The 72,089-nt window shown below is 41.5% G+C and overlaps 2 protein-coding genes across 5 annotated transcripts; one reads left to right on the top strand and one right to left on the bottom strand.

The window, feature by feature from the left end:
* Window positions 1-27,520: 27,520 nt before the first annotated feature.
* LOC131226384 (U-box domain-containing protein 13-like) lies at window positions 27,521-35,656 on the top strand. Its single transcript, XM_058222145.1, has 2 exons — window positions 27,521-27,887; window positions 35,415-35,656. The coding sequence occupies exons 1-2, from the start codon at window positions 27,521-27,523 to the stop codon at window positions 35,654-35,656; spliced, it is 609 nt and encodes a 202-aa protein (XP_058078128.1).
* A 6,544-nt stretch (window positions 35,657-42,200) lies between these two features.
* On the bottom strand, window positions 42,201-53,247 carry LOC131237281 (extensin-1-like). Of its 4 annotated transcripts, none has more exons than XM_058234975.1 (3): window positions 53,003-53,247; window positions 43,334-44,290; window positions 42,201-43,225 (listed from the first exon to the last, which is right to left on the bottom strand). In XM_058234975.1, the coding sequence occupies exons 1-3, from the start codon at window positions 53,163-53,165 to the stop codon at window positions 42,495-42,497; spliced, it is 1,851 nt and encodes a 616-aa protein (XP_058090958.1). In that variant the 5' UTR covers window positions 53,166-53,247; the 3' UTR covers window positions 42,201-42,494. The 4 variants fall into 4 exon arrangements, with proteins under 4 accessions (XP_058090958.1, XP_058090956.1, XP_058090957.1 ...); XM_058234973.1 differs by having other exon boundaries at window positions 42,201-43,606; window positions 43,649-44,290; XM_058234974.1 differs by having other exon boundaries at window positions 42,201-43,688; window positions 43,734-44,290.
* Window positions 53,248-72,089: the final 18,842 nt, after the last annotated feature.

Below are 72,089 nucleotides of genomic sequence, written 5' to 3'. Positions count from 1 at the left end.
CAAGCAGATGGCCGAATCCAAGAGTCATTAGTTACCAACATCATGTAGCTTATAATGGTAAAATCACAACTATCCTTCAAAATCACTTTGAATTTAATAGAAATTCCAGAAAAAAAATTTTTAAAATTTTCACAAATTTTGCTCAAGACCAAGAAAATACTGATTAGGTAACCTAATCTCCCAACACGTGTGCACGTATGGGAGTGGAACATCAGCATGGTTTTGTAGTTCTCGAACCCATCTACACGATGGACGGCTCGGATCGGCCGTACGTGTTACCGGTGGGGCCCACAGCGGTCCGTAAAAACGGATTTCCTTCCGTTACACGGAAAATTCCGTTTTTTGAAGGGATGAAGTCGGGTCAGCGCTGCTGACCGACTTATGCTCGTTCGGTGCACATGCAGTGCACATGTGCACCATGCACATGTCACCCAAGGTGGGGTCCACTGTGATACTTTTGAGAAATCTGCACCGTCCATCCTTTTTATCATATTATTTCCACCGTCAGGACCAAAATTGATGTATATCCAGATATCTAGCGGGCCCCACTTAATGAATTAAGGGGCTGATCTGGCCGTTAGACCACTTCCCGAGATCTTCAATAGCTGAAATTTAATATGTACGGTTAAATTATGGTCCCCATCACGTGTATGAAGTTTCGAGTTGATCGGATGGCGGGAAACATGTGATCTTGCATTCTGGACCCTTTTCGAACCCCTTTTGCCTTGCTTTCCTCAATCTCAGGCATGTAAAATCTTCACTATTGGTTTTCTGGAGTCCATCCCGTGCTCTGGTAATTTTGGAGTGCCAAATCCATGTTCTTAACATCATCTTTCAGTTAACGCTCCTGACTTCATCCTGTAACAAAAATACAATTAAAATACTCCATTAAGCATTATCATATACGTAAAATCTGGTAATGATTAGGGTCTAATATGCAATATTCGACCCTGATCAACTTGCCTATGGAGTTGGAACATAGCGGTCGCCGCGGTTCTGACGCCACGTCTCACGCACAGAGGAGATATCAAGGCCAGGAGATGTGAGCCCACGTTCAGTTCGAGGAAACGCCGCGCGTTTGCAATCCCAAGAAAATCTATACAACATGTCAAATCAATCCCATCAATCAATCAAAGTATAACCCATCACTCCATCCTATCCCCAAGTACACAAGCCATTCCCCAAGTCAACTCTTTCTTACATATCAAGTATATGCCCATCACCCATCACTCACTCCCCATCACTCCATCACTCACACCCATCCCTCTCTCTCTTACAACATCTCTCTCTCATTCTTTTTCATTCTCCAAGCAACTCCAACGTCTCAACCCCTCCATGAGAGAGAGCTTGGTGTGGCCCACCTCCTAGCTCCCATCTCCACCATCTAAAGATCATCTCAACCGTTAGAAATGCGCCCTTGGAGCTCTAGATCACATCGGTGGAAGGAAGAGTCCAAGATCTAATGGTGGGTGTTTTTATTTGTTGATTTTGTGATTTGAGGGCCCACATATGTGGGACCAATCTTAATGTATGCAATGTAGAGAGGGGCCTATAGTGGCGGGGTCCCTCTATCTCACTATTTCTCTCTTCTCTCTCTCTCTTATATGGATGGTGTGTGTGTGCGGCCCACCATGAAGTATGTATTTTATCTATGCTGTCCATCGAGTGGCCCACATGGCAGTCCATTTGGACGGGCCTAAATGAAAGAAAACACAAGTATCAATTTGATCTGGATCTGACGTGGGTGACATGTGTGGACCCCACTTGATGTACGTCTCCATCATATGACAGCAGGGAGTGGGGATCACTCCACACGTGCTGCACATGTGGAGATGGCCCACAACAGTGCAGCCACTCCAGCCATCCATCCAGTGTCCAGAGAGCCTGGACGCTGGCACCTCATTCCCTCTCATACATACACATGTGCATATATGATATTACATCATTTAATATATTATTATTATTGTTATTATTAATACCTGTTACGGTGGGCCACCCTCTCACGTGGGACCCACCTTTATCATAAGCAATCTGCACCGTCCAGATGGATCTGGACGGTGGGCAGACACTTCATCTCTGTATAAATATATATATGTGATATATATAATATGATTTATATGTATATAATATAATATACATTGCTGTGGGCCCCCACGTGGCAATCATCCACGTTGAAGTGGAATGCTGGCCATCCATACACTTGCTATATAGCTGATGTATTGACGTCAGCAAGTAGGTGGGGCCCACCCACACCATGACATTTGTATTCCACACCATCCACACCACAGGACGGTGGGACCCCACACGTATGCTGCTGCACCTACAGCAGCAACTACATACCCTCATGGTGATGTATTCATTGTATCCACGCTGTCTATCTGCTTCTCCTGCGTGGAGCCCGCTGTAAATTTGTGGTGATCCACACCGTCCAAATCATGGACCACCATGATATAAGCTGTATCCAGCCTGTCTATCAGGGCCCTGGACGTGAGAAAACACAAATTTCAGCTTGATCAGAACCGTTATGGCCCACCACATGGCACCATGATGTACGTGGTTTACGCTCGCTGCTAGTCCCTTTTTAGGGCGTGGGGGACCCACCTCACACGTGTGGCACATGTGAGGGTGGGGCCCACCAGATATATGTTTTATATATTCTAATTGTCCGTCCGATTGTCCAGGATGGTGGGTCCCATTTCTTAGACGTTAGCACGTTACGTGCTTTATCTATACCGTCCATCAGTGACCCCATGACGCCATCAGGTTCTGTGGACCCCGCCGTGATTTATCTATTATTCCAAGTCATCCATCTAGGATGTCAGCAAGTTTGATGGACCCACCTATGATGTAAGTGCTCCATCTATCCGTCCACCATTTGGACGCTAGGACTGTAGCCCAGCTAAATGCTGCTATGGCGACGTCAGTGAATTCTGTGAGGACCACAGTAATGTATTTATATATCTGCACCCTCCGCGTGCCCCCCCCCCCCCCCCTCCCGCCCGGATGCATACATCCATGCCGTTCATCTGTTTTACATCTCAACAGTTCATCTAGACCATGGATCACACCATGATATATATGTTTCATCTGAGCCATCCGTATGGTGGGACCCACCTCGATGTATTTATTTTGTATCCACACTGTCCATTCGGACGTGCTGCGTGGGCCCCTCCATAATGTATGTGCTGAATATGCACACCGTCCATCTAGACGGTGTTGCGTTGACTGACCATGATGTATGTATTTTATGTCCACCCTGTTCATCTGGTGGGCCCAATTGGAGGTGCAGGCCCACCTTGATGTATTTATGACCCATCTGTGAGGCTCACCTTAATGCAATTGCAACCCATGCGATGCGGCCCACTTGATGTGTATAAGGCCCATTAGTGCGGCCCATTGATGTAACCCACTTGATGTGTATAAGGCCCATTAGTGCGGCCCATTGATGTAGCCCACTTGATGTGTATAAGGCCCATTAGTGTGGCCCATTGATGTAGCCCACTTGATGTGTATAAGGCCATTAGTGCGGCCCATTGATGTAGCCTGCTTGATGTGTATAAGGCCCATGTGTAGGGCTCAGCTATTGTGTATTCGAGGCCCATGGGCATGGTCCATTGTGACGTATTCATGGCCTATGGGCAAGGCCCATTGTGATGTATTCGAGGCCCATGGTTTAGGCCCAATGCGATGTATGTATGGCCCGTTACGTTGTGTATGAATCCTTTGTATGGGCTACTCCTTGAGGGTAATGTTGGTTAAATGTCCACATTGTCGAGGTCAATTGTCGATGCTGACTGTCGGTGCCGGTTATTGATATTGATTATGAGTATGTGACAGCATAACATCACAATACATGCCCATACGCATCATCTGCATGTTTGTTATGAGATGTGGTTGACCATTGCATATGTCATTGGGCATGTTGTTATGAGACTCCTTGATAAGCGGAGATTATCTCACATGAGTACACAGTATGCGCAGGATTGATGCATGACTGGATTGTATGACTCATGTATCTTGTATTGTGTGTTGTGATTACTGTACGCCCTAGCGACATCAGGGTCGTAGCCTCTACAGGTATTTCATGAATGGCCAGATAGGACACCGAAAATCTATTCTACATGGGGTGTTATAGATATCCCTGGGTGAAAGTCCCTAAATCCTCTTGGTTCCAGAGATTGCTCTAACGTCTAGACTAATTGGATGCATGAGCGCATGAGGGTCATATACCGTTAGGCCGCGTTTCTCGCTGTGTCGTGGTCGGTTGGAAGGGGGTACGGCCTTACCTGCCTGAGAGGAGGGGGCAATGCTAGGCTGAGTCTGACTAGCTCGAGGAATGGGCCCGATATTGGCAGGCGGATAGTGAGGTCTCTTCCACTCACCTTATTACGCGCGATGGGGCGGCAATCTGGTTTGGAGTGTAATAGACCCCGGTGATTTCCCAAAGAGGAACCGTACTGATATGTGGACTTATTGAGTAGGAGTTGCATACTCATGCATTCATTTCATTCACTATCCACTCGGGCTGGTGGTATGCAACTAATTGTTGTGTACCTTCGTATGGCCAAGATTTCGGTTGGGCACGACTAACCTTAAATCAGGAGTTTATCACATTGAGTCTGACTATCTAAATTTAGGTATGGGACTGGTTTCGATAGAAGTCCCTTGTGATGGACCTCGTAGCTTGCGATACTATGTACTATCATCCCGGCTTCACGCTCCATCTTGGTCATTTCATTCGCATCGCATATTGCATTGCATCCTCAGCACATAGTATTTGGCTTACTGTCTTCGCATTGCATAGCTGATCCACATTGCTTCCTCAATATATGATATTAGTTATTATATTTTTATATCGCATATCCTGGATAAGGCTGATGGTATTTATGGGCCTATAAGTATTTTCGCTTACTCTGATTATTCTGGTATTGCTTACTTGACACTTACCTTGTGCACACACTTTCACCACCCACTAAGCTTTCTATAAGCTTATGCATGATAGATGCATGCAGGTGGCGTTATGTTACAGCAGCATTGAGCTTAGAGTGTGCAGCGGACTTGTGGAGCTTTGATTTTTGACATATGTATTTCCCTTTCAGCACTATATTCAACGGTTTATATTAGTGGATATGTGATGATGATGTTGCCTTTATGATTTGGGTATACTTGTGGTTATGCTTATTACAAGATAAATGTACACCGAAAAATCCTCATTGTAGGATCCCAGGATCGGAATCTAGCGTATAGGCGCTGGGAGCCGAGAATGGGGTACTACGGAGGCTGTCAGCACTGGATTCGGCGATCGGGGTTCTTGTGACTCTGATTTCTGGGTTTGGGGTGTGACACTTAGTGTTTTTAAAAATAACTTTTTCTTTTAATTTCAATTTTTAAACATTTTCAATTATTTTTCAATATCACAAAAATTTCAACTTCTTTATTTTCCTTTTCAAAATGTCAAATTTTTTTTTTGTTGAAGTATCCATTTTTTTTAATCTTGTTTTATCTTGAAAATTTCAATTCTTTCGTACTTCTCCATTTTAATATATATATATATATATATATATATATATATATATATACATATATATATATATATATATATATATATATATATATATATATATATTCGAACTTGTCAATTCTTATCGAACTTCTCAAAAAAAAATTTCAAAATACAAACTCTCATTTTCTTTTTCAAAGTCATCAAAATTTTCACATTTTTTTTTTATCTTTATAATTTTCTTTTTCAAGATATCATTTTTTTTCTCGAAGTCAAATTCTTTTTTTCAAAATTATCAACTTTAATTATTAAATATTCTTCTTTTTTCTTCCAATAAATATATTTTTATTAAATCAAGGTTTTTCTTTTTCAAAATCTCAAAAAAAAAAAATTCAAACATTGTTAAAAATTTTAAACTTCTTAATATTCTTTTTCATGTGATATTACAAATCATTTAAATAATAGTTTTCTTTTTAAAAAAGTTAATAATAATTTCCACTCATTTGATATAAAAACAAAATAAAAAATTCTTTGCATTCAATCAATTGATAAAAAATAATCTTAGATACAAATATGGGCAATTAAACCACTGAAATTCTATTAAAAAACAATTCTTAGACTACATTAAAATAGAATTTTCCACCATATTCTAAAAAAGTAGACAATTTGGGGAAAAGTCATTTTACGACGGACCATGAACCATTGCAAATGCAACTAAAATCCGTCGCTGGTTTTATTTTTGGGGGTAATTTGCGACGGATCGAAATCCGTTGCAAAATTGATTTTATTGATGGATTTTGGTCCGTCGCTGAGTCGTGGCCTAACGGTATCAACAACAGACATTTTCCTTTAGCGACGGATTAAATATGTCGTTAAACCTAGCCACTTTTGCGACAAACCAAATCCGTCGCAAAATCCATTGTAATTTCACAATTTTTGCGTAGTGATCTCATATGAGTCCCCTAAAATACCTAAAAGTCATAGGGTCATCAGTGCAAGTTTGTCATGCATTAGGTAACAAGTACCAAGTCATGTGCACCAACCATGCTCCACCTCCGGGTACACCTTAAACAAGCCATCATTCATATGTCAAGTATACATGATGCAGATGAGATATAATAATGCACAACATACAATCAATTATGCACGTGGTATGCATGTAGTGCCATATCAAACATAAGTATGGTGTCAAAGAGTAGAGCTATATCTAGCATAAGAGTAATGCTTCATCAAGCATAAAGATAATGGCACATTAATCATAAGGGTTAAAAGTTATGATCGAACTAAAACATAGTATCGAAAGTTAAAACATAGTATCAAAAGTTATGGTTAGCTAAAGTAGCTTCTCCTACCCCAAAATCATATATGATAAGTTGAAAAATTCATTCCAATTTGCGAGATACGATTGTTTAAAGGTTCTGACTATCATGACCACTTCTGCCTCTGATTGGGCCTTCTTTAGTCCATCTTTGCATTGAAAGTGTCTATGACCCGCTCTACATTAGTCTCCTCTACTTCAAAAGAACTCGGCCTTGAGTTCTCGTCCAGCTTCGGCTCATGATACTCGGTTAGGTCTGCAACATTGAAAGTACATGAGATCTCTATATCATCCGAAAGATCAACAACGTAAGCATTTTTATTGATATTTCGAAGGATCGATACCAGTCCAATATTCTTATTCTTCAACTTGTTGTTGGTCCTGGTCAAAAATCTCTCCCTACATAAATGAAACATAACATGGTCGCCCACCTTGAACACCTTTTACTATCAATGCTTATCAACTTGCTCCTTGTACTTGTTGTTCGAGGTATGCAATTTAGCTTGCACATTTACATGAATGCTTACAATTCAATTCGCCATATGTTTTGTTGCAACACTTATGGTTAGGAGTTTAGGTAAAAGGACCAAGTCAAGTATGTGGTGAACGACTCGACCATAAACAATTTGGAATGGGGACTTCCTTGTCGAGTGGTTCACAATGTTGTTGAATGCAAACTCCATTTGAGACAAGGCCAAAACCTAATGTTTTGGTTTGTCACCCGATATACACCAGAGGAGGTTTCCTAACGTGCGATTCACAACTTCGGTCCGCCCATCAGTCTGTGGATGATAGGCATTACTAAATTGAAGTTGCATACCAAAACGATTCCACAAAGTCTGTCAGAAGTAGCTAATGAACTTCGTGTCACAGTCAGAAATAATGATCATGGAAACCCCATGTAAGACCCTAACCCGTGTGTGCATGTCATTCCTTTAGGTCTAACGGTCCTATCGGTCAAATCCCGACAACCCGCGACCTACGGATAATGTTTGTGTCATCCTCAAGTTCTGTCACGTTGACCTGACTCAGATTGACCCGAAACCTATGCCATTGCGTCCGCATCGGCACCGCGGTTCCAACGTCGCTTCCCATGCTTGAATCCGACATGTACATCACAAGTTATGGGTCACGCTCGATTTGGACTATTGATGTGTGATTGGTGGACTCCCACCATGGCCATACACGTTTTCCCATGGGTGATGTCATTGCCTAGGTGTAGGTTTCATGAAACCCTATAGCTAGAGCCTAGCCCCTAGCAACATTGGTTGTATCTCCCTATCCTAATCATTCCATTTCTCTAATCTAGGTAGTCTCTTTTAGAGAGACAATGATTACCTTTTTCTACAACTCCCTAGCTACCTCTCTTTCCCTCTCATTTCTTCTCTTTCCTTCTCTTCTCCATTTGCTAGCAACCCCCTCCAACGTCCCACCCCTTCCATCTTCTCCAGCCCCTTCTACCTCAAATCCCCTCCAATCCAACCTTCTCTAACCCATCTCACCCTTAGAAACCTCTTCCTTAGAGCTTGAGGATCATGGTGGTGTAGATTTGGAGCTAGATCATTGAGGTGGGTGTGCATGAAGTTACAAATTCTGATTTCCTTCATTTCTTAGTTGTCCTTTCTCTTTTCCTTCATTTGGAAGCTTGTGAGGCCCATCAAATGATGGTGGTGGCCCCCAAGACATCATGGATATGGCTTATAGCCCATCCTACGTGCATGCATGTTCCATGCAAGGAGCCATTCTCCATGGACACCTACATGGCTTTTCTTTCTTTGATTAAGGATCATTGGGTCATCTAGACCCTTGATCCTTGGTGCAATCTCCACCATAGATCTCAAGTAGAAAGTCCCATGATCATGTAGATCTTTATAATCTTGTAATAGTAGATGTGTTGAGCTTGTGTGATGAAGGGAAGGGCCTTAATGTGGCGGAGCCCCTTCCCTTGTGGCCGAATCTTCCTTCTTTTCTTGTTTACTATTTTTGATCATGTGTGTGTGGCCCACCTTGTGCTCCAAAAATATTTAGACCTTCCCAAGGGAGTGGATGTTCTTAACAGTCCACTCCTTGGATGTTGTGGCCCAAAATGCTCCAAAATAGATACATACAAAAAACTTTTAAGGGTGGGGATGGTCTGGATGTTTGTGGGGCCCACTAGGGTGGTCCATAACATAAATTATTTGGGGTGATTTCCCCATTTTATGATGTTTATAATTATTTTAATTCAGTTATTTGTTGCCATCCAGAAACTGTCTGGACAGATTTTTGGGTCATCTTGAGCTCAGATTTTTGGACATTTGGTGGGCGTTTGGTCCCATGTAATATATGTTTCTTGAAGGTGTGGACCCCACCTATATGCATGTCAAATTTTAGCTTCAATTGACCTCATTTGGGCATCCAAAAGAGTGGGCCAAGATGGTTGGACTGCCAGATTTTCTGCTGTGCAGTCCAACAATATAGTCTGATAAAAGCCTTAATTCATAAATATTTCTACTATAGGTGGGACACTTTTCTGGACTCCATCTTGTTGTATACATATTGAGGGACCTTGGCTCCCAATTTTTAGAATTTTAGAGGCCCTGGACCCACTCCAATGGAGTGCCCAAATTAAGGATAGCAACATGTATGCAGTAGAATTTTCTTCCAAACCGTTGTCCTCTTTATTGTGTATAAATTTTTGGGCCCCAGCCCACTGGACTTGTTGTATGATTTTTGGGCCCCACCTCTGATATTGTAGAGGGCCCGTTGGGCCATGATTGTGGGGCCATTGAGTTGGACCAACGCCCCTGCTAGATGTCCAGCTGGGCTGACGTCCAGCATGACTGGTCGTCTAGCGTGCAGGCCCACCATGATGCATGTTTTATCCAGGTTGTTCTCCATTTGGGTGGCCCACGTGGGAGGGTCCACCCATGGTGGACATCCCCTGTGGGGCCCACCTCATTTTATGTGGAGCCCAACTTGATATATGCCTTAGCCCAGGCTGTCTAGGCCTTGGACCTCCCAAGCCCGTGGGATGTCCATTGCAATTGGGCTGCTGCTGGACTTGCAGTCCAGTAGCAGACCCACTTGATTTGTGTGCCAAATCCTCTTCCTCCATCTGGTAGGGGCCCCCAATGAGTAATGCTGGCCCTTATAGGATTAATTCCTACCTGATTTGATAAGTTTTTGGACTTCAGCAGGCACATGATATTGGGTGTGCTGAAAGTCCGGCAAGGGCCCCAAATAAACATTGTTATTCTTGAATTTTTATTGAATGTGGGGCCCACCTTATTGAGGAATTTAGGTATTTGTTGCTCCCTCATATTTTAGAATATTTTTAAGCTTAATTAATGCATTTTTGGGTTACCATTGATGATCATTTGTGGGACCCAAATATAGACCAGATTTTGGGACTTCCAGCGAGCCCAGATTAGGCTGGGACGTCCTAGCTGGCCCAACAATATGTAAGGGCTGCTTCCACCATTTTGCTAGACTTGTGGGCTGAAGTGAGCGTGTAATTGGGCCCTTGAGTGCCCACTTAAATTATCAGTTATTGTGCTGATGTTGTGAGGCCCATTTCACCCAACCTAGACTTGTTTTTGGGCCATGTATTTGTGTTCATGGGCTACCCACCAAGCCTAACTTAATGCATGGATTCTATGGCCATTGGGACTTGGCCTTGGGCCTTGATTCCCCTCTTTGGGCCCATGTTGTTAAAGGTAGCATTGGCCCCTTTTTCTTATGCCTTTATGTGGGGCTTATTTATGTGGTTTGGACGTAGGCCTTGGGCCTTGTAGCTATATGGATTATGGTTGGTTATGCCTTTTAGGAAATGGTGGTTGAATGTCCCCATTATGGACCCCTCTAGGCCCATTTATATTTAAGTGTGGTTGAATGCCAACCTTAGACTCTTGCTAGGCCCATCTCTATATTATTTAGGCTCGTAGCTTATATACTTAGTCTCGTGAGCTACCCCATGTAAATGGGCCCCCACTAGAGGTTATATATTCCTCACGAGGAATTGGTTAAGTACTTAGACCCTTCATGGTTAGGGTAGAGAGTTCATCTTCACCTCATTAGCACCCCTATTCATCTTCATGGCCCACTCCCATACACATCATATGCATGCTTGGTTGAGGTATGATTGGCCATGGTTGTGCTATTGTGTAAGACATGTTAGTATCTCCTCGAGGGATGGAGTTTCCCCTCTTGAGCACAATGAATGCTTGGGAATGATGTATGGGTAATTGTGTGATTCATACATCTAGCATTGCATAGCATGTGGATATCCACCCTTACTTCATCAGGGCCGTAGCCTCCACAGGTATATCGTGGATGGCCATGTGTGGACACCGGAAATGATACTTGAGCATTTGGGGTGCATAAGATGTCCCTGGGTGAAAGCCCCTAAACCTTCACGGTACCGAGGAGACGCCCCAACACCAAGACCAAGTGGAAATCATGAGCGCCTGAGTGCCTTATACCGTTAGGCCGCGACTCCCACTATTACGAAGTCAGTTGAGATGAGGTTTGGCCTTACCTGCATGAGTGAGGGGGGCATAACTAGGTTGAGTCTGATCAACTCATAAATGGGTCTGCTACCATCGAGCCTCGCTGGTGATTGACTGTCCACAGGCGGGTAGTGAGATCTCCTATGCTCATTTAACTATGCGGGTCTTGGAGAGCGGCAGTCATCCTATAGTGTACTTGACCCCGATGGGTTCCTTATGATGGGACTTTACTTGATATGTTGATTGGATATGAGGACTGACATTACTTCGTATTGTATTTGCATTGGCTGTATAAGCCTTATGTTGCATTGCCTTGGTATGGCTTCCAGTACTCATGTATTGCATTTCATAGCCCTGGGTACGGCTTACTGCATTCGTAGCTTAGCCTCAGTACGGCTAGTATCATTCATGTTTCCTTCTGTATGCTCCCTTATCTTCTTCTGAGCACTATTGTCACACACCTTTACTACCCTCTAAGCTTTCTATAAGCTTATGCATGATTGATGCGTGCAGGAGATCCTAGGTCAGCACAGTAGCGGTGGAGCATTGGATTAGAGCATGCTGAGGACCCATTGTAGACTTTTCTCTTCCTTTCTTACCTTATGTATTTCCTTTTGAGCCTTATGTACCTGTAAAAGTTTAAATTTCTAGTGGATTTTGCAATGCGTTCCTATGGTTGCTTTCTGAGATTACTGTGTTATGATCTTGGGTATGCTCGAATGAATTGGATTTATGATATAGAAATCCTCCTTGTGGGATCCCAGGATTGGAACCTAAGCCAGGAACCTAGAATGGGGTACTACAGAAGCTGTTACGGTCGGAACCGGCTATCGGGTTCCTTGTGAGTCCGGTCATCGAGTTCGGGGCATGACACCCCATGAAGCCCCACTCTATCTGAAGAATAGATTTGTCACGTATGTTGCATCAAGAGTCTTCTTACATGGGGATAAAATGCGCAATCCTTAAGAAACAATTTACCACCATGAAAATCAAATCCATGCAATACTGTGTTTGTGGGAGACCAAGTATGAAGTATATAAATAAGTCCTTCCAAGGGCCGTCAAGCACATGTAATGGGGTGTAGAGGCCCATATTTTGAGACTGCCCCTGAAGGTTTGACAAGCATGACAGCGCTACACTACTTTACCCATGTCCTGTATCAATTATAGCTAGTAATATCATTCCTCAATAAGAGCCCACGTCTTGTCTCGCCCAAGGTGTCTACCAAGGCCACATTCATGTAGCTCTTCAATAATCTGCTCCCTCAGAGAACTTTTGGGGATGCATAGTTATTTCCCTTGGAAGAAGAAACTATCTTACATATGAAGGTCACTGGGATAACCCTCTTGGCACCTCAACCATGCATCCTTGAACTCCTCGTCCTCGGCATACAGTTCCTTGAGACAGTCAAAGCCGACCACCTCATTACTCATCGTAATAAGTAGTGATGCACGACGCCTAAGTGTATCGGCTACCTTATTAAGTTGCCCTGGCTTATGCTTTAGAACGAACATGAATTCCTGTGAAAATGTATCCCATCTAGTATGCACATGATTCACGTTAACCTAACTATTAATAAAATTTAAAGCTTAATGTTTAATGTAGTGAACAAACACTCTCTGAATCAGATAATGCCACTAATGTCACAATGCTTGAACAATTGTGTACATCTCAAGCTCATATGTTGGTCACTTCTTTCGGGCTTCGCTGAGCTTCTCACTGTAAAAGGCTATCAGCTTGTCTTCATGTAATAAGACTCCTTCAATTCTAACATATGAGGCGTTACACTCAACCTGAAATAGCTTGTTAAAACTGGAAAGTACCAAGACCGGTGTTGTGGACAATTGATGCTTGATTTCAGTAAAGCTCTTGCCAAGCTCATCGGTCCATTGAAGCCTTTTTCGTGTAATCTGTAATGGATGCGACTATAGTGTTGAAATTCCACATAAATCAACGATAGAAGGTCATCAACCCGTGGAAACTCTTCACTTCATGAATATTCGTCAGGATTGGCCATTCCCTTATGGCTCACACATTTTCATCGTCCACACAGATACCTGTGGACATCACAACAAGCCCTAAGAACAACATTTTTCTATTAAAAAACTGCACTCTTTTAGGTTGAGGTATAACTTGTTAACTGGCAAGACTGATAACACATGTATGAGGTGTTCTATATGCTCCGTCTCAACCTAGCTATATATCAGGATATCATCAAAATATACTACCACAAATCAGCCAAAGAACAGATTTAGCACCTGATTCCTTAAATACATAAAAGTTCTTGGTGTGTTTGATAGACCGAAGGGCATGACTAGCCACCCATAAAATCCTTCATTGGCCTTGAATGTCATTTACCACTCATCACCAAGCTGAATACGAATCCGATAGTACCTTCTCCTCATATCTAGTTTAGAGAACACCTTGGCAACTTCTAGCATATCGAGCATGTTATCTAACCATGGTATTTGGAACCGATATTTAATGGTAATCTTGTTAATTACCTAACTATCAACACACATGCGCCAGCTCCCATCTTTCTTACGCATTAACAATGATGGCAAAACACATGAGCCTAAGCTCTCTCATAAGACCCTTATAGATCAATTCCTCTACCTACCCCTAAAGTATCTTACACTCTTTTGAATGCATTTGATAGTGAGGGAGGTTGGGAAAGCTAGCCCCAAGGACAAGGTTTATGTGATGTTGGATGTCCCGCATGGGGAAAATCCATCGGGTCACTCTTCAGGCAAGATATTTTTGAATTTGTTCAACGACAACCTTAAACTTAGAAGAATGCCTAAGGGTTCCGATTCCTCACCCTTCACTACCACAATGTACACCTCTCCAGTTTTATTGGATTCCTCCATCAAATCCCAAATGGTTAAGGGGGAGCTCCCCTCCACTTTAGGATCTTCGAGATAGTTCTCTAGTGTCATAGGAGCAAGGATCATCTTTCGATCATCCTTTACGAAGACATAAACATTGTCTTATCCTCAGTGAGTCGCATTACGGTCCAATTACGATGGTCAATCGATTAACATATAACATGCTTCCATGTCTACCACGTCATAAAGTACTTGATCATTATAATTCCTATGAATTAAAATTAAGATAATGCATTTTTTAGTTCCCTTGGTCTTATTCACCTTTTTTATCCACCCAATCGAGTAAGGGAATGATGTTTTATCATAGGTAGCCGCAACTTATCCATCATCACTTTCGAGATGATGTTCTCACTACTGTCATTGTATATGATTACATCACAGACCTCATCGTTGATGGTACACCATGTACGGAATATATTATATAACTACGGGTGCACCTCCTTCCTCAGAGTGTACAATAATCGCCTCACAACCTAAGATTTGCCATGATCCTCGATCAACCATTCTTCGTCCCCAGCTCCTTCCTGAGTGGCTTGTTTATCTTCATCAAATTCAAGGGATTCTTCCACTACATCACCTTCAGTGCCCCATTCGTTAATGGCTAAGTGGGTTGTGGGACATCGAGGGGCAAATATTTGATAAGTGCCCAGTTGGCCACATCAGTAACAATTGTTCATCCTTGGCTGACCATAAGGATTTATAATCCTATTCAAACCTGCTGTTGTGGGTGTTGCACGTTAAGGCTTAGATGGGCCGCTCCCCATGTCACAATTTGTGGTTGTCGGAGATTGAGGGCGCCCTCCTACTGGTTCCTTTCCTTTAGGTAGCATTAAATCCTGTGTGGGACCCATTATGGGGGACCAAGTCGAAGGATAAATCTGAGTAGGGACTCATGCAAGCTACGTTTCTACCCTACCTGTCAACTGAACCGCTTCATCTACAGTCCTAACCAAGTGCATCTGAACTCAATCTTGAATTGTCGATTGTAAACTACCTATGAACCGTGCTACGTTTTGCAATTCGGTCTCCGATAAGTCATTCCACGTTCCCAACTACTGGAATTCTTCGATGTAATCTGTGACGGTTCGATTCCCCTGTCAGTAACTTTAGTATTGATGGAACAATACTTACTCATAATCACTGTAGAGGATTCATGATCAAAGAAGGCATCTCATCTGTGACTATGATCAAATGGGAAACTTGTTTTGTTGGGCATGTGAGAGTTGTACTTGTTCACACTATACAGAAGTGTCGGGTTTTAATTTAAAGGCAACCAAATTCACTTTCTTATGTTTTGGCATGTCCATGTAATTAAAATACCGCTCTACTTCGGCTAACCATTTGATGAAGTATTTTATACGCAATAAGCCATTAAAACTGGGAAGTTGGGCTTTACATCAATACTCTCTTTCATCAAGATCTAGTTGATCGTCTCCATGGATTGGTCATCAGGCAACAATACCACTGATGTCTTGTCACACCCCAGACTCGGTAACCGGACTCACAAGGAACCCGATGGCCGGTTCTGGCCGTAACAGCCTCCATAGTACCTCATTCTTGGCTCCTGAGGCAAGTTCCGATCCTGAGATCCTACAAGGAGGATTTCTATAATAGTATAATCATTTTTAATGTGAGCATACATAAGATCACAGCAAGTACATCTGAGAATAACAAAGGTACACATCGCAAAATCCACTATAAATTTAAACTTTTACAAGTTTACATCAGGTTCAAAAGAACATACATAAGGTAATAAGAAAAGAGAGAGAAATCAGCAACATTGGAGTCCTCACTGCTCAACTCTACTCTACGCCCTGCTGCTACGATGCCTGCCTAGAATCTCCTGCATGCATGAATCATGCATAAGCTTATAGAAGCTTAAAGGGTGGTGAAAGTGAGTGTCAATAGTGTACAGAAGAATAGTAGGAGGTACAAGGAAAGAAACATGCTTAATGAGAATATCACCAGCCTTACCAAGACTTATCATGAATACCATGCAATGAGTACTGGGAGCCATACCAAGGCAATGCATGAAGGGGCTTACACAGCCAATGCTAATGCAATGCAAGTAATGTCAGTGCTCATAACCAAACCATATGTCAAGTATATTTTCAATCATAAAAAAATCACCGGGGTCCATTACACTACTGAATGACTGCCACTCTATAGACCTCGCACAGTCAAACGAGCATAAGGGACCTCACTACCCGCCTGTGGACAGCCAATCACCAATAAGGCCTGATGGTAGCGAACTCATTTCATGAGCTGGTCAGACTCAGCCTAATAATGCCCTCCCTCACAAGCGGATAAGGTCACATCCCTATCCAACCGACTACATAACAGTGAGAGTCACGACCTACAGGTGTAAGGCCCTCGTGCGCTCATGTTTCCACCTGGTCACGGCGTTGGAGCAGATCCTTGGTACCATGGAAGTTTTAGAAATTTCACCCATGGGCATCCTATGCACCCGGTATGCTTAAACATCATTTTCGGTGTCCATACGTCTAGCCATCCACGAATATCCCTGCCATCCACGAATATCCCTGTGGAGGCAAGGCCCTGATGAAGCGATGGCGAATGTCGATCATACTATGCAATGTCATATGCATGAATCACACAGACAGCCATGCATCATACCTAAACATCCAACATGCTCAAGAAGGAAAAACTCCATCCCTCACAATACCCTGTCCAATGGCATAACCATGACCAATCACATCTCAGCCAAGCATGCATATGATGCGTATGGGAGTGGGCTATGAAGATGAACAAGAAATGCCAATGCGATGAAGATGTTCTACCCTCCTCACTAGTAGCGTCTAGGTACTTAGACCGTTTCTCAAAAGGAATGTAACCTCAATATGGGTCCAATAGCCTGGGGTAGCCTACAAGACTAGATGGATAATGGCATGGGCCTAGCAATGCTCTATGGTGACCTTTAAACCACCCATAGAAGCAAGAATGGGCCTAACAAGGGCCTAAAGGGGCATATCAAGGTGAGCATTCAACCACCATTATCCCCTAAAGGCGGCCTAATAATAATCTATCAAGGATCAAGGCCTGTGGCTCGAGCATCACCATAAGAAAGAGATGGGCAACTATATACATATAGATACATCACATGTTAGGCCTCGATAAAGTGGCCCAAGGCTACACATAATTCATAGGCCCAATAGGGGTAATATACAGCCAAATCCACATGCAATAATATGGGCACATAAGGAAGGTTAGGGCCCAAACATAAGGGCCACCAAGTCCATACATTTGGTGGGCATAGTGGGCAGCCCATTACTCCAACACATGGGCGAGAATCGTATTTAAGATAAGCAAGCTGGGCCTAGCCCAAGATTTTAGTTATTTTGGTGGGCAACCAAGGGCCCACCCACTCATACATTTCAGCCCACTATCCCAACAGAATACCATGGAGAATACAGCCCAAGAATCCATCAGGCCTGTCTAAAGGGTTCCAGCCCATTTGGGCTTACAAGGAGTCCAAAAATCTGGTTACATATAAATACCCATATAGCCCAAACAAGGTGAGCCTCAATGATGCATTAATTAAACCCAAAATTTAGGGTGTAAAGGTATGAATTATCCTATAAAATCCTCACAATATGGTGGGTTATACAACTCATCTAGGTGGGCCCACAAGGTAGGCTGGAGGGCCAGCCAACGCTGGACGCCCCAGCCTGGGCGTCCCTGCCTGATGAGCCACTCCAGGCCGCACCACCAGCAGTAAAAGGGCCCAATGGCTCTAAAATTTTATAGGGTGATACTTTCATAGGTAAGACATTCCCCCACAAAATTTAAAGATTTTTAGACACCTAGAAATATTTTAATTAATTCAAATAAAATGGTCTGTCTAGAAAATTGGACTGACCTGGATGTCCCAACGTGGTGGGCCAGTCCGGCCCTTGCCACGGTGTACATAGGGGTCTACTGGCCCCAAAAATTTGTACGTAGGTCCCACCATGGGTAGGTCACCTCCCTGTAAATTTTCATAATTTTTAGACACCCACAAGTATTTCAATAAATTTTGGAATTTCAACCTATCCAGGGTGGAATACTGCTGGAAAAATAGTTATCCATTGTCCTGAATTTGGGTCATTTAAATGGGTGGGTTCTGTGCCTCCAAAATTCCTGAAATTTGGGCCCAAGGTCTCTCATCAAGATTACAACAAGATGGAGTATAGAAAAGTGGCCCACCTATAGAATAAATATTTATGAATTAAAGCTTTTATCAGATTACATTGCTGGACTGCACAACAGAAAATTAAAGTAGAGTTGTCCCTAATTTGAACACCCCAAAGGGGTGGGCCCAAGTTCTCCAAAAATTAGAGAAAATTAATTCTAACCTCCCCATACAAGTGAAATACAAGGTAGGTTCCACAAAAGTGGCCCACTATTACAAAAACTATTATGTATTTTTGAATTTCTAAACTGCAATATTGCCGGACAGTCCAGAAAATCTAGATTGTCCACCCCACTTGGACCACCCCTTTGGGACCTCAATCAAGGTCAGATCGAGGTAAATTTTGGGGTACATTTAGGTGGGGTCCACACCTTCAAGAAAATTATATCAAATGGGTAGAAACAGTCCCCTAATCAGTTCAAAAATCTGACCCAAAACTCACCAGAAACTGTCCAGAAATTTTTTGGACAGCGACATGCTAATGAAATAAACTGAGTATATAATTCAAATCAAGGGGAAAACACCCCATGAAACCTGAGTTGTGATCTACTACAGTGGGCCCGAAAAACATCCAGACCTATTCCCAATATAAAAATCCATTGCATATGCATCTAAAGGGGGCAACAAATCATCACCATCCATGGAGTGGACTGCTATGGGCGTCCACCCCACTTGGACGGTCTGGATATTTCCAAGCTAAATGGTGGGCCACACACCTCAGAAAAATAAGTGATTATTAAGAGAAGAGAGAGAATCAGCCACCAGGGAAGGGACTTCGCCACATTGAGGCCCTTCTCTTCCTCACAAACCACACATCTCACTATATTGATGGTATTACAAGATCTACCCATGCATGCATCTTTAGATCAAAATCCAATGGTAGAGATGCCATCTTCACCAAGGATCAAGGGTCTAGATGACCTAAGGATCCTTCTAACTAAGAAAAGAAACCATGGTGGGGTCCATGGAGAATGGCCCCACCCATGAATTATGCATGCACAAAAGGTTGGACCGATAGCCACATCCAAGAAGACATGGGGCCTCCACCATCATTTGATGGGCCCCACATGCTTCAAACATGAGGTGAAGAGAAGAAATAAGAAGAAGAAATGTAGATCCTAAGATTCTAAGTACATGCACACCCACCTACAAGTTCTTCAAGCAAACACCTCCAAGATGGTCTTCAAGCTCCAAGGTACATGGATTTAAGGTTGAGATCTTTCTTCAAGGGTTAGATGGGGGATTATATAAGTGAAAGCGTGCTGGAATAATGGAGGAAAGTTGCTAGAGAAGAAGAGAAGAAAGAGGATTTTAAGGCAAGAAATGATGAGTTTCTCCTAGAGAAGGGAAAAATCTGAATTTTGCTGAAAAAGAGGGGCTTAGGATAGAGAAATGCGTCATAGTTTTTTTAAGAAAGAGAGCAATCATTGCTTAGGTTTAGGCAAATCCATCATACTAGCTATTAAAAAAAGGTGTAGGGTAGCTTGTAGGTTAAGCTAGGTAATGATGGGATTCCAAGGTGGGTTTCACCTAGAAAAATGTGCACAAGCACCAGTGGGTCCCACATCATGATCAGTGGCCCCAATAATGCACGGCCTACAACTTTAGATAGAAACGTCCGATTTACGCACGAGACACGGCGTTGGAACCGCAACGACGAAGCTGACAAGATGGCACAGGTTTCGGCTCAATCCGAATCGGGTCTACGTGACCGGACTTAAGGATGACCGCAAACACTATCCGATGGTTGCAGGTCGTCGAAATTCCACCGGTAGGACCGCGGGACTAAGATGAATGAGATGCATACTCACACACACACATGCACACATGCGAACTCAGGTCGGGTCTTACATGTCCTCATCGTTGGAGTTCGACTCATCTAGGGTAGCCCTACAATTTACCTCCGGAAGCATTCTACAAAAATTGGGGTTATGCTATATAGTGATAACAGATGACTGAGCATCACCTTGGGCTCAGGGCATAATTAGTGCATCTGAAATACGATCGAGGGTTAGCTATAATCATTGTATGGTCAACTAACTCTCCCAGTGGAAATCTTTCATTCTTCCCAAAAGATAATGAATCCCTATATCACAGTCCACATAATTTTAGTTCATTCTGTTGTTACTTGACATCTGCCCAAGGAGAGTCCTCTCTCTAATACCAATTGACATAGGGAAGGACGTGATGAGGTCGATCACTGTCTTCCTCATGGATAACTATTTCGAATCTATAGAGCTCTCTAGATTCCTCATAGAGTTTCCTCAAATCCATGAGGGATAAAATAGAAATAATTTCTAATAAAATTGAAAATAAATTAATTGATGATTTAGAAAAGAAATTACAATCCTTTAAATAGTGAACTCAAACCTAAGACGAAGTTTTAAACTGAAACTCCTTAAAAATGTGACTTATTATAAATAGTAACCTTACTATTTATCGACGGTCATCATTCCCATTAGACATCATGGTTTTCGGCAAAAAATAGTAAGAGTCCAATTTGGCCTAACCATGTTATTCTCCTAATTTTTCTGAGCCCTTTTCATGTTGGGCACAACTCCTACAACTCGAAGGATTAAAAGTTATGATTGAACTAAAACTTACTATTTATCGTAAAAATGAAAATAAATGGGACTTTTAACCGTCGATCCGATGGAATCTCTCAAATCTGACGTGGGTAACCCGACATAGCGGGGTTGGTTGGCTAAAATAGTTTCTCCTACCTAAAATCATATATGATATGTCGAAAAAATCATTCCAGTTTGTGAAATACGATTGTTTTAAGGTTCCAATAGTCTTGATCACTTCCGGTTTGCTCTTTTCTATTTTTTGGTCTCTCAGAATGCTTCTTATGAAATAACTTTAAAAGAAAATGTCACTCTCCTTTTATTTCCAAAGTGCTTCCGAACATGAGTTACAATGTAATATGACAATATAAATGGGATGTAAGCTGGCTTGGGCTGGGGCCATATCTATGTCAACCCAAGCCTGACCCAAATCTAATATGGGCTTGGTCTTTTCATGAATGAGCCTAGTGAGGTTTAAGGATGCCTGCCATTTTAGATCTGCTCCTTCCATGCTCAGCGGCTCTTCAAACACATGTATCAACTATTGATTATTGACTTTTCAAGTGAAGGTGGCTTAGTGGTTGTTGGTTGCACTTGACCTTTATATGCACAGGTACGTGGCGTAGCTTGGGAATATCCATTTAGAGAAGTGGAGTGGCTTGATGATGATGATCAATCCAATTGATGACGGCTTGGGAATCCTCGCCAGTGCGGAATATCCAGCAGCAGATCTTATACGGGGTTATGATCAATTCCCACCAACAATTGATGATGTGGAGGACGTCGTGCAACAAACAGTTAATGAACCTGAAGTACGTTAAAATTGCAGGAAGAGCTTCAATTGCAATAGGAGTATTGAGTTTTAGAAATATAAAGAACCAAGTTTCGCTGGATGGGTAAGAAATGATTTTTTTAAAATTCAAAGTTATGGGTTTTTTGAGTTCACATGAGGATTATTTTGTTGCGCAGCACGCCAACAATGTAATGAAACGAGATCCAATCTCCGGTCTCACTCACAAACGATAAACAGAAATAAATATAATCTAGAAGTAGAATCAAAGCATACCAAACAAACCACAAGATAAGATATACGTGGAAAAACCCCAAACAAGGGTAAAAAACCACGGGTGCAAACTTCCACTATGAAGAAAACGAGATTACAAGCAATATAGTAACCTTTTCCTTGGATGTATAGAGAAAACTCTTTGCCCACACCTTAGAATAACTCCCATAACCTTAGAAAAGCCTTAGGGACCCCTATTTATAGTTTAGGCAACTTCCCTTTCGCACCTCTTGCGAAACTGTCTCAAAAATCCATAGTTCGTACAAAATCCATAAATGAATCCACGTAACCTTGACTGGTTGAGCTAGGGCCTCGACCGGTCGAGCACTGCAGACCCAAAAAATCATAGCTTGTTGGACTTTGAGTCGAGCCAACCCTCGACCGATCAAGTGGGCCCCTCGACCGGTCAAGCAGCCCACTCGACTGTTCGAGTGGCGCTGCCTAGATGTGACTCCACATCTCAACAATCTCCCACTTGGATACATATCTCCATAAACCTTCGTCTTCTACATCCGGAGTGCACCACCTCCCCATCTTCAAGCCTGAAGACCAATCAAAGCTGAATAAAGCTTCAAGTTCTCTTGTGTGACTGCCTTGGTCAGCATATCCGCAGAATTCTCACTTGTATGAATCTTCTTCAGAGCAATCAATCCATCTTCCAATAATGAACGTATGAAGTGATATTTGATGTCAATATGCTTTGTCCTTCAATGAAAGGCTAAATTCTTAGACAAGTGTATTGCACTCTGACTGTCACTGTACAACTTGCAATCTGCTTGCTTCTTATCCAACTCTTCTATGAAACCTTACATTCACACCATCTTCTTGCATGCTTCTGTAGCTACAACATATTCTGCTTCCGTTGTACTAATAGATACTATCTTCTGTAACTGAGAGACGCAACTGACTGCTGCACTACCCAGAGTAAAGACATAACCTACAATGCTTCTTCTGCTATCGATATCTCCTGTCAAATCTGAATCTACGTAGCTTTGTAGCTTGATTTCTGATCCACCATAGCACAACCCTATATCCACAGTACCTACCAGGTATTTGAGGATCTACTTCACAACTTCCCAATGTTCCTTCCCGGAATTTTTCATGAGCTTGCTAACAACTCCCACTGCTTGAGCAATGTCTGGCCTCGTGCTCACCATAACATATATGAGACTCCCAATAGCTGATGCGTATGGGACTTTAGCCATGTAGTCCCGTTCCCCCTTTGTCTGTACCACGCTCCTTAAAAAGCTTGAAGTGATTGGCTAATAGAGTGCTAACCAGCTTAACACCTCCTATACTGAATCGATCAAGTAACTTAGCTATGTACTCTGCCTATGACAAAACCAGTTTCTTGTTTTTCCTGTCACGCTTTATCCTCATGCCTATAATTTGTTTTACAGCTCCTAAATCCTTCATGGAAAATTCTCTAGACGGTTGTCTTTTGAGATCTGAGATGTCCTTCATGCTTAAACCGGCCACAAGTATATCATCAACGAACAGAAGAAGGATGATGTACAACGTATCAAACTTCTTCAAATAGTAACAGTGGTCTGCATGACATCTCTTAAAACCGTTTCCCGACATGAAACTGTCGAACTTCTTGTACCACTGCCTCAAGGCTTGCTTCAGGTCATATAGACTCTTCTTCAGTCTACACACATTGTTTTTCTTTCCTGATGCCGCATATCCTGTCGGTTGATGCATATATATCTCTTCTTCAAGGTCCCCATGATGAAAGGCTGTCTTAACATCTAGCTGCTCTAGATATAAGTCCTCTGTAGCCACTATACTCAAGACTATGCGAATCGTAGACATTTTCACTACCGGTGAAAATATTTCAATGAAATCAATACATGCCTTTTGTTAAAACCCTTTCACAACCAATATAGCCTTTTACCATTTCGAACCATCATGCTCCTCCTTCAGTCTGTAAACCCGCTTGTTATGGAGAGCTTTCTTACCCTTAGGTAGAGTGACTAGCTCCCATGTACGAATTGATTCAAGAGAGTCCATCTCATCATCCATGGCCTGCTCCCACTTAACCTGTGTATCTGACTGTAATGCCTCTTCAAAACACTCTGGTTCACCACTATATGTAAGCAGTAGATAATGTAAGGAGGGTGAGTATCGGACCGTGGGTCTCTCTCCCGAGTAGACCTCCTTACAACCGGTGTCTGTGGCTCTGCCTCATAATGCTCCTGTGTATGATCATCCTGTGGCACTGTAACACCCGTGTCCGATAACTCTGCTAACTCTACGAATTCTTTCTCATCGGTCTTGTTTTATTGCATACTATCCTTAAGCATCACTTTTTCATTGAAGACCACATCTTTACTTCTGATGATTTTTCTATTTTCTGTATCCCAAAACTTATAGCCAAAATCATGCTGCCCATAGCCTATAAACGTGCACCTCCTGGACTTCGCATCCAGCTTGTTTCTGTGTTCTGCATCAATGTGAACAAATGAAGTGCAATCGAACACTCTGAGATATGCAAGGTTCACTTCTTTTTCAGTCTACGTTTCTTCTATTAGCCCACCATCCAATGGTACTAAGGGACTTCTATTGATGAGATATGCAACAGTATTCACAGCATTTGCCCAAAACGTCTTGGGCAACCCTGCATGCAACCTCATGCTCCTAGAGCGCTCAAGGATAGTCCTGTTAATATGCTCAGCTACACCGTTCTGTTGTGATGTCCCTCGAATTATTTTCTGAAGTTTAATTCCATTTGCTGCACAATACTCCTCAAATATCTTATCACAGTATTCTCCCCCATTATCTAATCTAAGACATTTTACTGTTTTACCTGTATCATTTTCTACCATTACTTTTCACTTCTTAAATACATCAAATACATCAGATCTATGCTTTAAGAAATAGACACACAATTTTCTATTAGCATCATCAATAAAAGAAAGAAAATAACGTGAGCCACCAAAAGATAATACCTGTGTCAGTCCCCACACATCAGTGTATACAAACTCCAATAGATGTGTCTTTGGAGCACGTCCTGTTTTCTTGAAACTTACTCTCTTCTGCTTTCCATACACGCAATCCTCGCAGAATTCCAAGTCAATAGACTTCAGACCTGGTAGCTTCCCTTTTGACAATAGCACTTTCATCCCTTTCTCACTCATATGTCCCAACCTCTAATGTCATAATTGACGATTCACTCAGTTGATACAATTGTGAGTGAACTATACGATCCTGAAGTCACGTACAAAGTTCCTTCCTTCTTTCCTCGAGATATCATAAAGGCATCTTTTCTGATATTCTAGGAATCACTAGTGAATGTCGTCATATATCCGGTATCGGGCAACTACCTCACTGAGATCAAATTCTGTTTCAAACTCGTTACATGTCTGACATCCTTCAATTTCAAAGTTGTTCCCTCTTTCTAATTTATATGAACATCTCCCTTTCCAACAATACTGCATGGCTCATCATCACCTAGGTAGACTCTCCCAAAGTTATCTGACACATAATCACACAGAACTTCCTCACACGAAGTGACATGAAACGAAGCACCTGAGTCTATGACCCAAGATTCATTCCTCGCATTAAGAGACAAGATTAACGCCTCTGTGTCACTCTCATCAAATAAATTCATTGAATCTTTCCCACCTTGAGAGCTTCCTTCTTGTTTCTTAAGGGCCTTGCAATAACATTTCATGTGCCCCTTCTTGCCTCAATGCCAACACCCGTGTTTGTCTTTCAGTCCCTTGGACTTTTTCCTCGACTTAAAACATCTATGTTTATTGCCTCATTTGTTCAGCGATCTTCCTCTTTCTTTAACGTTTAAAACATTCCTTGAATCCCCTGAAACTCCTGATGTCTTTCTTGTAGATTCTTCGCTGAGAATTAGACCAGCCACATCATCAAATTTCAGCTTTATCAACCCTGAAGAATTTCTCATAGCAATCACCAAACCATCCCAACTATCTGGCAAACTGGACAAGATCAATAACGCCCTGACCTCGTCCTCAAAAACAATACCAACGGATTCCAACTGGCTCATGACTGTATTGAAGTCATTTAAATGTTCAGCTACGCTCCCACCATCTGACATCTTTATGTTGAATAGCTGTTTCATAAGATGAACCTTATTGGATGCTGAGGGTTTTTCATACATCGTAGTTAGGGCTTTCAGTAATTCTTTTGTGGTCTTTACCTTGGATATATTAAAGGCGATGCTCTTAAACAAAGAGAGTCGGATCGTTCCTAAAGCCTTCCGATCCAATAAAGACCATTCATCATCTGTCATCTTTTCTGATTTTTTTTCTCTTTTCTTTCTAGAGGAATATAGAGGTCCTTCTAATACAGATATTCCTCCATCTGCATCTTCTAGAACGCAAAGTTTGAACCATCAAACTTCTCAATTCTAGTCTTTCATTCTTCCGTCATCGCTCCTAATAGAACTAAACAAATATCTTTGATACCAGTTGTTGCGCAGCACACCAACAACGCAGTGAACTGAGATCCAATCTCCGGTCTCACCCACAAACGATAAACAGAAAGAAATATAATCTAAAAGTAGAATCAAAGTATACCAAACAAACCACAAGACAAGATATACATGGAAAAACCCCAAACAAGGGTAAAAAACCATGGGTGCAAACTTCCACTACGAAAAAAATGAGATTACAAGCAATTAATATACTAACATTTTCCCTTAGATGTATACAGAAAACCATTTGCCCACACTTTAGAATAACTCCTATAATTCTAGAAAAGCCCTAGGGACCCCTATTTATAGTTTAGGCAACTTCCCTTTCGCACCTCTTGCGAAACCGTCACAAAAATCCGCAGTCCGTGCAAAATTCGAAAACGAATCTACATAACCTCGACTGGTCGAGCAGGTTGCTCCACTGGTCGAGCAAGGGCCTCGACCGGTCAAGCACTGCGGACCCAAAAAATCATAGCTCGCCGGACTTTGAGTCGAGCCAGCCCTTAACCGGTCGAGTGGCATTACCCAGATGTGACTCCACATCTCAACATATTTCTATTTCCTTATCATGTTTTTTTGGCCAACATGCCATTGGAAGAGGTCTTTGATTGGATTCATTTCCTTTTCTTTTTTCTTTTTTTTTCCTTCTCGGAGTCATTTGGGAGAGAATTTTATGATCCTTCACTGAAAGTTGTGTAGCATCAGTGATGTCTTTAGTTTGTACAATTGGAGCCCACATTTTGATGATCCAGACTATTGAAAAAGAAATATAGGACATATTTGCAGTCAACTGAAAAAGGCCAAAAGATTGGATAGATTGGATAAACCAATCCAGCAGATATTTCAGGCATGATCCACGCCCATGGTGGGGATCATCAGATCAATGATAAGGATCATTTAAACTTTGGTCTTACTTCTTTTGTTGAGAATCATGTAATTCCTCCGTTAAAGTACTTCAGTATACGTAACACAACCAAAACATGCACTGACATAAATCTCCTTGATTCTGTAGTTTCCACAGCGAAACAGTGGAAGAAGTGAGCCAGAGCAGCATGTCTCCCCCATCATCTGATATAACTCCTCGAACAAGACCTCCAAAAGATTTTGTCTATACTATCACAGGCCAGCTCTTTAGTGACCCAGTGACTCTTGAAACAGGCCAAACATATGAGAGACGGACAATCCAAGAATGGTTAAGACTGGGAAAAACTACGTGCCCCATTAACCGTCAGCTTCTCTCTGCAACTATTCTACCCAAAACAAACTATGTGTTGAAGAGACTAATAATCACCCCCTGGAAGGAACAATATCCCGATCGTGCCCAAGAATTTTCCTACTCCGAAACCCCCAAGAGCATCCCTAAGCTCCACATCTTTGAGAGAATTGCCATTGAAGTCAACCCCATCAGTGGCCATCAATGTTCTCATCCCACGAACTACAAATGATGGTATTAAAGGCCAAAAAATCAACAGAAGATTCATGCAGTCTGTAGTCGCTACCTCTCCAACCAGTGTGATATCTCAAGCAGCCACTGAAAGTGTTATAAACAGTTTAAAGCCTTACACTTCAGGCGTTTGAATCGTAAGTTAATTTAGATAAGGTACTTATGCCTAAGTAGTTTATCTTGATTTCTACTTAATCAGTGGATAAATATAATTGGCAAACATGTACTTATCATCCAAAAAGTAAAAAAGCATATTTGGTCTCCAATATCACGGGTAATTATCCAGAAAGCCTCTTTGGTTCCTTCACATCCACGGTCCATCATGTGGGGCCAACCTTTGATGTGGATCATTTATTGTGTAGCCGCACCTTTGATGTGAGCCATCCATCATGCAGGGACACCTTGGTTGTGGGTGATTCATCATTAGGGGCCAAACTTTAATGGGCACAGTTCATTAGGTAGGGCTCATCTTTGATGTTAGTCATATCCATCATGTGGGGCCCATCTTCAATATCTAATATCTATCATGTGGAATACACCTTTGATGTGGATCATCCATCATGTGGGCCCACCTCCGATGTGAGCCGTCCATCATGTGGGACCCGCCTTGGATATGAGCCACTCGTCATTATGTCGACCTTTGATGTGGATTATCCATAATGTGGGGCCCACCTTGATGTGGATCATCCATCATGTGGGGCCCACCATTTATAATTTTCCATCATGTGGTGTCCACCTTTAATGTGGGTTGCCCATCATGCGAGGCTTGCCTTGGATGTGGGTCATTCATCATTAGGGATGGACCTTTGATGTGGATTGTCCATCATGTGGGGCCACGTCAATATGGGCCATCATCATGTGAGGCTGACGTAGGGATGAGCATGATGAAGTTGATCACCATCTTCCTCAAGGATAACTACTCCGAATCCACAAAGCTTCTCTGGACTCCTCACAGAGACTTCTCGAATTTGCGAGGAAAGAAACAAGGAAAATATAAAATAAATTTTATAAAATTTGTAATTTGATTGATATTTGAAATAAACGAGTCTACAACCTTTTAAATAGGGATACTAAGCCATGGAAGAAGTTTCAGAATTAAACTACAACTAAAACTCCTAGAGTTCGCAACTTACTATAAATAGTAAACTTACTATTTATAGAGTCATGATTCCTACTAGTGTGTATGGTTTTTGGCCAAAAATAGTAAGTGTCCTATTTGGTCAAAGCATGATGTTCTCCTAATTATTCTAAGCACTTTTCATGTTGAGTGCAACTCCTAAAGCCCGACGGATGAAGAGTTATGCTCAAACTAAAACTTACTATAATTAGTAAAAACGAAATTAAAATAGGGATTCGACCGTCAATCTGATGGTATTTCACAAATTCAGCATGCTTGAGTGGCTAAAGTAGCTCATCCTACCTCAAAATCATATATGGTACGTCTGATGGCTCATTCCGGTTTGCGAGATATGTCCGTTTTAAGTTTGGACGGTCCAGATAACCTCCGCTTCCGATCGGGCCTTTTCTGATCCATCATGGCCATGAAATTGTCCGTCACCCGCCCACTAGATATCTACTCATTCATTGGATGATTTTCCACTCTCATGAACTTAGAAAGGGTTCATAGCCACATGGAGCATATTCCCTTAAATAGTTTCCTAACTTGTGTTACCAATAAAAAGGAAGGCAATAAGTTACATTATGAAGTTGAAAGCAACAAAAAATAAAAATAAAAAAATAAAAATAAAAATAAAAATAGTGAAAATAAGTTACTTTTTCTAAAAGTAACTTATTTAAGTTAAAAAAGTAACTTATTTAAGTTTAATAACAAAACTAACTTATTAAGAAATAAGAAAATTAAAAGTTACCTACTATTTGGTAGTATCCAAACGGGCCCTTCATGTCTATGCACTTCAGAGGACTTGCAAGAATGTGAAGCAGCTGTTTTAAAGGTTGCAAGGATATGGAAGGACTCAAAGGCCGATCCAACAATTCATGCTTATCTGGTGAAACCTAGTAAATGGGTTTGTTGAAATACTAATGGCTTCTGTCGACAGGCAGGTTATCAACAGTTTTGCTAATCTGTGATCCATCAATCCATCCTTATCTGGTGAAACCTCTTTGTATTTCAACAATTTTGTACGTGTACTTGAGGTAGGGCTAGCATTTGACTTAACTATTGAAGTGGATTAAAAGTTCTGCTATTTTTTATTTAGTCTGACTTATGTCTCAAAATCTTTGAGCTTTTATAAAAAGTAACAAATTTTTATTTCTGCTTTTTGTTTTATTTATTTATTTATTTATTTATTTTCTATCAGGTACAAGAAATTCAAAATGCACATTTATACTGATTTCTTTTTTCCATCCAAGAGTTGTTGTTTTGGGGAATATGAATGGTAACATCCAAAGTAGAAGAAAAGGAAGAGAAAAAAGAGGAGTCTTTTCTTTTTACATAATTTGGGGCTCTTTTTTTTTCCTTTTTTCTCTTTTTTTTTTTTTTTTTTTTGAAATTTGTTTGATATACTGCAGTTGAAATGAAAAAAAGGAAGAAGATTTTTCTGGGTTTTGAATATTGGAAGATTTCAACTAAGGGTTTAATTCTAGGTTTTAAAAATAGGGCAACCCTTTTTTGGGTTTTTGAATTTGTTTAATTCTCTTTTTATAGGAATTGAAATTCTTCAATTGAAAAGAAAAAGAAGTCCTATATTGCGTCTTTTAAGATATCTGATTTTTTTTTTCTTCATATCTTCTTTTATAGGGTCTATTTGTTCTTTGGAACGAAAGCATTATCGGAAAATGGGCCTTTCAGACCAAGTGGAGAGATATTGGTGAGAAATGAGTATAGTTGAAATAAAGGTAAAACTTACAAAATAAATAATAATAATAATAATAATAATAATAATAATAGTAATAATGTTGTAATAGATGTCGTAAATCATGTTTGTTACTGGGTCTGTTGATGTCATCACCAGTCTGTTCGAAGTCACCTTCGATGGCATCGAATAGTTCTCGATCCCATCAGTGTCTTCTAGATTTTCTTCTTTCTTCAGTTGGTTGCTAGACTAATTGGGCACTTTTTTCGATGTCATCGATAAGTGTTCATGCCATCGAGAATTTTCAAAAAATCATGTTTTGTCTCTAGATAGTTGAGGTGTTAGTTCGTAACCATCTATGAGTGTTCGGCATCGATAGATTAGCTTCGATGATATCAGCAGGTCTTCGATAGCATCAATAGATTTTGCATAGATTTTTCGCAAAACTGTGAAATTGCAGGATTATTTTCAATTTCATTTGGGATTCTTTCTAAGGCTATATATGGGTGTAAATGGGATTAAGAGATATTCTAAGGGTTTCTAAATAGTTATAGGGTTTCAAAGGGGTGTAGAAAGGGTGAGATTCGAGGTTGTTCAAATCAGGTAAGCATTTTCTCTTTGTAATTTCTGCTTTCATAGTGATCATCTGTCGCTTTGTATCGTAGTTTTTTCCACGTTAAAATCCATGTGTCCTCTTTTTGTTTGCTTGACGCTTTTGAATTGCTATCTTAGATTCATCTATGCATGCTTCCGTTGTTCCCCCAACAAGTGGTATCAGAGCTAATGTTGGGGCGCAGGCTTGAAATTGAAGGATTAGTCTTAATGGGAAACATTAAGTCTGATATTGATAACTACTCAGGGAAAAATAATTTTGAGTTATGAAAGGTCAAGATGATTAGCTTTTTAACTAAGCAAGGCGAAGATAGGGCTCTTGAGGAGTGATCACCGTACATGAGTGATGAAGACTGGAATACTCTTGAAAAAAAACGCCTTATCCTCTATCCGATTGTGTCTCACGGATGAGGTTCTCTACAACGTTCAAAGAGAGAAAACCGCAGCGAGTTTATGGGTAAAGTTAGAGGACTTTTATGCTAAAAAGTCTACTGAGAATCGCATACACTTGAAGCTGTAATTGTTCAATTTCAGCATGACAGAAGGTGGAGATGTAGAGGCCCACATCAGTAATTTTAATAAATTGATTTGCAAGTTGCTGGACATGGAGGAAGTGGTCAAAGATGAAGATCAGACATGTATGTTGTTGAATTCTTTTCTGGCATTTTATGAGTTATTTAGGGACTCATTGTGCACTGGAAATAAGTCCTTGAGTGTGGACACCGTTATCTCATCCCTTTAAGGGAAGGCCATGAGAAAGATAAACTGTAGTATAGGGACATCTTCTGATGCACTGCTTACAAGAGGCAGGAATACTAAGCGAGGTATAGGATCTTCAAGACCTATATCCAAATCCAAGGGCAATGGTAAAGGAAAATTAAAGTGTCGAAACTATGGGATGAGTGGATACAAGCAAAGAAAGAAAACTCCGAGGCTTCTTCCAAGGAGGCCTATGTTGTCACATCTGATGAAGAGACAAACACATGTGAAGTGTTGTCTATGTCTATGATTGGACACTTGCACGATGATCATAGAGATGAGTAGATCCATGACACAGGAGATTCATATCACACGACTCATCATTGGATTTGGTTCACCAGTTATAGTGAGTATGATAATGGACAGGTCTTTATGGGCAATGACAATGCTTATAATGTTGTGGCTATTGGTACAGTGTGCATCAAGATGTTTGATGGGATGGAGAGTACAATGACTGAGGTCAGGCACATTCCTGATATGAAGAAGAGTTTGATTTTCGTTGGAGGGTTGTCATGGTTTGTCTCATTCATTAACGACTACTCCCGGAAAGTTTGGGTTTACTTCGTGAAACGTAAATCTGAAGTTTTCACATATTCAGACAATAGAAGGCAATTGTGGAAAAACAATCAGGATGAAAAATAAAGGTTTTAAGGACTGATAATGGTGGAGAATTTACTTCCACTGAGTTTAATGAATATTGCAAAGATGAAGGGATCATTAGGCACAACATAGAGCGTCACACGCTCGAACAAAATGATGTGGCTAAGCGGATGAATCAGACTCTCTTGGAGAGGGCCCGATGCATGTTAAGTAATGCTAAGTTGGGTAAGGACCTATGGACTGAGGCTGTTAATACGGCTTGGTATTTGGTGAACCGGTCCCCTTCTACGGTAATTGATTGTAAGATCACAGAGGAAGTATGGAGTAGTCATAAGATAGACTACTTAGATTTGCGCATATTTGGTTGTTAAAAAGGTCGAGCTTTAAGTCCTAAAGAGAGAGAGGGGGAGGGGGGGGGGGGTGAATAGGACTGCCAAATAAAAATAAATGCGGAATACAAAGACAGATAACACAATTAAATAATAACCTTAAATGCACTAGTCTTGAGAGGTTGATACAAACTGAGTTCTAAAGACAACCTTTCACCAAAAATCAAGGCTTATGGTAGGACAACCTGATGTCTAGAATGTTGGTAAGTATCAAAAACTCAAACTGTGAATGAGGTGAAGGAAATAAACTAAATTATTACAACATTAACCACAAGCGCATAAAGAAAATTACAACATTCAGCACTACACATACATCACAACATCATCCAAACTCCGAGAATTATAGTGGTTTGTGTGTATACACCAACTATTCACAAACAACCAAACAACTACTCCACTCCCAATATTCACACCCACGGGATATTGACTTTCACTAAGAAATAAGGTTTTCCAAGGTTCACCTTAAAACCTTCACAATTGTGTTTTTTAAATGGGCTTACACACCACAATGAGATTTCCTAGCTGAATCTCACAAACCAAAAATATAGAAAATGAAATTGTATTTATCTGAAAATTCTTCTTTCGAAGTAGCCTAGTAGAACCAATTCGATATAGACATAGATGTTCAATGTCCAATCTCACAAATGAAAGGGTTCTAAGTCTAAATGATTTTTAAATTAAATCAACCTGGAGCTAGCTTGATTTGATTTTGATATCAAAAGAATAAATCAAAATTTTCTTTTTAATAGAATAAAATTGAATAAAGAGATCTCAAAATCAAATACAAAAAGCTATAAAAGAATCTAAAATGAATAAGTAATAACTTCATAATTGTAGGGACTTATCTCTCAGAGTAATGACTTGATTAGGCTTGGAATTTATAAATAATTCTGAGAAATGTCCTCTATTTATGGGTAGAAATATTGTTCCCTCGACTGGTCTAAGGTTTGATTCAACTCGTTCAAGCACCAACTAATTTTTAAAAATTCTGGCGTGATAGGATAAACCCGTTACTCGACTGGTCGAGTGGCCTGCTCGACTGGTCGAGCAATGCACTCGAATGGTCGAGTGGGACTAGAAAAGCATATTAGACTTTGAGTCGAGCACTACATAACTGGTCGAGCACTGTTCACTCGACTGGTTGAGCTGTGTGCATGACTTGTTGAGAGTCCAACAGAAAATTCAAAAAATCTTCAACAAAACTTGGACAAGTTGAAAAAATCCCTGGACTGGTCAAGCCAGTGCCTGGACTAGTCGAACAAAGGCTAGGACTAGTCGAAGAAAAGCCTATAAACTTATACAATGACCCAAATTTAATATATAATTAACATAACCTAACCTATTGTCAATCTAGGGTTATTCATTCCTTAAATGTGAGTTTAAAACATCGAAACATCGATCGCTTCGGTAACTCGATTATCTTGGAGTACATGAAGCTTGACCTTGTAGTCTTGAACTTGAGCATAAGGTAGAGCTTGTGTTCTTGAGACATAAAGTGGTGATCATGAACTTTAACTTAAGCTTTGAATTTCTGTTATTATACTTGAGTTTGTGTTCGATCTTTAACAATGTTCTTCAACTTGAAAATGTAGAAGAGTTGACGATGGTGATCTTAAACTTTCCATCTTATCATAACAAGATACTGACTCCAAGTGGTTTGACATAACAAAATTTGACAATACCGGGTGCTAGAATTACAACATAGCACTTACAGTTGTGAGGTTTACTCTCATGTACCGTTAATTGAGAGAGATAACCTAAACCATAGAGCTAAAAAGTACATCTTTATTGGATATGGCATTGGTGTGAAAGGTTAAAGGTTATTTGACAAGGTCACATGTAAGGTCATCACTAACTGTGACGTCAGATACAATGAAAGCTCCCTAGTCAGTAAGAATGATCAAAATGAGCAAGATGAACCAAAAAGGTTGATCATGGACGTCCAGATTGACATAGATGATACTCAGTTGAATCTACGATCTACATGTTTCCTTAAGAAACTGTAATAAAAATCCCGAGTCAAGGGAATTTTTAGTTCTACTTTCCTGTCTACTAGTGCTCAACCTACAAAAATCTATTGAGGGCTCCCCCTAATACAAGGAAAAAGATGCCCTCACTAACGATTTAGCCCTTAAAGAAGAGGTTGGACCCTCAACTATCGCTACTACTTCAAAAAACATAGCCTAAAAAGGTTAACTCGACTGTTAAGATTTTTGCACAAGCGACCATTACAACAAAAAGTCTTCATTAATATGATTAAAAGATTACAAAAATAAGTACAACAAAAAAAAGAAAAAAAAAAGAGTAAAATAATATTGGCAATTCTCAGGGGATGTCCCCAACCCTGGGCTCGGCGGAAGTAGGAGCTTCGGTGGGAGCAAGATTCTCGGTGACATCCTCAGCCAAGGCATCCAAATCGATGCTCGGATGCTTCAGCCTGATCAGCTCCTCGCACTGAGCATTACCCAAGTTGAAATAATCCTCGAGCTCCTCCGTTCACTCATCGGAAGCCCTGAAAGCTTCCACCATGGCCAACTTTATCTTGGGGATAGAGGCCTCGACCTCTGCTAGGCGAGTCGAAGTCTCTGTCAACTTGGAGTTTGACTCTACAAGAGCGGCCTTCAAGTCCTCCAGCGCCGACTGCTTCGAGGGTCCCTCCAGGAGAGCCTCATCCAACTGGGTCCTCAAGACCCTCCAACACCTGCAGAGCTCCTTGTAGAGCCTCTGACGAAGCCATGCCAACATCCCTAGCTCCAGCCACAGCATGCAGTTCAGAGGTCATCGTTTGAAGATCAACCACGATCTTTTCATAACCACAACCAACCTCCTGGAAGACCAGCCGGGTTGAAAAGAGGGCGCGAGTCACCTAAAAAAGAAAGCAAAGTTTAGAACAAACTACGCAAGGAAGCAAGACTCAGTGAACAGTCCGAGAACACACTTCAGAAGAGAAATCCTCGCCTCCCGCAGCACGTCCATCGGGTGGAGGTCGGACAAGGCAGTGATGTCCCACTCGTCCACATAGCGAGATGCCCACCTGGCAAGCTTCGCTAGAGGGCCCAACCTAGAGGTCGACCTACTGCACTCTACCTCATGTGCAGGAACCCCAACACCAAGGACAAAACGAGCTCCTCCCTCTGCCTTGGGAGCAGCAGGATGCGCTCCCTCAAACCCGCGAGTGGGAGACCCCCCCTCATGGGCTTACTCCATCTCGAAAGCAACGACCTTGGCCACAGCAACAGTGGCAGCGGGCAGCTCGTCCAAAGCAGCCTGGGGCTGCTCAATGGGTATTGGGATCCCAGGAGGATGTGCTATAGTCTTAACCGGTGCCCTGCCCCGGCGACGAGCCTCCTCCTTCATATTTTTTCTGAGCCACTCCACATCGGTCGTGGAGGGCAACTTCATCCTCTTCACAGGGTGCAAATTGCTAAACACAACTGCAAAAAACAACAATGTTAGTATATAAAGAAACTGAAATTAAGGAACGATGAGCAAACCCAACTAAAGCAACATACCTAGTCTCGGGGCGACCTGGGTTATACCAGCTTGGAAGAGAGCTAAAGGAGTGGTCAGCTTCCTCCAATTCCTCAAGGCAGGCTTCAACAGTCTTGTGCAAGCAATGCGTTGGAGCTATGACAAGGAGAGCTCGAGCCACACGCAAGGGAAGACAATTGTAGAAATCAAAAGCAAAAATCAACACAAATCCAAACCAAATTCAACCTACTTCAGTTCAACAACACCCGACCTAGAGTCATAAACTCGGCAGGAACATTAATCGTTGAGTCTTCCCACGCCCTGGATATGAAGAACCATTTATCTTTCCACCCTTTGTTGGACATAAAGTTGTCAGTTATGAGGGCCTGGCCATGGTTGACCTAGGCTAAAAAATAGTACCTGCCCAAGTTCACGGAGTTAATCTTCACCCTGTATAGATACAGGAACTCATCCACCAATAGCTCGAAATGACTGAGCTGCTGCCAGAGGACGTAAGTTCCGATCAACAACCTCCAGGCATTCGAGATCAACTGACTTAAAGCTAACCTTAAGGTAGACACAACCCTCTAGACGACTAGGTGTAAGGGAAGACAAAGGCCACATTGCAGAGCCATGACATAAATGGCCAACTCACCCTCACGAGGTTGGCTTGGTACTTCTCCTACTCCGGGTGCTCTAAGCACCAACGACTCAGGATCTGATAATCTCCCTCATTCGAGCCAGGTCGGCCTCTGTCATGGTGGACCCAAAGTGTCAACCTTCCTAAGCTCAGCATGAGAACTTCCCGACCCCGGTTGAGCTCCCTCCTCGTTAACTCCCCGGTACTCCTTCATTTCGTCCCAAAGGTCCAAGGAGGACGGAAGAGGTATATTCGCCCGAGTGTCCTCGTTTGAATGGTATGAATCATTGTGGAAAGCCCCTAACGCCGACCTAAATCTAGACCAGTTTGACATCCCAACCAAATAAGAAAGGAAAAAACAGGCCAGAAAAGGAAAAAATAGATCGAAAAAGGAAAAACCACTGGAAAGAGGGAAATGAAAAGGATTTTCGACTTACCAGAAATCGCCTAGTCCGGTGGAGAGCAAGAGAAATGAGAGAAGTGAAGGGCTTTGGGTGTTCCTCCCCCCTTTATATCCATGCCCAGCCCAGCGCAATTATGGCCTGCAATCAATGCCTCGGCACGAGGGGCCGCAACGTCACATGCAAACGTCCCCCCTGTGGACCACATGGCGGGCTCTCAACCCAAGACCGATCTTGAACACTAACCCACAGCCAACTGGCACCCAACTGTACATTCGGCAATCAAACAACGTTGTCTCTCTTACCAAGCCAGAAATGTTATCATCACTGACTTCGCTTTAAGCCCCGCGCTCACCGCCTTCCCATCATTTGTAATGATAGAGTGATCTGCCTTCTCGACGTCCCGACCTGTTCAACGATGAAGTTTTATCTGATCTCGAGTTCGATCCCAAATTCAGTCTGACCTAGGCAAATTCGATCTACTTATTAAGTCCACTATGCGAACTAGAAAGTAGGGGCTTACTATTATGGGAAAAATGGACCGACCAACTAATGTAAACCAGGTTAGCACTTCAAACAACAGGAGGCACGACCCAATGGTCTGACCCTCATCTCCTCGACCAAGTTTAGAAAAAGGTCGGGCTCAACCTCTCAACATAGTTAGAATAATCATTGACTGACCATGCTCTGAAAGACAATTAACTACTCACCTTAATCGCGTGAACCAAGTCGGCAAGACCCACCCTCTATAGGATCTGACCTGACCTCTATCTCGTCTATCCACAATCTCAGCCGAAGATCCAGGAAACCGATTCCAATACGGCTCTACTCGGGATTCTAGCCAAGGATCCAGAGAGATCCTCCTGCTAAGAAAGGACTTCAAATCCTACTATGACTCGTCCCTACCAAAACAGGAGATGCATGCACTCTACACCACCGCCTCTCCCCATCTATAAATAAGAGTACCCCAATGGTGAAAGGTATACACAATCTCTAACCCAAAGTCCTCCATTCAACTGAGACCTAGATTCCATACCTGACTTAGGCATCGGAGGGTCCCCTACACGAGCCAGGGTCTTCCTTGTCAGTTCTTTGTGCAGGTTTGTCAAACTAGGGAGGGCTAAACATTTTCTTTTCTTTTTAAAATTTTTCTCATTTGAACTTCAATTACATTTATCTTGATTTAGAACAATATGTATGGCTTTGCAATTCCTTGCTCTCTTTTCGTAAAAGTAGTAGGTATTGTTTCCTCTTTTGTGCATTTAAAAGTGACCACCATTTGTAGTTGAGATTCCATGAGTAGGATTGAATTATGATTGCTAGATTTCCCACCAAACCCATGCGAGAGGATTTCCATGATCCTTACTTCAAGAGTGGGTCATTGCTCATTAATCCATACTGTTTGTCCGAAGGGCCCCACCATTGATCATGGAACATGCTCTAAAATCTCCCAAATTATAACTATCCTACCCATTCTTCTGTTATATGTAAGCCTTGCCACATTTCTTCTTTAACATCAGTTTGCAAATGTGTTGTGGTGACACCAACCTCCGTGGTGGCAGGAGTCGATGGGGCCGATCGTGATGTATGTTTTTTGTCCATGCCAGCCATCTGTTTTGTTAGCTCATTTTAGGCCATGAACTCAGAATTGAAAATTAGGCAGGTACATTTCTTGATAGCCTCCACCTCTTATGATCAAAATGGTTCGTGGGAATTGGAAGAGAGGAATCTAAATGTTTATCTTGATATTATTAGGTCATTATGTTCTACATCTCGCTTAGCTCATTATCTAATTCAACAAGAAGGAGATGTTATTCAATCTCAAAGGAATTTGATGCGGACATTAGTGGTGCACCATTTACACTGTAACAGAGGAGGAGGCATTGCCAATAGAGTACCGGAGTAGAGGAGTTGATGTGGATGGACACCGGGTCCTTCGGACCCATTTTCTGACATGATATGAGTGCAGGAGCGACATGAATGCACTCTAACCATAGGTACATGGGACAGATTTCACACCCTATCATGCGGGTGTTTTTAGTTTTAGGCGTTTTTTGTTCTTTTCCTTGTTTTCAGGGACTTTGGTGCACTCTTTTTTTTCTTTTTTTTTTGCTTTTTTGGTATTTTTGTTATTTTTCTCATTTTCAGGAGCTTTAGTGCACTTTTACTTTTTCCATGTCTTATATACACATGAGGAGAAATCCTATTTTATTATTATTGAATGAATAGAAATGTGTTTTCTTTCTTCCTCTTTTACCAAAGAGATTAAGGTTTCAAGATTAGCCCTTGGGTGTTGAGGATACCACCCGGTTTCAGATTATCCTTCTTTCCAAATCTTCGAGGTGCAAAAAAAGTAAGAATCAACTGTCCTTTTCTTTGATGCCCTAGAATTCATACTCCCTCTCATCTCAAACATATCTCTCTTCTTCATCCCTTTCGTTCCTCTCTAGATATACCCTTTTGATTTGAACAAAAAAGAGGGATCGCTAATAAGGAGAATTGGATCCCAACTTTATTATGGACTAACTTATGGTAGATCTGAGATATCGTCATATCCCTAGACCCTCCATTTTTATTGTTTACGTGATTCTATCCTAAGAGGCACTCTTCAACCTAATTATACATGCATATATGGTTAGGTCATCACATGTCTCTGCATCAGAAATGGTGTGAGTAGTTGCATTTGTATTAGATAGGTGGTTTGCCATTGCAGCCCACCTCCTTAACAGTAAGCATTTTAATCTCCCTTTTTCATCACTACCCTACATGTGGCGCATGAGACTGAATCTTCTGGGATACCAAGTAAATGATCCATACTGCAAAAATGTGGCAGTTAGATGATCTTAGTCATTGAAACTATGTGAATGATTCCTTCCAAATTAGAAGAAATTATGGAAAAAGAGTTTTTCTTTTCTTGGGGGGTTTTCTTCAATTGAAAATAAGTTGTTTTTGAGAATATGAATTAACATCCACGAAAGGAAGAGAGAAAAAAAAAAGAGACTTCTTTTTACCTTTTTTTGAACTTTTTCTGCTTCTAATTCTTTTATCAGGTGAAAGAAATTCAAAATGCAACAAATATACAGTTGATTTTTTTTTTAATTTTTTTAATTTTTATTTAATTTTTTGTTTTGTTTTTTACAATTGGAAAATAATGACAGATGAAAACCGACACATTTTACTTACGACAACATACTAATTAAACACATCAAGCAAGTTCGAATTGACACGACTAGGTGGCCTCACCCCACAAATAGCCAACCCTCTTCTTCCTCCCTTTTTTTTTTTTTTTTTGCTCTTCTTTTGGTTTGGCTCCACGAACACACAACTTAGGAGCCCAACTCATATTCAAAAGACTAGAATTCAAGCATAAGCCCCCCGAGATCCTTTTGATGAATGAATTCGGAATTTATGCTCGAGCTCCATTATGTGCTATTTACAACCAAAAAAATGAGATCTTGGTGTCACAACATTTTTGTAAAATAGAAAAATGCAACAGACCCGGAGATGGTTTGTAGTCGTCGCTAATCTGGATTTGCGACGGTTTAGACTGTCGTTCTTCCATTGCTTTTTTTTTTTTTTTGGCAAAAATAGTTTTTGTTCGTCTCTTTGTATTTTGGTTTTAATTTTAATTTAGTATTTAATTTTAAAATTTTCATGTACATAGGCTATTTGATGGAAAAGGGTTTGTATTTTTTGACCGGCCCAAGTCAATTTAGTGGGCTAGCACCTAGCAGATTTCAGCCCCAAACCCTTCTTAAGCAACAAAGTTGGACATCTAGGTTTATTCATCGACAATTTTTCCACCATGGTCACCAAGTGGCCCCACCATAGAGACCAAAACGATTCTTCAACAACTATGCCAAAACGAAGTGCAGCCTGTGTTTGTAAATAAATAATGAAGCGTTCCATATTTCGAGATAAACCAGCATGCCATAGAAGAGGGTAGCCAGTGTTTGTTCTTCTCTTTGTATTTTCCGCCACGCAGACTGGTTTTAATTTTACTTTTGTATTTTATTTAGGGTTGTTGTTGCCTGCACTCTGTTGAGCAATCTTGATTGGTAATAAAATTTGCGCTAAATAAATCATGTAATGCAGGGGCATTTCACACCGGGCTCGAGTGGGGTAACCCTTGGGATGCAGGGACACACTCGGGGTGGGCGACCCATGTGATCTGGGGCCCTCGAGCCCATGAGGGAGGTTTGGCCGAGGTCCTAACCCATGAGATGTGGGGCATGGGCTATGAGATAAAGGGATTAATTTGACATACTCTAAAAGTTCAAGCTTTTAGAGTTAGTGGTTAATTGTCCCGCGTCAAATTAGTATTAGAGAAGGAGTGAACACCTCCTGGATACATTCATCCAGTCGAAGCTAACAGATGGCTAGAAAAGTTATTTTTCTAGCTATCCATTATCTTTGTACACTTGTGTCAATTGAAGTTAAACAGCTCGATTTTAGACCAGAAAATCTAAACAAGGTGGCCCATGTGACTGAAAGTTTGGATTTGAAAATTTGTTTAGAGAAGATCTAAACGGTAACTTGACACGCTGGCCAAGGGCTCGGTTTGGCAGGTTCAACTGATTTTTTAAAACTTGGTCACCATTCATGAGCTGTACAAGAAGTGAGAACATTATATTATTCTTGGTGGAAACAACCACTTGATATTACAACATCCCACCTACAATAATGTAACACCAGTACACATATTCAATAAATAACATATAAGGGAAATCAAGGACCTTACTCGCAAGCTCTTTCCAACGGATTTTCTTCTTCTACGCCATGGCCTTATGATATGACCAACCTACCATGAAAACCCTCTAAACTTGTGAAAGAAGATAATACAACCTGCTAAATGGAAACACAATAATTAACAAAGATTTCTTGCCTTTTACATATTCTAGGGCATTTGGGTTGCGCCCTTGGTTGAATATTGAGGTATATGAGAAGGCCAACTGCCATGTGGAGGGAAAGGTGGCAATGGGTTTTTATAGATGGGAGGAAACTTTGGGATGGGGGGCAATGGTATTTTATAGATAGGAGGAAAGTTTGGGAAGGGAGGCAATGGGTTTTTAAAGATGGGAGGGAACTTTGGGATGGGAGGCAATGGTTTTTTATAGATGGGAGGGAACTTTGGGATGGGCGGCGACGGCTTTTTGTAGACAGGAGGGATCTTTGGGATTGGAGGTGATGGCTTTTTATAGACGGGAGGGATCTTTGGGATTAGAGGCGATGGCTTTTTGTAGACGGGAGGGGTCTTTGGGATTGGAGGCGATGGCTTTTTGTAGACGGGAGGGATCTTTGGGATTGGAGGCGATGGCTTTTTGTAGACAGGAGGGGTCTTTGGGATTGGAGGCGATGGCTTTTTGTAGATGGGAGGGGTCTTTGGGATTGGAGGCGATGGCTTTTTGTAGATGGGCGGGATCTTTGGGATTGGAGGCGATGGCTTTTTATAGACAGGAGGGATCTTTGGGATTGGAGGCGATGGCTTTTTATAGATGGGAGGGATCTTTGGGATTGGAGGCGATGGCTTTTTATAGATGGGAGGGATCTTTGGGATTGGAGGCGATGGCTTTTTATAGATGGGAGGGATCTTTGGGACGGGAGGCGATGGCTTTTTATAGATGGGAGGTATCTTTGGGGTGGGAGGAAGTTTAGGCGAAGGAGGGGGAGGACATGGCTTTTTATAGATGGGAGGGATCTTTGGGACGGGAGGCGATGGCTTTTTATAGATGGGAGGGATCTTTGGGACGGGAGGCGATGGCTTTTTATAGATGGGAGGGATCTTTGGGGTGGGAGGAAGTTTAGGCGAAGGAGGGGGAGGACATGGCTTTTTTATCATTGGGGCTGGTGGAGGCTTCTCGATAATGGGCACTGGTGGTGGTTTTGGCTTCTTAAACTTTGGGACTGGTGGAGGGCAGACCTTCGGGGGATTGTAGACAGGAACTTTGGGTGGAGATACCTTAGGTGGGGGCTTATAGATAGGAACTTGGGGTGGTGGAGATACCTTTGGTGGAGGCTCATAGATAGGAACTTTGGGTGGAGATACCTTAGGTGGGGGCTTATAGGTAGGAACTTGGGGTGGTGGAGATACCTTTGGTGGAGGCTCATAGATGGGAACTTCAGGTGGTGGAGATACCTTTGGTGGAGGCTCATAGATAGGAACTTTAGGTGGAGGATTATAAGCAGGAACTTTGGGTGGAAACACCTTTGGTGGGGGCTTGTAGACAGGAACTAGGGGTGGAAATACGTTTGGTGGGAAGGGAGGGAAAACCTTTGGAGGGAATGGGAAGTTTTTGTATGGTGGGTGTGGAATGCTGGGTAAGGGCATAAACCATGGTGAGGGCTTGTAGAATGGAGGTAACTTGGGCAGTGGAGGGAATTTGAAGGACCATAGGAAAGCTGATGTGCAAGTGGCTGTTGTGAATGTTACTTTTCCGGCCAAGCCAAACGTGTATTCTCCCTTCTCTTTTGATTTGAGGACTATCTTGGTGGGCTCGAGGCCATTGTTGGCCAGGCAGGGATCTTGTGACGCGCTGTGGAGCTGTGCAAAGCATTCTTCAATTAATTCTCCCTTTTCATTCACAAGCTCACTAGGAAGTTTCACGTGAAATTTTCCATCCTGGTCGAGTTTCCCAGTTCCTCTTGTCTTGAATCCACCATTTGCGACCTTGCAGTCGATGGCTACACTGAGTCCTGCTCAAGAAAACACAAAGGACATGTTCAGATCAACCTCCTACTAAAGTGTCTTTCTATACTAACAATTATGTGCTTTTATTCTTCACGTTTTATGACTTGGGTGGCACTTGCTAGCACTTCTCGTGCTTTTTTCTCACCAACTGTCGTTCCCATATTTCTAAAATTCAGTAACTTCACTCGAAACTTGGCTGAGTCAACTCAATTCGGATGGGTTTTTGGGCAGAGTTGTCCCATGGACTTAGAATCTACAGACTCGTTCAACTCGTATCGAGTCACTCAGCTTGAATATGGTTTTTCTATGAAAAGGTATGGGGCCAGATTTTATCATGTGACCAAAGAGGAGAAGTCATCTAACCAACAAGAGCAAGCTACTGTTTGATCGCTTTTCGAAACAAGTATAAACAACTACATGGATTCTATTTGTATTCCCTGGATAACATAATGATTATTTCCATTTCCATCTTAGAAAAAAAGATTCCTTGAACTATGCTCATCTGGTTGTTGTTTCTCACCACTTGGTGATGATTCAAAGCGCTCATCAAGCGGGTCCCACCACCATGGCTTGACTACTCATAAATCCCATCCGCATAGAGGATGGCTAGAAACAACAGTCCTAGACCAAGAAATTAAATATGGTTGTAGATGGGAGCTGACAGTTAGCCTCTTCTTTTACAAAAAATCTCTGTAAAATTCAAGAAGAAATGTAGAACAACTCTTATATTTAGGGTTATAAGAGGCAGGTAGCTCTACAAGTACTTGTAGAGTAAAAGCTTATTCTGCAAGGGCTGTGCATGGGATAATTTTGGTGTGTGTATGGCATCCAATCTATCCAGCCAAAATAGGCAACCACGGTGAATTTGGAGGTTTTGGAGTAATCATCATTCTTTTATATGGTGTGGCCTACCTAATGTTGGATGGGCCTGATTTTCGGGACATCTCATCAACGTGGGGGCTCAATTAGGGCCAGTTTGGACACCACAAAATAAGTTACTTTCTAACTTATGTTAAGTAGTTAAGTTTCTTTTTGCACTTAAGTTAGTTTAGTAAACATTACTATATAAGTAACTTATCTTTAAAAGCTACTTGTTTTAAAAAGTTAGATTTTTTTAGCTTTTGAACTTGTGACTTTTCTACTTCTCTTTCTAGCTGTCCATGCCAAAGGAAACTCCCTGACAGTCCATACAATAGGAGGCCCCAAATGTTGGATTGTCAAGATTGAAGGTGGGGTTCATAATGTGAACGGTCCACATAAAAGGTGGGCCCCACATGATGGATGACCCCATATTAATGTGGGCCCACATACGGATGGTCCACATCAATGCTCAGCCCATAATGATAAAAAGCCCACATCCAAAAAAGGCTGGCATGATGGATGACGCACTTTAAAGGTGGGGCCTACATAATGGATGGTCCACATTAAAGGTGGGCTCCACATGATGGGCAGTGAGCATTGAAGTTGGCTCTCACATGATGGATGGCCCATATTGAGGTGGCCCCACATGATGGATGCTCCACATCAAAGGTCGACCTCGATTGATGAATGACCTATGGCATGATGGGCAACCCACATTGAAGGTGCGGGCCACATGATGGATGATCCATATCAAGGTAGGCCCCAGATGATGGATGGTCCAAATCAAAGGTCAAGCCTAATTATGAGCGGCCCATATCCAAGGTAGGCCTTACATGATGGACGACCCACATCAAAGGTGGGGCCCATAAGATGGATAATCCACATCAAAGATGGGCTCCACATGAAGGGCAATGGATATTGAAGGTGGGGCCCACATGATGGACAATAACATTGATGGGGGGCCCCACTTGATGGATGTCTAACATTAAAGGTGGGCCTTACATTATGAATGATGCACATTAAAGGTCAGGCCATAATGATGTGTGGCCCACACCGAGGTGGGCCTTGCATGATGAATAGCCCACATCAAAGGTGGGGCCCACACAATGAATGATCCACATCAAAGGTTAGCCCCTCATGATGGATGATGGATGATGGATGTGAGGGGCACCAACCAGACTTGAGGAATAAATACTTAAGATATTGGAAACCAAACATGATTTTTTTACTTTTTGGTTAATAAATATATTGTTTGACAAACATACTTATAGGCTGAATAAGTAGAAACCAAGATAAACTACTTTTGTCATAAGTAGCTTATCCAAAGTAAATTAGGATCCAAACACCCCCTTAATGTGAAAGCGGGATGGTACACACAACAATGTGGGAACCACATGGTAAGTGGTGCATAAGCTTTTACCGGCAAGGAAATAGATATTACATGGAGGTGAATAACTTATACAAAAAGCAACATAAGGTATAAGTACCTAATCTATAATTAACTTACAATCCAAACGCCCTCGAATAAATACACCATTGACACTATTATCACTGAGTTGATCATCTGTACTTTTGCACTCATTTATGAAGGGATTACGTAGATATCTTTGGGGTCATCATGTTAGGTTTGTCTTCTATTTTACTTCTTAATTTTCATTAATTTAGCATGTTTGATATTGAGAACGTTCATCTGTTTGGGCCTCTCCATAAATGTACATGGCAAGAAACAGACCAGTCGGTCATTTGGTGGTAACATATGCAGTATGGACAGTTGATTCCTCACTAACCATCCATTTTCTACCATGTACCATGTACGAGATTTAACTTTCCAAGTAGGACAGTTGAGGTTTGGTCACCTGTGCAGGTTGAATCTGTACGCTGCTGCTCTCCATCCCTACAATTGACGTAGCTGATATATATATATATATATAGTGGTCCTGATGATCGAATGGACTATCTTGCAAGAAAGCTACCAAAGGGTAGGCACACATGGTGGTTGGCAATAATCAACTGTTTTTATTAAGACTTACCTACAAAAAGTTGTAGCCAAAAAGCAAAATTGGATATGATAATTAATTTTCAAGGGTCACCCAACAGCAGATGTCTCTTAAGTTCATCAAATCCAAATTTCCGGGAAATCCATGAAATGTCAAGTTTGTGGTGTTCAGGTGAAAACTCAAACAAGGTCCTATTTTCTTTTAAGAGTCCAAGTTACCAATTAATTTCATAAAGTAGCTTGTATTTATGAGGCCCATGGTGGGTTTATCCAAGCCAATGAACTTATGGCTCCCATCATGGATGGACCATTTGCCCAAACTCTCCCAAATTGGAAGATCCTAGACATCAAATCTTTATTCTTTGTTCTTTTTTTTTTTTAATTATATATATATATATATATATATATATTAATTCCTTCCATTAAATGTGATTTGTTTGTGTACTTCTTCTAACCATGCATTTGCATGACAATAATGGGAAGATTAGAGTTGACTAATCGAGATTATATTTTGGGAATGGTTTATCCACGATGAGGACCATCAGATCAATGGCTTGGATAGACCAACCATGGACACCACATCTATATACTAAAGCAAGAAAGTTCCCTCTTTGAACCTAATAGGTAACTCAACCTCTTCTATATATATATAAGATCACATGTTGAATTTCTTTTCTTTTCCTTGCTTTTTTTTTTTTTTTTTGAAGATTCCATATCCCAAGTCAAGCAAATGGTAGTCTAGCAAAATACTTAATGCATTTAGGTTGGCATAAACACATGGGACATGCATGGTGGATCGTAAATGTATGTCACATGGATGGTAAATGGGATATCACGACTTGCAAGATAGTGATGGATTATCACCTTATTACAATATCATCTGTCAAAATTCAATAGGCAATGACATACAGTTACGTTCATCCACTTTGTGCGATTTCCAGTCTGCTCCATATACTTTGGCTGCTATGACACGCCGAAGGCATTTATAATGTAGAAATGGTGGTACGCGGACTCCGTTCAATATATATATATATATATATATATATATATATATATATATATATATATATATATATATATATATACATACGGGAAAAGGTACTATGCGCTTGACCTCACGATTAGCTCCCGTGATGTCGAGCTGTGTGGGCCCCACCGTAATGCGTGTCGATCATCAACACCGTGCATTTGATAGGTTCCCTTTAAATTATGGGATATCCCAAAAATCAGCCGTATACGGAACTCAAGTGGGCCATACCATCTAAAATCATGTAAGACACCGTTAAAACATATAAAAGCACTTGGTGGGGCCCACCTGAGTTTTGAATGCTGCTGAAACTTGGTCTGAACCCTCATCCAAGTGGGACACACATAATGGATCGGCTGGATTTGCAAACCACATCTCGGTGGGCCCAAAAAATGATTATGAATGTTTTAATGGTGCACGGCCCCTCCCCACTTCTGTATGTGATGTGGCCCACACAAGTCACAGATTGACTTGATTTTTGAGATCTACACCCACGATGGAATGGTGCATCTGACTGATGGGGTAGATGTTTGAAACGCATCATGGTGGGGCCCACACAATTCAACCTCATGGGACGGACTCATAGTACCTTTTCCATCTATATATATGGAAAAGGTTCTATACCGTCAAGCTCATGGGAACTCCCCATGAGGTCGAGTTGTGTGGGCCCCACCATGATGTATGTTGAACATCTACCCCATCAGTCAAATGTACTATTCCATAGTGGGCCTGGGGCTTAAAAATTAAGTAAATCCATGACTTGTATGGGCCACACCACATATAAAAGTTGAGAGGGGTTAGTCTCCATTAAAACATTCATAATCATTTTTTGGGCCTACCAAGATGGGGTTCACAAATCCAGCCCATCCATTATGTGTGTCCCACTTGAATGAGGGGTCAGACCAAGTTTCAGATGCATACAAATTTCATGTGGGCCCTGCCAAGTTCTTTTATATGTTTTAGGCATGTCTTCACATGATTTTAGATGGTATGGCCCACCGGAGTTCTATATGCGGCTGATTTTGGGATATCCCATAATTTAAAGGGGACTCATCAAATGCAGGGTGTTGATGTCCAACATACCTCACGGTGGGGCCCACACAGCTCGACCGTACATTATCTTTTTCATATATATATATAAAGAAGGACGCGGATTGCCTGAGGGGTGTCAGAGGAAGTTTTTGCCTTGGTAAGCTAGGTGGGCCACCGTGATGTTTATGAGAAATCCACTCCATCCATCCATTTTTCCATCCTATTTTAGTGGATTAGACAAGAACTGATGTGGATCCAAAATTTCAGTGGGCCACACGAGTAGAAACAGTAGGGATTGAGTGAACATTGTTGAAACATTTGTAGGGCCCCGGTTGTTTTGTATCAGGCTAAGGAAAGTTTTCCTGTTTTCAATTCAACTAGTGGGAATGACCTTATGAATGTTTTGGATAGCACATAAACATTAAGGTGGACCCAAGAGAGTTCCAACAGTAGGCGTTTCTTTTCCCACTGTTTCCTTTCGTGTGTTCCACTTGAGTTTGAGTTTTGGAATTATCCCGCTTTTATTCTTCCGTTTTAAAGTGAGCTGGCAAAACAGATAAACGAGACGGATTTGTCAAAAACTTCCTGATAAGCCCCACCTAGCTTCCGATCAGTGGAACTTCTTGCGACACCCTTTTCCCAGGCAATCCACGTCCATATAAGAATTGCCACAGGAATTCACGCAAGAGATTGATGCAGAGATTTGGTACACATGTAGCACAAGCATGACATCCGAGCTTCTCATCAAGTGGGTCCCATCATGAAGATCCAAAAGTTTAGTCTGATGGAGCAATAAGTAAGCTGCCTGTGAAAAGTGAACGGTTGAAAAAGGGAAAAGAAAAGAAAATGTCCGGTTCAAATTGAACACGCTCACGTGTGGCCCGCATGAGACAGTGGGTGGCCTGATATAGCAATCATACGCGCCCAGATCTTATAAATGAAGAAGCCCATCATTGATCGGGACTCTTCGTTTATTCTGTACCACTGTTTGCAAGAGACGGTTTTAAATCACGTAAATGTATTATTATAGAGTGTGGATAGTCTGTGTTGAAGGCACAGGAAATTCCATCTCGTTGCCTAAATTTGGTCCACGTCATTTCCGATAACTCGGTCACAAAATACGTGGATTTTTTCTCCCCATGCATTGCGTGCTACTTTACCGAGCTTTCCAACTTATCTGGCCCTATCATGAGTTTTGTGTTAGATCCACACCATCCATCAATTTCTTTCAGATTATTATAGATCACAAGCCCAAAATTAAGTAACGTCTGGAGCTCAAGTGAACCATACAGAAAGCAGTGGGGATTCAACGAACTACCATTGAAATCCTTTCAGAGATAACCATGAGGCGTTTTTGCCATCTAACCCATTCATCAGGTCACAAATACATGGATGGAGGTGGAACACGAATATCAACTTGATCAAAGCTTTGTGTAGCCTCAAGACGTTTTCAATGATAGCATTCATTTCTATTTTTTTATGTGGTGTGGCCTACTTGAACTTTGGATCTGACTTGGTTTTGGGCTCATATCCTAGAATAATCTTTAAAAAAAAGTATGGACAGCGTGGATCTAAGGGCCCACGTAAATTTCACACGTTAGGAAATTCCGATGCTTGCTATGTGTGGTGCAGCACATTCCAAGGAGAGAAAAGAAAACTGAAAGGGTTGGGGTCCATCATGATGTATGTAACAGATCCACACTACCCATCTATTTTTTCATACCATTTGATGGCACGAGACCAAAAACAAGGCAGATCTAAGGCTCAAGTAGAACACACTATAGGAAACAGTGGGAATTGGATGCCTACTTATGGAAACTTCTAGGGGCCATAGAAGGCTCTAATGAAGTTGATATTTGTATTTTACCTTCATCTAGGTATGTCTAACCTTATAAACATGTTAGATGGCAAATACGCCTCATGATTATCCCTAAAAAGGTTTCAACGGTGGTTCATTTAATCTCCACTGCTTTTGGTGGTGTAGTTCACTTGAGCTTTAGATGTTGCTTCATTTTTGGCTCATGTTCTATAATAATATGGGATAATTGATGGACAGTGTGGATCTAACATAAAAATCATGGTGGATTCACAGAAGTTTCACACATTAAAAATTGGTTGTGTACGGCGCAGTGGCATACTGGATGGGAGAGAAAATGGGTGTAGTTTGTTGATAGGGTCACCGGAGATGATGTGTACCAATGAAAAACCACAGCACGCGAATTTCCCGAGCCTTTAACACAAACGATCCGCACTCATTATTATGACCTTAGAAGGTTGGTCATCTAGCAAAAACCATCCACATTTGCATTGGATGGTTAGCATTGCCTAACCAAACTGCTGCGGTAGAATCAGACCAAATTGAAGTTTCAAGATAGCAATTTGACGTACTTCTCTACTTAATCGTGACCTTACATTTATTTGTATATTATTGATCAGATGATTAGGATTGTCCATTTAGCGTGATTTTCTGCATGCATGCATGGGGCTGCTAATAGTATAGACTGACATAGCAATCCATGTTGTTGAATCCTCCCACTCTAATTAAGCACCCAACTACATGCTTTACTTAGTTATTTTAAAATTGATGAATTTTAGGAGTAGGTTCTGAATTGGGTTTGTACGGTCTCATGTCCACTTTCACCAGACTCATTTAAAAGTTGGTTTGAGGCAGTGTAGTACTCTGCCATTCTAAAATTTGGGCTTTGGATGGTTGAATCCATCCAACTTAGGTACAAAATTCCAGATGAGGGGAGGACTTTAGATGCTCCAAAACCTTTCTTTCACAAGCAGAATAAGGTGGAAAAGCTAAATGTTTGCTAAAATTAGAGGAAGAGTCAAATTGAAGAAGTCAATAAGAATAAAAAATCACATTGGTCGATGCTTTTTTATATTACCGGCAGGTAGTTATAATAAACAGTCATCATAAGGAAATTTTAATTTGCAGGGCTTATATAGTTTATCTATTCCCCCACTTCAATTTTCTTTTTTATTTTATTTAAAAAAAAAAAAAAAAAAATTTGAAGCAAATCCAATGAGCCTAACGTTAGATCCATATACATTTATAATGGATCGGGTGATCCAATGAATCATCATCAGGTCAACCGGACCATCAGCACTCTCATTAGACTCGAAGAATCTTAGAGAGAGAGAGAGAGAGAGAGAGAGAGAGAGAGAGAGAGTATGAGAAATTCTCATCCTACATGCATATGCCTACTTGGGCGTGCACACACGTGTTTCAATATCAAAGGCGTAGACCACAAAATGACATGATTAGATCAAACCGACAATCCCCGATGTTGAATTACACCATTGAATTTCAACGTTAAGATTGTTTTTAGGACTTCTCTCAACTGTAGATCCTTTTATCAAGTCCAGCAGTTACAAATGTTCGACAAGACATATCCGTTATGGGTCCCACCTTATTTGCAGCTCCAATCTCTCATTTGAATGTAACTGATGTTGGTGGTAAGATTTGCATGGCTTTGAAAGTCTTCAGTGTCAGGTGAGACCAAGACGGTTCATCAGGTGGGCTCAATGTAAGGTGGCCCACAAGATTTTAGAAATTAGATTGTCAGATTAGCATGCTTCCTGAACAGTTGACTTTAATCAAGTATGGCCACTGATCATCATCAAATAAATAGACAGTATGGCAGGGCCCACCAGCTAGAGCATAACATTTTGGTAACACAAGTCTTCAAGTAGAAACCACAGATCAATCTAATCTCAAAAAAAATAAAAAAATAATAATAAATAAATAAATAAATAAAAAGAAGAAAAGAAGATAAGATGAGGATTTGATACCTGAGAATGCATCGCTGCTCTTAATATTGTTCTTCAAACAGTCAGCACATTCTCCAATTCCAACAACCACGGCAGTTTTGTCGTTCTTAGGGGAAGCATCAGACGAGCATAACAAGCTCACTGAAAACAAGGCCCAGAGGGCAAAACAAACGTTTACCCTCATCAAATGAGGAGATGGAGGAGCTCGACCCAAGAGAGAGAAAGAAGAAACTACTCTTAACTCGGGGGTGTACAAACCATTCCATCCACCTCAATCCTATTATATAGGGAAAGGATAGAGTACATGCCGACACTGCCCCTTAATAGCTTCACATGCATAAAGGGCCCTTTAGGTAACGACATACCACAAGTGCAGCCGGTTAGTTGCAAATTTCCCCATTCAATGCTACAAGCCTCCAACTGCACCTATCCCCTCTTTTCATCCTTTCTCACACCTACTGTTCCCGCTCATTAACATTCCTGCCTAAGTATCAGAGTCCACGCTGGGAAAATACCTTTGCCTTTTAGGCTAGCTACCCCAACTTGCATTTAAAGCGACCAACTTGTCCCCGTGATATGACTAGGCTAAACACACTCACTTGCATCTAAAGCGGCTGAGGAAGCGGATTGGCTGGTGTACCACACACCAGCTATATTATATAGCTGGTGTATTAACGTCAGCAAGTTCTGTGCTTCCCATCATGATGTATGTATTATATCCAAGCCGTCCATCCACTTGTAGATCTCTTCTTAAGGCTTGAGGCAAAAAATAAGAAAGATATAAAGATCATATGGACCACACTGCAAAAAGCAGTGGGAGATTGAACTTATTACATTGAAACCATTTTTGGGGTCACGGAAGTTTCGGATTAATATGATATTTGTTTGTACTATTCATCCAAGTATTTGTGACCTTATGAACAGATTGGATGGAAAATAAATGTTAATTTGGGCCCTACGAATGTTTCAACGGTGAATATGCTATTTGTGGTATGGTCCATTTTATCTTTGTATATGATTCATTGTTTGGCTCATGCTCTAAAATGATCTCTGAAAATAGATAAACGGTGTGGATATAATAAATACATCATTTTGGGGGCCATGTAACTTTGATCTACTTTGAACCGTTCGTACAATACGGAGCTTGAGGAGAGTTAGCGCTCGTCTTCGCACGACACGTAGTTACACCAGCTATATAGCTGGTGTGTAGTACACCAGCCAATCCGCTTCCGATGATGCAACTCTAAGCTCTACGGGGCCCACTGTCATATCATCCACCCTGTCCATCCATATCGCCAGCTCATTTTAAGGTACGCGCGACCCCAAAAAAAAGGTGATATTCCAAACCCAAGTGAGATCAGAAACCACAGTAAAAAATTAGGAATGAAAAGAGGTGCCATATGTTTGTTTGCCATCCTAATTCCTACCTATTCGCAGAGGTGATTTCACTGGCTTGAAGTTAAAAATAAATATCAGCCTCGTAAGAAACTTCTGTGGCCTAAAGAAGGTAAATGTGAGGCATTCAATCCTCTCATTTCCTTATGGTGTCGCCAACTCGAGTTTTGGGTCTGCCTGACCTTCGAGATCAAGTACTAACTTAGGTTAGCACAACTTATAGACAGAGTGGATATAAGGAAGACATCATGGTCGGTGGGCGCCACATGTAGCTTAGAGTCGGAGTGTCTATGGGACCGTTTAGGGCTAGGCCAATGATGTAGAGCGGGTCGCGGACAGTTACATGGCTAAGATGGATCAGAAAAGGCCCGGTCGACGACAGAAGTGATCCAGACCATCGAACCTTAAATCGGGCATATCTTGCAATCCGGAATGAGTTATCTGACGTAAAATATATGATTTTGGGGTAGAACGAGCTACTTTAGCCAACCAACCCCGCTATGCGGGGTTGTGCAGCCCGGAATTGCGAAAAACCCCTGGATCGATGGTCGTTTCCCTGTTTCAATTTCGTTTTTACTATAAATAGTAAGTTTTAGTTTGATTATAACTCTTCATCCGTCGGGCTTTAGGAGTTGCGCCCAACGTGAAAAGAGCTTAGAATAATTAGGAGAACAGGTTGGTGAAGCCAAATAGGACACTTACTATTTTTGGCCGAAAACCTTGCGCACTAGTAGACATCACGACCGTCTATAAATAGTAAGTTTACTATTTATAGTAAGTCGCGGATTCTAAGAGTTTGAGTTGTAGTTTGATTCTAATTTCTTTCCCATTGCTTGGTACCCCTATTTAAAGGGTTGTAAACTCATTTTTATTCATCAATTAATCAATTTCGATTTTATTAGAATTTATTTCTATTTTTTGCTTTCTTTCCTCGTGGATTCGAGAAGTCTCTGTGAGGAGTCCAGAGAAGCTCCGTGGATTCGGAGTAGTTATCCTCATCACGTTCATCCCTGCGTCAATTGGTATCAGAGCAGGTTTCCCCTTGGGCCGATGGCAAACAACGAAGGTATGAATCAAAATCCTGTGGACGGTGATCCAGGGATTCGTTATCTTTCGGAAAGAATGGAAGCTTTCCACCGGGAGAGTCAGTTGACCATGCAAGGGCTGCAGGCAACTCTCGACCGTCTTGCGGATGCGCTACTTCCGCCCCGAGCCCTAGGCGGTGCTCCACCACCCATGGTGGCTCCACCACCCATGGTTGCTGTACGACACAACCCCGATTTTCGTAGAGCACTACCAGTGGCAAACCGTAGGGCTACACCAGATGATTCAAGTTCTAGCGACGAGGACCTTAATGAGGGTTTTGCTCGACGACCAATCCATGGAGGTGATCATCTAGATCGTGCTGAAAGAGACTATCGAGGTAAGGCTGAACTTCCTAGTTTTAATGGTTTATTACGTATAGAAGATTTTCTCGATTGGCTAGCCGAAGTAGAGAGATATTTTGATTACATGGACGTGCCAGATCATAAAAGGGTAAAATTGGTAGCGTTTAAATTAAAATCTGGTGCTTCTGCATGGTGGGAACAATTACAACTCTCACGAGCCCGCCAGAACAAGGCACCCATCTCATCATGGCCACGGATGAGACGTCTTCTTCGATCACGATTTCTCCCCAGTGATTATGAGCAGATATTATTCCAGCAATATCAAAATTGCAGACAAGGAAATCGAACTGTCACAGATTACACTGAAGAATTTCAACGGTTGGCTACACGAAACGATCTGTCAGAATCTGAGTCACAGAAGGTGGCACGATTTATAGGTGGGTTGCGACCGATAATTCAGGATCGAGTTCAGATGTACCCAGTCGGGACCGTGGATGAAGCAGTTCAATTGGCGGGTAGGGCAGAAACACAACTTGCAAGAGCTCCTGCTCGTCCATATCCTTCAAATCGACCCCCCATGACGGGTCCCACGCAGGATCCAGTGCTGCCACGAGGAAAAGATCCAGTACCTCAACCTCTTATAACCACAAACTGTGATACGCGGAGCGGCTCCTCCAGACCTCAATGTGCAGCACCCACAACAACAGGTCCGAGTGGGCTTTCAAATCCTTATGCTTGGCCAAGGTCGAACAATTGTTACCGCTGTGGCCAACCAGGCCACTTATCAAACACTTATCCTCAACGTCCCGCAGCACACTTGACTATAAACGAAGTGGGCACTGAAGATGAGGCCGTAGAGGAAGGCCATCGCTTTGATGAACATGAACAAATCACTGAAGAAATAGCAGGTGGCGATGAAATGACGGGCGAGGATCATGGCGAATTTCTAGTTGTGAGGCGATTGCTGTATGCCCCACGAAAGGAATTACATCCACAACGACACAATATATTTCGTACTCGGTGCACCGTCAATGGAAAGGTCTGTGATGTGATCATAGACAGTGGTAGTAGCGAGAACATCGTTTCAAGAGTGATGGTGGACAAGTTGCGGCTACCAACGATGAAACATCCTTCCCCGTACTCAATTGGTTGGATAAAAAAGGTGAATGAGACCAAGGTAACTGAACAATGCACTATCTCGTTTTCAATTGGCAAAAATTATAAAGATCAAATACTTTGTGACGTGGTCGATATGGAAGCTTGTCATATGTTACTCGGTCGACCCTGGCAGTCGGACCGTGATGCGACCCATCGGGGACGAGATAATGTTTACGTATTTGTCAAGGATAGTCGAAAAATAATCCTTGCCCCTATGGCACCAGAGAACCACCCTGAAGCCTCTAAAGTGGAGGGGAGTTCCCTCTTGACCATTCGAAATTTCATGGAGGAATCCAAGGAAACTGGCAAGGTATACGTCGTAGTAGTGAAGGGCGAGGAAGAGGAACCCTCAAACATCCCTCCAAGTTTAAGACTGTTGCTAAACGAATTCAAAGAAGTCTGGCCTGAGGATTTACCTAATGGATTGCCCCCCATGAGGGACATCCAACATCACATAGACCTCGTCCCTGGGGCTAGCTTGCCCAATCGCCCTCATTATCGGATGAGTCCGAAGGAGTGCGAGATACTTCAGGGGCAAGTGGAGGAATTGATCCGTAAGGGTCTCTTGAGAGAGAGCATGAGCCCATGTGTCGTACCAGCATTATTAACGCCAAAAAAAGATGGAAGCTGGCGCATGTGTGTCGACAGCCGAGCAATCAACAAAATTACCATCAAATATCGGTTTCCAATACCACGGTTGGACGACATGCTCAATATGTTAGAAGGGGCCAAGGTGTTCTCTAAATTAGATCTAAGGAGCGGGTACCATCAGATTCATATTCGACCCGGTGATGAGTGGAAAACGGCATTCAAGACCAAGGAAGGGTTGTATGAGTGGCTGGTCATGCCCTTCGGCCTATCGAACGCACCAAGTACTTTTATGCGTTTAATGAATCAAGTCCTAAAACCGTTCACTGGCCGATTTGTGGTAGTATATTTTGATGACATATTGATATATAGCCAGGATGAGGCGGAGCACAGGAAACATCTCAGGCAGGTGCTACAGGTCCTACAACTTAACAAGTTGTACCTCAACTTGAAGAAGTGTAGTTTTTTAACTGACAGCCTATTGTTTCTAGGATTTGTTGTAACGTCCACAGGCATTCGTGTGGACGATGAAAAGGTGCGAGCTATTAGGGAATGGCCGATCCCGACAAACATTCATGAGATGAGGAGTTTTCATGGGTTGGCGACTTTCTATCATCGATTTGTGCGAGATTTTAGCACCATAGTCGCGCCTATAACAGATTGCATGAAGAAAGGACCGTTCCAGTGGACCGATAAAGCTGATAAGAGCTTTCATGAGATCAAGCATCGTTTGTCTACAACACCGGTCTTAGTGCTTCCTAATTTTGACAAATTGTTTGAGGTTGAGTGTGATGCTTCATACGTCGGAATTGGAGGAGTATTATCACAAGAAGGCAGGCCGGTAGCCTTCTACAGCGGTCAGCGAAGCCCGAAAGAAGTGGTCGACTTATGAGCTTGAGTTGTACGCAGTTGTTCAGGCGCTGCGACATTGGCGGCATTATCTGATTCAAAGAGAGTTTGTTTTGTACACTGACCATCAAGCATTAAAGTTTATTAATAGTTAGACTAACGTGAATCGTGTGCATGCTAGATGGGTTGCGTTTTTACAGGAATTCACGTTCGTTCTGAAGCACAAGTCAGGGCAGCAGAACAAGGTGGCTGATGCACTTAGCCGTCGTGCATCACTACTAGTTACAATGAGCAACGAGGTAGTCGGCTTCGACTGTCTCAAGGAGCTGTATGCCGAGGATGAGGACTTCAAAGATTCTTGGATGAAGTGTCAAGAAGGTCACCCCAGTGACCTTCATATACAGGACGATTTTCTCTTCAAAGGGAATCGATTGTGCATCCCCCAAAGTTCTCTGAGGGAGCAGATTATTCAAGAGCTACATGGAGGTGGCCTTGCTGGACACCTGGGACGAGACAAGACGCGAGCTCTTGTGGAAGAGCGGTATTACTGGCCGCAGTTAGTACGCGATGTGGGAAAAGCCGTACAACGTTGTCATGTTTGTCAGACCTCCAAGGGGCAATCTCAGAATACGGGCCTCTACACCCCGTTACCTGTGCCTAACGGTCATTGGGAGGATTTATCAATGGACTTCGTGCTTGGTCTCCCACGAACACAACGCGGCATGGATTCAGTGTTCGTGGTGGTAGATCGTTTCTCAAAGATGGCGCACTTTATCCCATGTAAGAAGACCCTCGATGCAACACATGTGGCGAATTTATTTTTCAGGGAGGTCGTTCGGCTACACGGGGTCCCCAAGACCATTACTTCCGATCGTGACACGAAGTTCATTAGCCACTTTTGGCGAACTTTATGGAATCGATTCGATACACGACTTCAATTCAGCAGTGCTTACCACCCACAGACTGATGGGCAGACCGAAGTTGTGAATCGCACATTGGGAAACCTCCTTCGCTGTATTTCAGGAGAAAAACCGAAGCAGTGGGATTTGTCCTTGTCCCAAGTAGAGTTTGCATTTAACAATATGGTAAACCGCTCGACAGGGAGATCACCATTCCAGATTATCTACGGACGAGTGCCTCGCCACACACTTGACTTGGTCCCTCTACCCAAGTACCCAGGCACGAGCATTGCAGCAGAACATATGGCAGACAAGATCATGGGCATCCATGCAGAAGTGCAGACCAAGCTACATGCCTCGAACGAGAAGTACAAGGAACAAGCGGACAAGCATCGGCGACAAAAGGTGTTCGAGGTGAGCGACCGCGTTATGGTCCATCTGCGCAAAGAGAGATTTCCGACCGGGACGTACAACAAATTGAAAAATAAGAAGATTGGACCCGTCCCAATCATCCGAAAGATCAATGATAATGCTTATATTGTTGATCTTCCAGATGACATGGCAATCTCACAGATTTTCAATGTCGCGGACCTGACCGAGTATCATGAATCAGAGGCATGACGAGAACTCGAGGACGAGTTCTTTTGAAGTGGAGGAGACTGATGTAGAGCGGGTCGCGGACAGTTACATGGCTAAGATGGATCAGAAAAGGCCCGGTCGACGACAGAAGTGATCCAGACCATCGAACCTTAAATCGGGCATATCTTGCAATCCGGAATGAGTTATCTGACGTAAAATATATGATTTTGGGGTAGAACGAGCTACTTTAGCCAACCAACCCCGCTATGCCGGGTTGCGCAGCCCGAAATTGCGAAAAACCCCTGGATCGATGGTCGTTTCCCTGTTTCAATTTCGTTTTTACTATAAATAGTAAGTTTTAGTTTGATTATAACTCTTCATCCGTCGGGCTTTAGGAGTTGCGCCCAACGTGAAAAGAGCTTAGAATAATTAGGAGAACAGGTTGGTGAAGCCAAATAGGACACTTACTATTTTTGGCCGAAAACCTTGCGCACTAGTAGACATCACGACCGTCTATAAATAGTAAGTTTACTATTTATAGTAAGTCGCGGATTCTAAGAGTTTGAGTTGTAGTTTGATTCTAATTTCTTTCCCATTGCTTGGTACCCCTATTTAAAGGGTTGTAAACTCATTTTTATTCATCAATTAATCAATTTCGAATTTATTAGAATTTATTTCTATTTTCTGCTTTCTTTCCTCGTGGATTCGAGAAGTCTCTGTGAGGAGTCCAGAGAAGCTCCGTGGATTCGGAGTAGTTATCCTCATCACGTTCATCCCTGCGTCAGCCAAGCTCTGTCCAAGCCGGCCTAGCTTGTGCAATGCAAGTCCAAATCTAGCCCAAGCCCAAAGTAATCCAGCGCTAGCCCAGCCCAACAAGTTTACGGAGGGTCCAGCTCAAGTCCAAGCTGGTGACTGTTACTGTTAATTTGGTTGATGCGAGGAAGGACGTGTTGAGGTCGAGCACCATCTTCCTCAAGGGATAATTGTTCCGAATTCATGTAACTTCTCTAGACTCATCATAGAGATGCCTCTAATCCACTAGGAAATGAAGAAAAATAAAATTTAATTTTAAAAAAAATTGGAATAGTTTTATTGATGATGAAAAACGAGATTATAATTCTTTAAATATGGCTACAATTCCTAGGGAGAATTTTTAGAATTATACCACAACTAAAACTCCTAGAAATCACAACTTACTATAAATAGTAAACTTACTATTTATAAACGGTCCAAATTTCCACTAGACCTCATGGTTTTCGGCCAAAAATAACAAGTGCCCAGTTTGGCTCAACCATGCTATACTCCTAATTATCCTAAGCACTTTTAATGTTGGACACAACTCCTTAAGCCCAACCGATGAAGAGTTATAACCAAACTAAAATTTATTATAAATAGTAAAAATGAAATTAGAGCAGGATTTTGACCATCAATCTGATGGTATTTCGCAAATTCGACGTGGGTAACCTGGCATAGCAAGGCTGGATGGCTAAAGTAGCTTGTCCTACCCCAAAATCATGTATTTTATGTTCGATACCTCATTCTGATTTGCGAAATACATTCATTTCAAGTTTTGACAATCTGGATCACTTCTGTCATCGACCAAGCCCATCTTGACCATTAAGCTGTCCGCGACCCACTCTACATCATGGGTGGACCAAAACATGGATGTGGGGCCCACACAATGAGTGCATCGGACCAACCTCATCAACTAGATGCGCACTTGGATATTCATCAAATCTAATTGTTCATTTAATTAATTACCAATGTATTGGATCATTCATCCATTCATTTATCAATGCACTCATCCAATTGCCTATCTAACCGTGCATCTAAATATCCATTCATTCATTTAGCTAAGTATACATTCTTTCATCCGTTACATTAATCATTTATTCATTACAGTAACTATTTACCCATGTATCTTAAAATCGATTCATAAAAGTAGATTTCAATTGTACATGTACATAAGTAAGTTTGTGCATGATCAACTCGTTCATGGTATACTTATGACCATACACATTTTGCCACAAGAAATTTCCGTATCATCACACGTTCTTTTACACACATTAGGTATTACACACCCGCACTATACGCTGTGTACACTCAACCAGGGAAGCTTCCATGAAGTTTCCCACCATTATTTCCCACTTCCACTCTCCCTACTCTCCTCTCTCTCTCTTCCTATTATATCAAGAGCCCATTAAGCACCACCTCAACTCTCTCTCTCTCTCTCTCTCTCTCTCTCTCTCTCTCTCTCTCTCTCTCTCTCTCTCTCTCTCTCTCTCTCTCTCTCTCTCTCTATATATATATATATATAAAGGGGCTTAAGGACCTTCCCTCCTCACCATTTGCACGCCCAAATCTTAGGAGAGAGAGAGGGGTTAGGAGCTCCACACTTCTTCTCAATATCATTTTCTTTTCTTTCCTTTTTTATTTTATTTTATTTTATTGAATAACTGTTATATTATTCATCTATTATTCCTTATATTTTGATTATTGCTGGTTCATTATATGGTCTTTTGCACAAAATAATAATAATAATAATAATAAATAAAATAAAAATTGTAATTGGTAAAAAGTGGAATGATTGACGATCTTAACAGCTCAAATTATTCTCTTAATTAAGGTATAACACCACTATTGATCAACCAACTTTGGAGTGCTCACGTATTATCTCGTTGAAACCAGATTTGGACAACATACGTTGTCCCAAAACAAACCACTAGATGAGCAGAATGATGTGTCCAGTCTGGATAGCCAGTAGATGTCTAAACCCGTACGTCTCCACTGGACCCTCATTTTTTATGATCAAAACCCATAAAGCTGGCATGGACCCTCAGCCGGCTTCTTCTATTGCCCAAATTTAGACCTTAGGGTGTCAAAGCCAGCCCAAATCAGGACCTTTCACCTTGTGCACCAATCAATCATAATCAGTCCAAGGACGTTAAATCAGCCCCTTTGGAAAGGTTTCTTAAAATGTTACCATTGTCATGGTTCGAAAAGTGGGCCACCTTGGGACCATTGAACATGAATTCTAAATGGTCAAGATGGACCACTAGTGGACTTCCAGTAGCTGTCAACACAAGCTGAAATTAACGTCCAAAACTAGACAGCAGCAGGCATGGTGGATTTTGTTCAAATGGATGCATAACCGTCAGTTTGAAACCTCTAACTTGGCACTTAATGGTGCTCAATCTGGACCGTCAAATGGTCCAGCATGTGGAGCCAATCTGGGCCATCAAATGATCCATCGTGTGGTGGTGCCATTCTGGACCATTAAATGTTTCAGCATGTAGAGCCATCTGGACTCTTGAAAAATCCTACGTGTGGTGGCCAATTTGGCCCACTAAAGGTCCAAGTGTACCCCACTAAATAGCAAGCTAGTGGGGCCCAATAAGCATCCAAAACTGTCCATCGTGTGGGCCTAAAATCTGTCCAAAATGGACATCATCTGTGGCCCACAATCTGTGCAGCATGTGGGCCCAGACGTGTCCACTTCTGGACAGCATGTAGGAACCAATTATGGCCAAGATCTGTCAACTTTCTAGAGAGTAAGTTATGTTGTTGATGTCTCAAATCTTTTGGCAACAACAGGGTTTGTCAGTGCCATTGACGGACCATTGATGCCACCAACATCTGTTTGATGTCATTGATAGTTGCTAGATGCCATTGACGGGTCGTTAATGCCATCAAAGTCCCATCAAAGATGCCATCGAAAATATTCATGTTTTATTGTTAGAATGTTTTGGTATTTTCTTGATGCTATCAAGTGTATGTGGAATTACGTAAATGCAGGATTTATTTCCTATTTCGATTATGATTCTTATATATATATATATAAGTGTAATAAGGATTTGGGAGTATTAATAGCTTTTTAATTTGTTATAGGGTTTCAAGGGCATAGCTTGGGGGAGATACGAGGTTTGTTTGAATTAGGTAATTTCTCTCTTGAAATTTTCTACTTTCATGATGGAATACCATTGCTTTGTGCCATGGTTTTTTCCCCCAAGAGTTTTTCCAAGTAAAATTCAGAGTCTTTGTGTTTAGACTTATCGTGTGATTGGAAAACTTTGATTGATTAATCTCTTTGTGCTTCCACGGTCCCCCCCAACAAGCTAACCAATCTAGACATTATTTTATACCATAAATTGTGACCACATTTAGACACCCTTGCTGTCTAATTTGAACCTTGAATAGACCCCGAAATTCATCCAAATGAGCCTTGATTAGATATCTGTGTCAGGCCACATTTTGGGCCCATGAACCTGCCCACGTTGGACTCTATTTTGAACCATATTTGGCCCACTAACAGCCCCATGTATGGGGCCCAATCAGGTCCCCTAACGTGTTACCGTGTGGGAACCAATCCGACCCAAAAATGGACCAACGAGTGGACCTGATATGTACAACTTTGGACATCGTGTGGAGGTCTAAATCTATCTTACTGCTTGGCATCCTATGAACTTACACAATTTATTTTTAAAAAAAAAAAAAAAAAAAAAACTATCTATTTGCTTGGCATTTTATGGACTTACAAATCATTTACTTCTTGTATGATTTTCAACAGCAGTGTACTAAATTGGCAGTAAATGCAAATTATTATAAGAGTATTTGAAGTTTAGACCCTTAGTGCCTACAAAATAAGTCCAAACTTGGACTGCTAATCAAGTCCACAAAACATACTTTTAAGTGGACCATGGGTGATCACTATAATCATACAATATTAGACCTTAAGATCAGCCTTAATTCAGTCCAAATATACTATATTATAGCCATTAAGGATCCAAAATAAAAAATAAAAAATAAAAAAATGAAGTCTTCAATTTGGTAAACTCGTGCGTTTTGTCCCTCTTGCATCCATGAAATCTCATAGCAGCATGATATTGGGGATGCGAGTAAAATTCAGTATCATGACATCGGTTCCATGAAAATATGTTGAAAGAAATTGGCATCGATTAGACATTTTTGAATTAAATCACGGGTTAATTGAGAAGTTGAATGTTGGGAGCCATAATGCATATTTTATAAACTTGAAACCAATTCAGAACACTAAAAAAAAGGTGAGGGGATGAAATCCCCTAGGTTAAAAGTCCATAAAGTGTAAAGAGATGGGACAACTTTGAGCCATTGGTTGAAAGTCCCTAAACTCCAAATTGGAACCATGTGGACCTCGATTGATCAAGGCTGGGTGGGTGATCATGATAGAGAGTGCAATAGACCAAGCTAACGCATAAATAGGTCCCCTCATTAATCGAGGTTGGTTGGGTGAGTACAAAAGGGTGCAATAGACATATGAGAAGGAAAGTTGAAGACAAGTATAGTGAAGTGGCCCTAGTGTTCAATGAAAATCAACCATACCGATTATTGTGGCGAACCCTCTATGCATTCCAACATGCATATATGCATTGATTTTACTAAACTCTTGTATTTTCATAAATTCCCTTAAAATCCTTAATCATGGTTTATCTATCTTTTTTTTTCTTTTCTTTTCTTTTTTTCTTTTTTTTCTTTTTCTTTTTTTTTTTTTTTTTTTTGAAGTAGTAGAGGCATACTAATGGAACTGTTAACTCACTCTATTGCTTTGTTGATGAATAACATGTTCATATAAGAGATGCACCTAATAATTGTTGTAGATTTCACATAGACATCATAGTGGGCCCAATAAAAAAATCAAGGGTGGGCATCCACCTCTCAACTATTTCCCTCAGTATAGTCCACTTGAATCACAATTTTTCCTAGTTTTTTTAGCCTTAGACCCAACATGAGGTGACACATCAAATGGTCAGAGTAGATTTCAAAAACACATCATGATGAGGCCATATGAGCCGCCAAACTCTTTACACCATGGATGATCTCAACACTACTCGCATGAGACCGAGACTCTGTGTGTTTGTGTGTGTGTGTGTGTGTGTGTGTGTGTGTGTGTGTGTGTGTGTGTGATATGGGTTGTGCTAACATCCCCGCCTCCATAGGAATGTTAACAACATCCCGACAACTTTTGAATGATGCATGGAACACCCAATCATCAATATAAATCGTCTATTCATTCATGCAACTGAGTATCATAAGTAAATTAATCATGGTTGTTCAATCATTTGATAACCAGAGTCATTCTTTGATAAATGATTACTATGAGTCAGACTCAATAGAATTTGATCAATCCTTTTTTCTATCATTAAGGTAGAGAACCGAACTAAGAATTCTCTTTCTTCATCATCAATCAAATCACTATTCACATTTTTTTTTTCTTTTTCTTATGAATTATAAATATCTCTCTTTACTTGTACAACTTGGATGTCTCATATTTCTTTAAAAAGTGATTTAATTGACGAAATTTGGTATGATACTAATAATATCGATGATATTGATATTTAAATATTTCTTCTTACAACGTATTGATTTGACCCCATCAGCGGGACCACCACCCAATAGCATGTTACTGCCAAAAGTAGAACCTCATATTTCTTTCAAAGAATGTCCTAATTGTTCCAGAGAAACTTGAAAAAAAAAAAAAAATTTAACGAGAAAGAATTCAGTTCAGATATAACAGGAATACAAGCCATGGTGCAAAAATCACACCAATCGGATGATTCTAAACTTCCAATCAATAAAATGAAAAATGAAAACCAACATTGCATAGATAAACAAAATAGGTCCAACCATCATATTAAACCATCTATAAAATAGGGCCCACTTCATATTGCTTATTATTTGAAAGCAGCTTTTTGGTTTGATAATTCTAACCATGCGATCTGATGGAGCCGTTGGTTGCCCATATGAGGGCGAGACAGGTTTTCTCTATTATCGAATACCTGGTCTTGTAATCGGTGAACATTTAGGTAAAGTAATAAATATATTACTCATTTCTTTCTGAATTGTCATGTTAGCCTAGATGAGGGCGAGATAGGTTTTCTCTATTGTCAAAATGCCCTTCGATCATGCGAGACTTAACGATCATATTGTCCACATGGACCTATATCTCGTTATTCATCATATCATGGAACAAGGTGGTTGCTACTCATTAATACGTAACTCTAGCATTTTTCAATCCAAATGGCATAAGCTCGTAGTAGAATGTTCCCTATGGTATGATGAAAAAGGTCTTCTCATGGTCTTTTATGACTATTTTGATTTGATTATAGTCGGAGAAACCGTCCATAAATGAGAAGATTCTATGGCCCCCCATATTATTAACCAGAATGTTGATACATTGTAACGGAAAGTCATCTTTAGGATTGGCTTTGTTAAAGTCCTTGAAGTCAATGCACATCTAGACATTACTGTCCTTATTTGGAACCGACACAATATTCGCAAGCCACTTTGACTAGTTGGAGCCACAAAGTGGGGCCCACTGTTGTGAGACCCCTGTACACATGATGCGCTGGCCATGGAGGGCCAACAGGTAGCCCGTATGTAGTGGGGTCCACCATGATGCATGCTTTATCCATGTTGTCTGTCCGCTTATAGTGGGCCGATGCATGTGTTTAACATCCATTCCATCTCCTTGTTGTATGGCCCAACTAAGTGGGACCCACTTGTGACGAATGAGTCCACATCCTGGCCATGTAATGAGTGTTGTCTAAGGGGCAGTCATTGGCATGTAATGATGCGTTGATTCATGATGTTTTCATATTGAAAATGGTCATGTGAAAATTTGAAGTGATCTCTTGTGTATATATTTTTCTGAGTAACCATAGGTCATGTGGACCCCTGTGGGGCCCACTAGAGTAGGAATCTACCTTGAATATGCTTTACATTATGGCTATTAAGTTAGTACAATTTATGTTTCAGAAATTGTACTTTTGATTTTATGTTTTTGAGCCACATTTGGGCATCCATGATGGGCCCCATGTACAAGATACATGGGTAGGCCACCTGGACCTTCTATCCTATACCAATGAACAGAGAAATAGTATTTTACTTGGTCCAAAGCAGACCCCACGTTATCAAGGAGTGGATCTCCAAATGGGGCTAAGCACAATTGTGCAGAAAATTCTACGCAGAAAATTGAAATACTAATGTTTAATCTTATGCCAAAAATTATGTATGCGCATCCAGCAGAGGCCACCTTATGACTTTTGAAGTCCATACATATTAATATCATGGGCACCTAGTGGCATGCCGAAAGGTGTTCCAATCTGATCATGGGATGCACCCAAAAATGACCAAAAACCATCGCTGCATAGTTTTTTGCACATCTCATCTCTTTCAAGCACCCATGTTTGGGCCTTCACCAAAAATTGTATACATGCAACCAAGGAGGCCTGCCTTATGTATTTTAAAGCTCCTATTTGGTTCTACCAAAATACTATTTTCCTTCTCTAGAAGTGGGCCTAATGTGGACTTAAATCTAACTCAAAGATGGCAAAAAACTAACCTTGCACAAAAAATCTGTTTGATAGGAAATTCATGTGGGGCCACATTCGTGGGGTCCACCACCTTCCCAATGTTGCGCAGCACGCCAACAACACAGTGAACCTAGATCTAAACTCAGGCCTCACTCACAAACGATAAACAAGAAGAAATATAAACTAGAAACAGATCAAAGCAATCCAAACAAACCACAAGACAAGATATATGTGGAAAAATCCTAAACTAGGGTAAAAAACTACGAATGCAAAACTTCCACTATGAAGAATAACGAAGATTACAAGGCAATATACTAACCTCTCCCTTGGAAATACATAGAAAACCCTTTTCCCACACCTTAGAATAACTCCTCAATATTCACCTTAACCCTAAAATAGCCCTAGGGACCCTAATTTATAGTTTTGGCAACTTCCCTTTCGCACCTTTACGAAAGGTGACATAATTTTCCGCAGTCCGTATCAGATTTGGAAACGAATCTGCGTAACCACGACCGGTCGAGCAGACCCCACGACCGGTCAACCAGTCTGGCCCACGAGCGGTTGAGCACCTCGGACCCAAAAAAATTGATGCTCGTTGGAGTTCAAGTCATGCCAGTCCACAACTGGTCACGACTGATCGAGTGGGCTCCACGACCGATCGTGCGCGGCCCTAGATGTGGCTTCACTTCTCAACAATCTCCCACTTGGAGACATCGCAATAAACCTTTGTCTTCTTCATCCAGAGTACACCACCTTCCCGTTGTCATGCCTGAAGACTAATCAAAGCTGAACAAAGCTTCAACTTCTCCCGTGTGACCACCTTGGTCAGTATATCCGCAGGATTCTCACTTGTATGAATCTTCTCTAGAGCAATCGATTCATCTTCCAGTAACGAACGTATGAAGTAATATCTGATGACAATATGCTTGGTCCTTGAATGAAATGCTGAATTTTTAGCCAAGTATATTGCACTCTGACTGTCATTGAACAGCTTGCAATCTGCTTGCTTCTTACCCAACTCCTCCATAAAACCTTACATCCATACCATCTCCTTGCATGCTTCTGTAGCCGCAATATATTTTGCTTCCATCGTACTGATAGATACTGTCTTCTGTAACTGAGAGACCCAACTGACTGCAGCACTACCCAGAGTAAAGACAGAACCTGTAATGCTTCTTCTACCATCGATATCTCCTGCCAAATCTGAATCCACATAGCCTTGTAGCTTGATTTTTGATCCACCATATCACAGCCCTACATCCTTAGTACCTACCAGGTATCTAAGGATCCACTTCACAGCTTCCCAATGTTCCTTCCCGGGGTTGTTCATGAACCTACTAACAGCTCCCACCGCTTAAGCAATGTCTGGCCTCATGCTCACCATAGCATACATGAGACTCCTAATGGCTGACGCGTATGAGACTTTAACCATGTAATTCCGTTCCTCCTACATCTTTACACCTTGCTCCTTAGATAGCTTGAAGTGGTTGGCTAATGGAGTGCTAATCGGCTTAGCACCTCCCATATTGAATCCATCAAGTACCTTGGTTATGTACTCTGCCTGTGATAAAATTAATTTCTTATTTTTCCTGTCACGCTTTATCCTTATACTTAGGATTTATTTTGTAGCTCATAAATCCTTTATTGCAAATTCTCTAGACAGTTGTCTTTTGATATCTAAGATGTCCTTTATGCTTGATCCGGCCACAAGTATGTCATCAATGTACAGAAGAAGGATGATTTATGACGTATTAAACTTCTTCAAATAGCAACAGTGGTCAGCATGACATCTCCTGTAACCATTTCCCGACATGAAACTGTCGAACTTCTTCTACCACTACCTCGGGGCCTGCTTCAGGCTATATAGACTCTTCTTCAGTCTGCACACCTTGTTCTCCTTTCCTGGTGTCATGTATCCTGTCGGCTGATGCATATATATCTCTTCTTCAAGGCCCCCATGAAGAAACGCTGTCTTAACATCTAGCTGCTCTAAATGTAAGTCCTCTGTAGCCACTGTACTCAAGACCATGTGAATCGTAGACATTTTCACCATAGGTGAAAATATTTCAATGAAATCAATACCTGTCTTTTGTTAAAACCCTTTCACAACCAATCTAGCCTTGTACCATTTCGAACCATCATGCTCCTCTTTCAGTCTGTAAATCCACTTGTTATGAAGAGCTTTCTTACCCTTGGGTAGAGTGACTAGCTTTCATGTACGATTGGACTCAAGAGAGTCCATCTCCTCATCCATAGCCTGCTCCCACTTAACCCATGTATCTGACTGTAACGCCTCTTCAAAACATTCTGGTTCACCATTATCTATCAGCAGTAGATAATATGAGGGTGAGTAACGGACCGTGGATCTCCTCTTCCGTGTAGACCTCCTTACAACCGGTGTATGCAGCTTTGCCTCATAATGCTCCTGTGCATGATCATCCTGTGGCATTGTAACACTCATGTCCTGTAACTCTTCCATATTTACGAATTTTTTCTCCTCGGCCTTATTTTCTTGCACACTGTCCTTATGCATCACTTTTTCATTGAAGACTACGTCCTTGCTTCTGATGATTTTCCTGTTTTCTGTATCCCAAAACTTGTAGCCAAAATCATACTGCCCATAGCCTATAAACGTGCACCTCCTAGACTTCGCATCCAGCTTATTTTTATGCTATACATCAATGTGAACATATGAAGTGCAACCGAACACTCTGAGATGTGCAAGGTTCACTTCTTTCCCAGTCCACGTTTCTTCTAGTAGCCCACCATCCAATGATGTTGAGGGACTTCTATTAATAAGATATACGGCAGTATTCACAGCATCTGCCCAAAAGGTCTTGGGCAACCCTGCATATAACCTCATACTCCTGGCACGCTCAAGGATGGTCTTATTAATGCGCTCAGCCACACTATTCTGTTGCGGTGTCTCTAGAATCGTTTTTTGATGTTTGATTCCATTTGCTGCACAATACTCCTCAAACCTCTTATCACAGTACTCTCCCCCATTATCAGATCTGAGACATTTTACTGTTTTACCTGTCTCGTTTTCTACCATAACTTTTCACTTCTTAAATACATCAAATACATCAGATTTATGCTTTAAGAAATAAACCCACAGTTTTCTGCTAGCATTATCAATAAAAGAAACAAAATAACTTGAGCTACCAAGATATAATACCCGTGCCGGTCCCCACACATCAGTGTGTACAAGCTCCAACAGATGCGTCTTTGGAGCGCGTCTCGTCTTCTTGAAACTTACCCTCTTATGCTTCCCATACACGCAGTCCTCGTAGAATTCCAAGTCAATAGACTTCAACCCTGGTAGCTTCCCTTTTGACAATAGCACTTTCATCCCTTTCTCACTCATATGTCTCAACCTCTGATACCATAACTGCCCATTCACTCCAGTTGATGCGATTGCGAGTGAACTATACGATCCTAAAGTCACATACAAAGTACCTTCCTTTTTGCCTTGAGACATCACCAGTGCACATTTTGTGATCTTCCAGGAATCACTGGTGAATGTCGTCACATAACCGATATCGGCCAACTGCCCCACTGAGATCAGATTCCTTCTCAAACTCGGTACATGTCTAACATCCTTCAATTTCAACTCTGTTCTGTCTTTCTGATTTATATGAACGTCTCCCTTTCCAACAATACTGCACGGCTCATCATTACCCAGGTAGATTCTCCCAAAGTCATCTGACACATAATCCCACAGAACTTCCTTACATGAGGTGGCATGAAATGAAGCACCCGAGTCTATAACCCAAGACTCATTCCTCGCATCAAGAGACAGGATCAATGCCTCTGTGTTGCTCTCCTCAGATAGATTCACTGAATCTTTCCAGCATTGAGAGCTTCCTTCTTGTTTCTTGAGTACCCTACAATCACGTTTCAT

The sequence above is a fragment of the Magnolia sinica genome, chromosome 2 (assembly GCF_029962835.1).
Source record: "Magnolia sinica isolate HGM2019 chromosome 2, MsV1, whole genome shotgun sequence".
In the NCBI taxonomy this organism is placed as follows: domain Eukaryota; kingdom Viridiplantae; phylum Streptophyta; class Magnoliopsida; order Magnoliales; family Magnoliaceae; genus Magnolia; species Magnolia sinica.
The sequence above is the reverse complement of the archived record's forward strand: the minus strand, read 5'-3'. Positions and strand labels throughout refer to the sequence as shown.

Coding starts and splice junctions, on each gene's coding strand:
- LOC131226384 (XM_058222145.1), top strand. CDS start 27,521: ATGTCTCCCCCATCATCTGATATAACTCCTCGAACAAGACCTCCAAAA. Junction 27,888..35,414: donor CCCCATCAGTGGCCATCAAT/GTTCTCATCCCA, acceptor GGCAATTCTCAG/GGGATGTCCCCAACCCTGGG.
- LOC131237281 (XM_058234972.1), bottom strand. CDS start 53,165: ATGAGGGTAAACGTTTGTTTTGCCCTCTGGGCCTTGTTTTCAGTGAGC. Junction 44,291..53,002: donor GAGCAGCGATGCATTCTCAG/GTATCAAATCCT, acceptor TTTCTTGAGCAG/GACTCAGTGTAGCCATCGAC.